This window comes from Triturus cristatus, chromosome 5_1 (assembly GCF_964204655.1).
Source record: "Triturus cristatus chromosome 5_1, aTriCri1.1, whole genome shotgun sequence".
NCBI classification, from domain to species: domain Eukaryota; kingdom Metazoa; phylum Chordata; class Amphibia; order Caudata; family Salamandridae; genus Triturus; species Triturus cristatus.
The window spans coordinates 39,298,385-39,370,473 of record NC_140587.1 but is presented as its reverse complement, the minus strand read 5'-3'; the positions used below and the strand labels follow the sequence as shown (position 1 = coordinate 39,370,473).

General features: G+C 47.0%; 1 pseudogene across 1 annotated transcript; it reads right to left on the bottom strand.

Annotated features, from left to right (window-relative positions):
- Positions 1–37,618: 37,618 nt before the first annotated feature.
- On the bottom strand, positions 37,619–71,606 carry LOC146830101 (uncharacterized; annotated as a pseudogene). Its single transcript, XR_014961359.1, has 2 exons — positions 71,282–71,606; positions 37,619–40,465 (listed from the first exon to the last, which is right to left on the bottom strand). The product of XR_014961359.1 is annotated as an uncharacterized LOC146830101 (transcript).
- Positions 71,607–72,089: the final 483 nt, after the last annotated feature.

Below are 72,089 nucleotides of genomic sequence, written 5' to 3'. Positions count from 1 at the left end.
ATACTTTTCTGGCCCTCCAGTATTCCCATAATCGTATTGTTGCCCACATTATAATGCCTTTTGGCGACCTTGGGTTTAGAGACCATTTTTCTCTGTACATTTTTCCTCTTTATTCCCCCTCTATCAGTATGTCCAATGTCCAAAACTAGTTCATCTCCTCCGTTTGGGTGGGAGCATTCTGAGCGTGTAGAAGTCTTGCTCCGCTTTGGGGGTGGGGGGTATGAGTCCTCGCCATTCCAGCTGTGGTCACTAAGGTTTATTAAGTCATCCGTGATCTTCACGCAGCCATTGTGCAGGTTTCCTCGAGAACCCTCCTTTCGTATAGTTTTGGAGCAAATAGTGCTCCCTTTCTCCGCAACACTTGCATCTCCCCCCCATTGGTTAACGTTTCTTCTACCCTGTGGATCTGTTCTTCAATTTGTCCCATAGCCCCTGTAAGGTATGTCAATAATGATTGTTGGCCCGCCCCCTTTTGGGTCGATATGACGCTGCTCCCTTTCTGTTTCGTCATACTGTGGGATTATAAACACTGTAGTTGGTACTCAAGCTGTCGGATCTGCATTGGCAGCTATTTCCCAACCGTCACGTCTCAGAGGGGGGGCCCGGCCCAGCCTCTTCTGGCCTCGGACGGCCGCAGACGGCCCCGCCCTTGTCCCGGGCTTCTCCCGGCGCGTCCCGCGCGCATCCTCGCGGGGCGAGGGACCGGCCTGTCCTTTATGCGCCTCCTGGCGTGTGGTCAGCTGCCGTCCTGGCCCAGGGGATCCTGGGAGTTGTAGGTTCCAGGACCGGCGGAGCCAAGCCCGGCCGGTCCCTGGTCTCGTAGCGGCGCTGGTGATACTGAAAGGAGGGGGCGGAGACACACACAACCACTGGAGCAACAAGGAAGCAGGAGCGTGGACACGACCAGGTTGTCAGCAGGGGGAGACAAGAGGCTCAGCACCGGCCTGTCCTTTATGCGCCTCCTGGCGCGTGGTCAGCTGCCGTCCTGGCCCAGGGGATCCTGGGAGTTGTAGGTTCCAGGACCGGCGGAGCCAAGCCCGGCCGGTCCCTGGTCTCGTAGCGGCGCTGGTGATACTGGAAGGAGGGGCGGAGACACACACAACCACGGGAGCAACGAGGAAGCAGGAGCGTGGACACGACCAGGTTGTCAGCAGGGGGAGACCTACCAGCATACATTTGGTGATGAATGTTGTAGGATGCTAAGGAATCTGCTAAAGGTTCCATGAATAAGTTGCAGAGAATGGGGGAGAGGGCAGAACCCTGTGGGACTCCCAGAGTGACCATAGAGGGCTTTGACAGAGAGTGGTTGACCTTGATTCTGTGGGTACTGTTCTGGAGGAATGAAGTAAACCATTGGAAGACGGTCCCATAGAGACCCATCCTTCTTTCAAGTAGGTATAGAAGGTTGTCGTGTTTCACAGTATCAAATGCAGAAGATAGATCAAGGAGGATAAGGAGACACGCTTCATTCTGATCAAGCACTGATAGGGCATCATCCATTATGAGAGTGAGTGCTGTTTCGGTGCTGTGGTCTTGGCAAAAGCCTTACTGGTATTGGTCAAGGAGTTGGTACTGATCTATGTGATTACAGAGTTGGATTTGAACACCTGTCTCGATAAGCTTCGCCAGGGTAGGAATGTTGGAGATTGGACGGAAATTCTTTAAATCTGCACAGTCTGCCATTGTTTTTTTTAGGATGGGGGCTACCTGTCCAACTTTTAGACAATCAGGGAAAGTGCCCTGGAGGAGAGAGGCGTTTATGATCTTAGTCCATAGAGGGAGGATAGACAGTTTGATCTCCTCAAAGATAGATGGCGATAGAGGGTCGATTAAGTGGGTCGATGGCTTCAGCAGTGTGAGCAAGTAGTGAATGTCACTTTCCTAGAGAGGGGTGAATGTATGCCAAGAGGCATTGTTTTTGGGGGAGAGCTCAGGGTGGTTTATCAGGATAGCAGATTGTAATGGAAAATTAGAGGAGGGGGAGTTAGATAGTACACCTCCCTCATAATTTGTAGCTCTTTCTCAATAATGACCATTTTTTCCATGAAGAATGAGGTGAATTATTCGCAATTTGGAGGCTTTTGTGAACCGTTAACAAGGTGGGGTTGGTTGTTGGATTGTTGCTTGACAATTTCAATACGTTTTTTAGGTCGATTTCTGGCTTGGTACAGTTGGGTTCTAAACAAATTGGCTTTCGAGTTCTTGATGCTTTTGTTGTAGGTGTTTCTCACTGATCGTAGCCTTTCCATGGTTTCCATGGAAGGTAAGAATCGCCAGGCTCGTTCAGCGAGTCTCAAATTGCGTCTTTTAAGGTTGAGGTTTTCGTTGAACCAGGGTTTAGACATTTTTTGTGGATGCATTTTTAGTTGTAATGGAGCGATCGAGTCCAGGACGTTCAAGATGGAGGTATTGTAATGCTCTGTTAGGTCGTGGACGTCCACCATATCCAATTGAGAGTTTAGATAGTTGAGGCTAAGGGCCAATAGGTCATTGAGGTTTATGTTCTGCAGGTTTCGTTTCCAATGTTTATGCTTTTTTACTTGAGCTTTTTTAGGAGTCACATTGGCATTGATGAGGAAGGTAATACGAAAGTGGCCAGTCCAATCGCAGGGCAGAATGGACTCCAATGTCGTGGAGCATCGATCAGCGATAATGAGGTCTAGGGTCTCGCCTTTATTGTGAGTGGGGTGATCACAGATTTGGGTCAAATCGAGGTCTGACAGGAAGTCTTTGAAGGTGTTGACTAGTTGGTCATTAAGGTCATTCCAGTAAAGGAAGACCTGATTGGTTTTTTGGCCAGCGTTGTTAGAGATTACTTCCATGAGTTGTTCGATGAAACTATGTTGTTTCCGGGCGGATGGTAATTTAGATGAAGTTTGCAAGTAGGTCTGTCATTGCTAATGATATAGATGCAAAGGTATTCTTCTGTAGGAAGGGCATCTGAGGTAGCCTGGATTACCTCTAGGGTATTACGGTAAATACATGTGACTCCCCCACCAGTTCTGTGAGTTCTGCCTAGTCTAATAATGCAGTGACTCGGTGGGACTAGCAGGTCTAAAATAGGGGCTGAGGAGTTATTTAGCCAAGTTCCTGTCAGGATAACGAGGTCGAGCTCCTGAGTGCAGGTGAGGTCATAGATGTCGGAAGCGTGGCTGACAGCCGATTTGCAATTAATGAGCATGCATTTCACAGGGGGTATAGGAATGAGCAGCGACAGGCCAATTGAGGTTGATGGGCTTGAGATTAGCTTTGTTAATTCCTCTGGGGTGGTGAGACGCTACTCTGTATGATGGTTTTATATGGTTTTATGAGTAAAACTGAATGTCCCTAGAAAGGTTTGTGGCCATTTCAATGGCAGATGTCCATCTGCAATAACAGTGCACTACCACATTATTCTTTAGTAATAAATGTATGAAAATTAAGAGTTTTTAAAGATGGACTGAGAAATATTCCTTTCTCCGCCCAGATGGCAATGCTATTACTGATTTATGAGGCAGTGTCTGCTACATATTTGTAATATATCCCAAAAAACTTTAGTCAATCTAATTAGACAAATTAGTTTTTTGTACAGCAGACATACTGAACTTGCATATTTAAAGGTGCTCCTGTATGTGAGAATAAAGAAAAAGGCAACTCAGTGAAAGAAAAGATTAGCCTAGAATCACACAGCTTGAGACAAGTTTGTCTCATTACAATTAGGTTGAGTGGGTTATTCAAGTCTCTAGACCACCTTGAGTGGTAAAATATTTCAGATATATTTTAGGCCTGACTATGGAAGTCTGTTAACCCATTCGTTGCTGAGGATGGAACGGTTCTGTCCTCAGCCATGGTGGTCATGTGCTGAGGGCGAAAAGGTTCCATCCTCAACACATGACCAGGAAATCCCTCTACTGTTTACAGCAGAGGGATTTCCTTTTTTATAATTCTGCCTCTGCAAACTGGGGCAGAGCTTCCCCAGCCAATTTGTTTTTTCAGTGTAATGACGATCGCGCACATTGCACACTGACGTCATTACATTGAAAATGAAACTGAAATGAGCCAATTGGCACATTTCAATTTCACTGCTTCGGTGCTTGTGGGGCTCTCTCAGCCCCCTGAGCACCAAACAACATGAGGGAGGTATTGTTGTAAAGGTAAGAATCTCCCATTTTAAATGGTACCCTTCCCTACTGGATCCCTGATTGGGGATCGCCGCAGGAGGGCAATCCCCAATCGGGGGAAGGTGGGCTATCCAGAATGGGTCTGCCGATAACCCACCCAACAAAATGGGCACAATCATTCTGATCCCCCTAAGAGTCAGATGGTGGTTAAAACACCTGATCTTCCCTTCCCCCCCAGGTGGGAGCAGAAAGCTCACTAGGCACCAGAGATATGTTTATGGGCACACCAGGGAGCGGCCCCATAGACATGGGTTGCTCCTCTTTTTTTAGGCACACAGTTTAGCCATTTTTGCCCCCCCGGGGGGCAGATCAGCAATATATTTAGGCTCACCTGCCCACAAGGGGGCAGAAAACCACTAGATACCAGGGAAAGCTTGTGTGTGTGTGAGTGAACTGGAGTTCGGTTGACAGTCTGCATGTACTGGCGCATGGCTGGCGGTGTGCATGGATGGAACTTGGCTGGCGGTGTGCGTTTGATGGTGCTTGGCTGGCGGTGTCTGTGGATGGCGCTTGGCTGGCGGGGTGCTTGTACTGGTACTTGGCTGGCAGTGTGTGTGGACTGTTACTTGGCTGGCAGTGGGGCTTGCGTGGAGTGGATCCCCCAGCATTTCCTTACACAGAATCCTCTGTAAACCTCAAATTTAGCCTTAAAGTCGTGTTTTCCTCACGTCTGTGTGGGACAGTTGAAGGATCACCGTACCAACAAACATTTCCCATCACCCAGCGTTCCCCTCGATCTCCTGATAAAAAGAATACCTCACTTGTGTGGGTGCCCAAAGCAGTCAGCCTAAAAAAATAACCTGCCCTTATGGACACGCTTTGGTGCCACTTCAATATCTACGTGTTTTTGACCCTTCCCTGTTGCAGGCACTTGACCCACCCACACAAGTGAGGAATCAGTTTTAACAGGAGATTGAGAGAAACGCTGGGTGATAGGAAATGTATGCCGGCATGCTGATCCCACACAGAAATATGAGGAAAATGTGATTTGTTTAGCTAAATTTGAGGTTTGCAGGAGATTCTGGGTAAGAAAACGCTGAGGAATCCACATAAGTCACACCTCTGGACTCCCCCGGGTGTCTAGTTTTCAGAAATGGCTGAGTTTGATAGGTTTCCTTAGATGGCTGCCAAGCACAGCAAAAAAAGTCTAGGTGCCCCCCTATCTATCAGAAAACAACCTGTTTTTTCAAAGGGGACTCCTGTGTTTTGGTCCTGGGTGTCGGGTCTTTGTTTTGATTAGTTTTTGCTGACTTTTTTGCTGACTTCCTTATCTGAGTCTTCAAGAGTACTAAGATTACTTCTATAGCCTTGAAGTTCAAGGCGATCCATCAGTTCTTTGTCTTTTTCAGAGTAGGTCTCTTCTTCACTGCAGATACGTTAGATAGAGTGTAGTTCCCCATTAGGAATATTCTTAATGGTACTCGGCGGATGGCAGCTATCCACTTTAAGAATGGAGTTTGCTGCTGTCCATTTTCTGAATAGTTTGGTTTACATTTTCACATCTCTGATATATATATGGTGAGGGCCAAGAAATCAATCTGTTTAGTGGGTGTGCATGTATATTTGTCTCAGGAGTAGAAGCCCAGCCCAGCACACTGCACTTGCCACAGATTTCTGCAGGATGTTTCATGTGTAACCATGACAATAACTTTCCAGCTAGTGCTAGTGGGAACCCCTCATGGGGATTGACTAAGTTGGGTGACATTTTAATCAAAACTATAATAAGAAAACGATTATAAAAGGTAGGTGGGGCTTGATTACCAGTCAACAGATACACAAGCCTACATTTATCACCACTGAACAAGCTATCCTGCGTTTTCTCCGCCTACACAATGACCTCCTGATGTTTAGGAAGTTCGTTAAAACCTGGCTTTAAACACTTTAATAAATTCTGTTTTTTGTTCTGTTCATCCTTTAGCTTCCCCATGGAGATAATCTGTACTTTCTTTTTCTTTCCTACATAAGTGGAAAAAATAAGTCAAAAGCATTATAATAGTAATACTAATTTATAGGAAGACAACCGAAGCACATAATTCCAAGTTCAAAGAAATATTTAAACTGCCACCAAGACTGCATCTTCACGTTAACTAAAAAGTGTAAATTTCTTGAACGTATTGTAAACCTTTTCAGACATTACTTCTGAGGTAGTTGGTTAGCCACAGGCACAACCAAAGTGCAGGATATTAAGTCATTTATAGCATTGTAAATGTGCAGCTTCCTAGGCATGGTAAAATACAGCAGTCATTGCATCACAAATTTTACAACATTCACTGAACATCTCAAAGGCCTGCTTAAACCTGCCGCCGCAAGGGCCTGGAGAGAACACCCAGAAGCCTTCAAGGCCACCAAAGATGCACTTTATTTGCAACTGCCCTCTAATATGTTGGTGGTGAAATACATACTGAGCTGTCTGTGGATGCCAGACTGATGGAGAAGGGCAAACCAATCATATAGAGAATGGGCCGCAATGGCTGAGCTGATGTTTCTTCACCTACAGAGCAATAATCATCCCACATCAAGAAAGAAGTCATCACTATTCACTGGAAGTGCCAGCACTTCTATCTTTACAGCTCTGGATAGATATTTCAGCTGACATCCGACTACAAACTACTGATACCAACATGTGACTCATTCTCTTCCTCACGGGAGAGGGTGGGTCACATAGGGCCTGGGACTATCCCGCTAGCTCAAGACATTCATACCTTTTAATTAACGTGAGACTGCGGTCTTCATGGCATTCAACACACGCCTCTCATCTGGAATGATGTTCTTCTGTTGTCTTCCTAAGAGCTAGGATATCATCATGTGACAGGAGGATGGATCAGCCTGAGCCACAGAAGTCTTATCAGCAGTTACATTTTTATTTCTATAGTGTTTGTTCACACTCCAAAATGGCCGAACTATGACATTTCGTGATTTTCACCTCTTCATTCCTGGCTTCCCTCTTCTTTCGTCCAGAACCTCGAGGGCGGGATATCCTCCGGGAGAAAAGGACATATGTCTTAGTGACCATTAGCTTCAGATCACCTTTAGCACCTGCCACTACATCCTTTCTGTGCTCTTTCCGTTTTCTCTTCTCGTTATGGTAAGAAGACTAAGAGTATACTAGTGATGATATCTGACAAATGGTAAGAGGTATTCATCTCTATGAGTAAATGACTGATATACTGGAATATATATCGCATTCAGTAGTGCAGTTTTATAATGTGACTAAGTGTAGAAGAACTAATTTATTACAAGCAAACAAGCGGGACAGGCTGTGGAGTGTTTTAAAGTCCAGTGACAAACTTGCGTGCAACCCTCCACCAAGACCCACCCTCGGTGCCCTTTTCAATCACTTGCCTGAGACCATGGCTCCTTCACAGAGCCGTGGCCGCCTTGTCCTGGACGCATCTCCTCGGGGAAGACATCTTCAAGTATCTGTGCAGATGCCAGACCTGAAAGTGCTTGTCTCCACCTCTTCTCGTTAGTCCGTCGCTGACCGTGAACTTCCTCCAGCCAGGTACTATTCCCACAGAGGTCCTTCAGAGCCCGCAGCTCCCTTGCGACGTTTTCTCCTCCGCACGCCAATCTCCTCCACACCTTGCTCCACACTGTCAGTCCACTTCTGGGTCTTTGTCGTCATCTCTACCGGCGTTCTTTTTCTTATCCTGATTGGAGAAATAAAAAACCAACTACTAGTATGCTGTCTCCACTCTTCCTGATACCCCCGGGGCACTGGGTAACCCAGCTTATAGGGGGTTCTGTACCCCCCTTCCAGGCAAGGCTTATCAGGCCATGGGGAGACTGGAGAGCAGGACAAGAAGTCTGCAGTACACTGCAACTTGCCAGGCAGATGATGGGGCTGGAAGGAAAAGGGTTGTAGGGCCAAGAACCAGTGCGAAATCCTTGCATTAGTGTTTTTGTTCCTGGCAAGCCAGACAAGAGGAGCATGGTCAGTTAATAACATGAATGTTCTGCTCAGCAAATAGTATTGAAGGGCTTCCATAGCCCATTTAACCTCCAAGCACTGTTTCTCAATTGTGGGATAATGCTTCCCATGGGGCAGCAGTTTTCTACTGATGTAAATGACAGGGCACAAACCACCATCCACATCAGGCTGAGACCATACAGCACCTAGTCCATTATCAGAGGCGTTTGTTTGAAGAACGAATGGATGACTAAAATTAAGACATCTTAAAACCAGATCATCACATAATGCCCACTTGAGTGCCTCAAAGCTCGTTTGTTGTACCTCAGTCCAGTCAGTGATCTTATTAGAATGTGCTTTGAGCAAGAAATCGGTCAATGGTGCTGCCAGCACCTCAGACCTTGGTACAAACCGTCGATAATACCCGAACTGACCCAAAAATGATCGACCGCCCTTTTTGTCTCGTGGTTTGGGTAGATTTCTGATGGATTGTACTTCATCAACCTGGGGCAGATTTTACCTTTCTGGACATGGTAACCCAGGTATCGAATGGAGGTTGTAGCATTCGTACATTTCTCAGGTTGGCCGTAAGACCAGCTTCCCTAAGAGACAGAAAGGCAGCGTCCAGATGGCGTAGGTGTTTTTCCCAGGTGTGACTATCACTATATTGTCCAGGTAAGCAGCTGCATACCCACTATGGGGGCGAATGATCTTATCCATGAGCCTTTGAAAGGTAATAGGGGCCCCATGTAGTCCAAACGGAAAACCTTAAAATGATGCAGGCCGCTAGGGGTTGAGAAGGCAGTTTTCTCCCTGGCTGCTGGATGGAGAGGGACTTGCCAGTAGCCTTTGGTCAAATCAAGGGTGGTAAGAAATGAGGCTGACCCTAGGTTCTCGATCAATTCATCCACCCATGGCATAGGGTACATATAAAACTTGGATCGACTGTTAAATTGACGGAAGTCCACACAGAACCTGATCGAGTTGTTGGGTTTCGCCGCTAGGACTACCAGAGAGCACCAAACACTATTGGAGGGTTTGAATATTCCATCTTGTAGCATTTCTTGCACCTCTCTTTCTACTGCATTTCTGCATGCTTTGGGTATCCGATAAGGATGTTGTCTTACCACTCCTTCACTCTCTGTTACAATTTTGTGTGTGACATGGGAGGCGAACCCTGGAGGGGTGGAAAATGCATCAGTATAGTGGCCTATTAGATTGTGTATTTGCTCTTTTTGGGTGGTGTCTTAAGGTTTTGCCTAGATAGACCAGTTTCTCTTTGAGAATTACGGCTCTGGAGGGAAGTTATATCTAGTGGATGAGAGTTGATAACTAGCATATTGGAGGCCATCTCCTGGCCTCCTTGGTTGTTTCCCATTTCTTGGGCAGGTTGATATGGTAAATCTGTTCTGCCCTTGCACAATGAGGTAATACAATCTTGTAGGTGACTGGTGTGACTTTGGCAAGCACCTTGTATGGACCTTGCCACCTGGCCAGGAGTTTATCTGATGAACCTGTTCGCCTACTGGCCATGAGTTTATCTGAAGAACCTGTTCGCCTACCTCTAGATCCCTGACTTACCTCTTTTTGTCATAGGCTTGTTTTTGTTTGTTCTGAGCACTTTCCATCTTAACTCTCACTTCGTCCCATAAGCTATGGATCTTATCCTTTAGGTCTGATGAGTATTCTAACAATCCCATTCGTTCGTCTTCTTCCTCTCATCCTTCTGCCACCATATCTAATAGAGTACGGGGTTGTCTTCCAAAGACTAATTTGAAAGGGGTAAAGCCTGTAGTGGTCTAGACATGGGTAAGGATCGCATACAAGACAAGAGGCAGTTTCCTATCCCAGTCCCTTACGGTGTCTGAGACCAACTTCTTCAAAATGGTTTTGATAATTCTGGTATGGAGTTCCACAAGACCATCAGTTTGTGGATGGTATACAGATGTTTGGATTTGAGTGATCCCCAACAATACACATACCTGTTTCATAAGCTTTGACATGAACAGGGTACCCTGGTCTGTCAGCTATTTCCTTGGAAACCCCACCCTTGAAAAGAACTCGATCATAGCGTAGGCAATGGTAGTTGTTGTCATGCTAGACAAGGATATGGCTTCGGGATACTGTGTTGCATAATCGACCAAGACGAGGATGTATTGGTATCCTTGGACAGACATTACCTATGGACCAACCAAGTCTATCCCTACACGTAAAGGGGACGTTGATGACCGGTAAATGTCATAAAGGGTCTCGGGTCTCATGAGGGGGATTGGTTCATTGACACCGCTCACAGGCAGAACAGAACCTCCGTATATTGGAATACCCTCCAGGCCAATAAAACCTCTGCAACAGATATTCTTCTGTTTTGTCCCGGCCATAATATCTGGCCGCCACTTGGCTATGGGCCAAATGTAACATGCTGTCGGAATGAAAGAGGTACCAACAACTGCCTCACTAGTGTATCCCTTTTTTTAGGTACCTGTACAGTAAACCTGTGTTAACACAAAAAAAGGGCCTACATGACCGGTGGGATTAGCAACAGCATGTCCCCAAGTGTGACTGAGGGTCGGGTCATTTTTTAGGGCAGCCCTGAAACTACGTGTTTTGTCATCATCCATAGCTGTAGAAGAAGAAGAAAAGGCAATATCAGAATCGCCACCCAAACAAAGAGTCTATTTTGTTGTCTTTTCTCTCTTTTTGTAAGTATTCTAAGTTACTTACCCGTCTCTATGCCTATATCGTGGAAGGGGCTTCCCTTAACCAAGAGACATTCTGGGTTAGGTCTTCTGTAGAGGAGGGTTCAAAGACAGAACTCTACATAATCAGTCCAAATGATCATGTATTCTACCATCTGGGGTATTACCCCCACCCTCCGGCTTTCTGGGTGTCCTCTCCATACAATGTAGACTTGGGCCACGGAATATGGTTTACTGTCGCCATGCACACATTTTCATCACCTTTTCCCCTGGGACCCATTGATCAGCACTTTTCTTGACTGATAACAGAGTGCCTACAACCTGAATCGATTAATACCAAGACTGTCTTTCCATTCACCTCTATGGTTCTGTAGTATTTTTCTGGGCTATCCCCTGCCCATAGAACTCTCCCCTGGGCATACTCTATCTCAATAGGTTCTACTGGGTTGGATTTCTGGGAAAAGTTCGGGTGATATGGCCCCATTCACCACAATGGAAACATTGTGGTCCCTGGTGTGGATGTTTTACTATGACTCTTATGGGATACCTTGGTTCAGGTGTAGGTCATGTATGTGTTTTGGGTGGGGGTTGCATCCAACTAGTGGTGAGTGGAAAAACAATCCTTGGGTGGGAGACCATGAAATCCGGGGATCTATGAGAGACACAGGCCAACTCAATTGCCGAAATCACTGTTATGTTTGGGTGTTGTTTGATCCACGCCCTTGTTGGTCCTGGAAGGTCATCTAAATATTGCTCCAAGTATACTTTGTCCAGTATATCCTCAACAGAGGCCCCATGAGGTTTTAGCCACCTAGCTTCCGAATCCTGGAAACAATTTAATAATGCCATCGGATTATCATGAGAATTACCTCTTTCTTTCCCGAATTTGGTGCAATAGTATTCCATATCAAAACTAAGACGCTCTAAGATGGCCCTCTTTACCTCTCGGTATGGAATGGTTCCAGAGGGCTTTGCTGCCTGATTGGTGGTTTTTAACTCCCCAGCTAGGAGTGGCTCCAGCGTTATGTGGGCCAATTAGCTGAATTGTCAGCACTCTCAGAAGTCTGGGTCTTCTCCTGGTTTATATTTTTGTAGCACAGAGCTGGGTACATTAGGGTGTACGTTTGTGCTTGCTATCGTTTTTGCCAGGCATTGGATGCCAGTATCTTGTACTTGCTGATCAGTAGCAATGATGGTTACCTGGGTTTTTAATGCTGAATGAAGATAGACTCCCTCTTGTTGAGCTGCAGTCCTTACATTTATTTTTATCAATACAATAAATATGGGACAACTAAAGAGAACACCCTCAGTATTAAAAAGATGTACCACCCAAACTACATTTCCTCTCCAAATAAGGACATTTGTAGGCCTTGGCGGTGAACTCCGCTCCGTTCATGGAATATGCAAAGTTTTCTGCACTCTGCTAAGTACACGGAGTTCCAGAGCAGAGTTTGTTTCTCGCTTGCCAACGTTAAGTTGGCAAGAGCAAGCGCGGAAAATCCAACGCTAGACCTCCTCCCAGCGAGATTTCTCAATGCGGGCGGTCGCGACTGCTCACGTTGAGAAACCATCAGCTCGCATTGAGAAAGGTGCCGTTCGAGTAGAAAATCTACTCAGCGGCTGAAAGAAGCAGCTCCCTCTTGTGATGTGCATGGTACAGTTCGCATTGATTTAACAGCGCGGTAGAAACACCCGGCGCTAAAAATCAGTGTGAACGGTGCGACCTAAAGCACTCTGCCTCTTGCAGAGCTCCGCGTAGCAGAGTTTTTGGTCACTTTGAGGAGTTCCGCAATACAGAACTCCACCCAGGCAATATTTAACTGAAGCAGAATAATATGTTTATTTAGACAATTCGCGATACAAAATAAAATTTATATCCGCAGAGTGCAATCACAATCATGATTATCCAAATTTGGCATGGATCGTAAAAAAACTTCCCAGTACTACTGTCAAATCCAAAAATCACATTTGTGCTTCAAAAAAAATTCAACTGAGCGGCAAAAAAAATCTGTTATTAAGAAATAAAGGTCATACAAATTTCTGATGCATATTTAAAAGTAAAGGCCATTCAATTCTTACACAAACAATGGTACATTTTATTTTTAAAGTGCATACACATTAGCGTTTGTTTTCTCAAATTTTTACAGCCAAGCTGGGGGCGGCCATTAACTAATTACATCGTGTTCTAGATTTTAGAATATCTTGAAGAAGAAAAAGAATTTGACTAAAGTATATGGAAAAAATAGCTACATTTCTCAGAGATGAATGTGTATTTTTGGTTGACGATTTTTGGAATTTATTCACGCAAGAGATCTGAAAACATCCTGGTGATTGGAACAACATATCCCTTTTATTTTACAAGGTCCATGCACCTTCTTGGAGTTTGTTTTCATAAGGGAATGGATACCAGTTATCAAAAGCCCCTACAGATAATATATATTTTTGTATTTTGTACATACTTCCTAAAAGCTTGATCCCATTTTAGCTCACTCAACTGTGCATAAGTCCAACAGATCTGCGATATTCTGTCTGGGCTGCTTCCAGAGTGGGGGACTGATTTAAAGCTTGCGGGTACTCCTGCCGTCCCTCTGTGGCAGCAGTTCCAAATGCTCTGTCGAGCTGACGGAGACCCACCTGCCAGATGGAGAGGTGTGGTGCAGCGGTCATGGCAGCTGACTTCGGAGCACAGGGTCCTTGGTTCAATCCCCGGCTCCAGCTCAGCTCAGCACCATGTGACTCTGGGCAATAGCTCACTTAATTTCCACGACGGCCCCCAGAGCCTTGAGACCCATTAGGGGGAGTAGTTTGCGCTTTACAAATATGGATTTACATTTACATTTATGTGTGCTGGCTGAACCGTGGTAAGCATCGACAGACTGTTTTCCATCGCATAAGTGGCACACCTCCTCTGACACAGCAGTCTCCTGTGCTGGCTAACTGTACTCTGCCACCAGCGGTATTGAGCCAAGTGTATTTAGATGTCCTCGTTGTGCTGGCATTGTCCTACCAGCGGTACGAACGAAGCCGAGCCTCGTGGCATGCCTGGGCATACCAAAGTGCCCCCACCCTAACCCAAGCCCACCGATGCAAAAAAAAAACCCTCCCCAGCCCCAAAACTCACCTTTACTCTCCGACACGCAGGAAGCAAATGGCTTCCTGCGCCTCGGAGAGCAAAGGGGAAACCTCCAATGACGTCAGCGCGACTCGCGCGCTGACGTCATTGATGACGCGGGGGGGGCACAGGGGGCGCGGGGGGAGGCAGGGGAAGGTCTTCCCTGCCTTCCCAGTAAAAAAGAAAAAAAAAATCGACCACTCACGGGGGGAGCGCCAGCGCTTCCCCCGTGGGTGGGTGCCATGACGAGCTGGACTCGTCATGGGCACAGCGCGTAAGTGCTCCATGACGAGTCCAGCTCGTCATGAGCACAGAAGGGGTTAATAAGGATCGTTTATAGATCACATGTTTTCAAATGCCTTTCCTGAAAACACGGTAGTTTCTTGCCTAAAGCTTTACTACCGGCTGTTGCGAGTATGTGTATTGGTCGTCTGGTTTTGGAGCAGCAGGGCCAGCTGGGTCAGACCTGGATGTCAAGACGAAACTCTGTCCGAGTGAACAGAGGAAAGGACTTTGAAACTTCTACCAAGCCTGCCGAAAAAACTACCTGAGGGCCTAAATCGAGAGCACCTCCTACAGACGTCTCAGGGACATTAGACTTCACCCAGTCAGCCGTCGGAATTCCTGTGCGAGGAATTCTACTTGAAGGTGAGGCCTCTGTCGAGTAATCCGGAGCCTCTAGTCCTACTGTGAGGACTGCGGACTGAACCTTTGAATCCTTTGCTAAACCTGTGTAGGACGCTGCAGCTAAGAGAGAGTTGCTGCCGCTGAGTGCCCGCCTAACGCTGAACCTTTGAATCCATTGCTAAACCTGTGTGGGCCGCTGCAGCTAAGAGAGAGTTGCCGCCGCTGAGAGCATGCCGGATTCTGCACCTTCGAGTCCTTCGCTGAACCTGGCTGGACTGCTGCAACTAAGAGAGAGCTGTAGCCGCTGAGCGTCCACCATTGTGCAAGCCAGGCCGAGACCATCCTCTGTCCCGTGGGTAGAGGCAGCCAAGAGAGAGCTGTAGCCGTTGGGTGCCCGCGCCCTTTGCTTTTTTGCATCCTCGTGATTTGTCCTGTGGGCCGCCGCAACCAAGAGAGAGCTGAAGCCGTTGAGTGCCCGCACCCTTAGCTACTTTGCATCCCCATGATTTGTCCAGTGGGCCACTGCAGCCAAGAGAGAACTGTAGCCGTTGAGTGCCCGCACCCTTTGCTACTTTGCATGTTCGTGATTTGTCCCATGGGCTGCTGCAGCCAAGAGAGAGCTGTAGCCGTTGAGTGCCCGCACCCTTTGCTACTTTGCATGTTCGTAATTCGTCCCATGGACCGCTGCAGCCAAGAGAGAGCTGTAGCCATTGAGTGCCTGCACCCTTTGCTACTTTGCATCATCGTGATTTGTCCCGGGGGCCACCGCAGCCAAGAGAGAGCTGTAGCCATTGAGTGCCCGAACCCTTTGCTACTTTCCACCATCGTGATTTGCCCCGTGGGCTGCCGCAGCAAAGAGAGAGCTGTGGCCGCTGAGCGCCCGCATCTGTGGCAACTTTGCATCCTTGGGTTTGTCCTGTGGGCCGCCGTAGCTAAAGGAGAACTGCTGCCGCTGTGCGCCTGCACCTTGTCACACTTGTTGAGGATTCTCACTGTCGTCCCATGGGCCGACGCAGCTAAGAGAGAGCTGCTGCTGCTGTGAGCCCACCACGGAGCTGCACGACGAGTCATCGCCACCACCAGTCCAGGCCGCCGCAGTCGCGTGCTGCTGCCGCTGAGCGCCAGCCTGCCGCTGAGTGCCCGAATCATTGTGAGTGCACGCTGCGGACCTCAGCCTCCAAGACTTGTGGTCACTGGGAGTTCGCCTGTCACTGTCTCCGCTTCTTCGAGAAGCTGCGTGCTGTGTCCTCTCTCCACGACAGGTGTCTGGTGTGCAACGGGTCACGTAGGCCCCGGCCCTGAACACAGTCAGTGTTATGCTTTAGTGAATACCGAATACGCTATTATCTTTTTGAGTCCCTACGGGTTGATGTGAATTGTAGTTGTTGAAACACTTTGAGAGTTTTGAGTTAAACTCTTAGATAAAGATATTATTTTTCTATACCTACCTGAGTTGTGTCCTTTTGTGGTGTCATTACTGCCTTTTTGTACGTGGTCATAAACGCTTCGCACACTGCCTCTGAGATAGGCCTAACTGCTCGTGCTACATTATCACAGGGTTGAGCAGGGGTTGTCAAATAGGGTGGCCCACTAGCCCTGACTGAGGAATAAGGGTCCCTATTTGGATAGTGGCGCCAGCTATTGCCAACTAGAGACCCACATTTGTAACATTGGCGGTCAGCGGTGAGGATCAGGACTTGCCTTTATGATCCACGTACGATAACTGGTAAACGGCACTGGTGAGTGTAGACCAAGCGCAGCCACACATTTTCTTTTTATTGATTGGTTGGTTGTCTTAATGGTGACTATTTGATAGCAGCCATGAGTACTGCTAGTAGAGGGAAGCCAACGTCCAATGCTTCGTAGGATCTCACGAGGAGGAATGATTAGATACCTCTTCTGCCAGACAGCTGAAGTCATTTTGTAAGCAATTTGCAGTCCCTATGATAGGCCTCTCTAGGAAGGAGGAGTACCAAAAGGCGCTGAAGGCCTGGTGGGAAGCAAGAGAGTCCGCTGGGGATGAGGAAGAGAATGCTGGAGGCCAGCCGGATGACGCAGTAGAAGGGGTGGAGATAGAACACCCTCCAATCCAGGTACTAGTATATCCCAAAGGAGCCTGACCCCAGAAGAGCTGGAGGACAGGGAGGGAGATAGGAGGCATAGTTTGGAGATGGCTAAATTTGAAGGTCAGAAGGACCTTGAAAGTAAGAATTTAGACATTGAGAAGAATCGATTGTCAATTGAACTTGAGAAAATAAAAATGGAGCATGAGAGAATGTTGAGGGAGATAGAGATCAGGGCGAGGAGTGTCCCGGTCTCCCCCTCTGGTGGCGGCATAACTTTAGTAACTCCTGAGAGTAGAGTTTATATTCCTAAAGATGTCATTAAGAGTGAGGATATTGGGCAATGGTTTTTGGCGCATATGAGATACCAATGGTGTCCCACCGGGTCCCTGAGAAGGATTTGGGAGCGGGGTTGTGGGGACACTTTGTGAGTGATGGTAGGGATATCCTGTTGGACCTGCCTGAGGAGAGCAGGATGGTGTATGCCCATTTGAAGGATGCTGTGATGACCCCAGAAATGTACAGGTAGAGGTTTAGAACCTGTAAGAAGTTAGAGGGTACCACATGGGTTGAATATGTGTCTTATTTCTGCAGAGCAATGGATCGCTGGGTGAAAGGTAGCAAGGTGGAAACTTTTGAGCAGTTGTACGATTTGTTTACATGGGAGCATTTTTCTAGTAACTGTTTTCCAGAGCTACGCCAGCACCTGATTGATAGCAAGCTGACTAACCCTAGGAAGCTTACTGAGGAGGCGGACCGCTGGGTGAGCACCCGGGTCGGCAAAGGTTTTGTGGGAGACTTCACCAGAGGTGGGCAGGGTCCCCAGCAGAGAAATGGGGGGGACAAGGGTAAGCTGAGGGAGTTCCAGAAAGGCCCCCGAAGTAATTCCCCAGGGAACCAAGCAGTGGTGTCCCAGCCTCCCCCTGAAAAGAAGCCAGTGTCCCCGACAGGTAGGCCTGTTCAGAGGGGGCCCCTTACTTGTTTCAAGTGTGGTCAAGTGGCCCACCGGTATTATGAACCCCAGTGTCCCCAGAGGGACCCCCAATGCACCCCCTCGTTCACCACCCCGTGCACCATTCTGCCAGATCGCCAGTGTAGCCCTGGGGATGAGGAGATGGAGGTCCAAGAGGGGTGGGATCCCGTAGAGTTGACCCTTGTCTCGCTAGGAGACTTTGAGAAGGTCCCTAACCCTACACTGGCTAATAACACCAAGAAGTACCGGCAGTGGGTGACCATCAATGGCAATAGGGTGGAGGTTCTCAGGGACACAGGAGCTAGTGTGACTGCTGTCAGCTCCCGGTTGGTGTCCAAAGAGCAGATTGCCCTCATGCGTTCTGTCCTGTAGTGTCAGCAGACAACTCAGAGAGTCAGTGTGAGGTGGCTCAGGCTCCCTTTGAGTGGGGGGGGGTCTCAGGAACTCTTCAGGTGGCTGTGAGGCCCGCCATGCCTGTAGACTGTTGGGCCATGATCTAGAGAACTTCCCGTGGGCTACTGTGGAGAGAAAGTCTCATTTGGAAATGTTGGGCCTGCCTGAGTGGGCGTGTGCAACCACTCAGTCCATGACAGCTCAGAAGGGTGTTCAGGAGGGCCTGGAGCCTGAAATTATGGCCCAGGCCCCGGCCTTGAAGAGAAAGGGTAGGGAGCGCGGGAAACCGGCCCCATGGTTCCCACAATCCCGGAGGGTGCACACCCTGAGGGGGATGCCCTGGAATCTACAGGGGAACAACTGGCTGAACTGGGGGGCCTACCAGAGCTGACCCATTGGCAGCAGGAAGGGAGGCACTCCAGGGAGGAATTTTGGGAGCAACAAAGAACCTGCCCTTCTCTTGAGGGAGTGTGGCAACAGGCCGCCGCCAAGGCAGCAGGTGATCAGACAGGGTCACATTGGATCTATTGGGAGAATGACCTCCTTTACAGCGAGCCTAAGGTTGCTGTGCCTGAGTCAGCCCATGTGCTGGTGGTACCCCAGCGCTTCAGGACCTTCCTACTGGGGTTGGCTCATGATGTGCCATTGGCCGGACATCTGAGGCAGACCAAGACCTTTGAGAGGCTGGTCACCCACTTCTATTGGCCCCAGATGTGCCGGAGCTCAGATGCTAACTGCAGAATATATGAGACTTGCCAGGCAAGTGGGAAGAGTGGGGGGAAGATTAAGGCCCCACTACAGCCCTTCCCTGTTGTGAGTACCCCATTCGAGAGAGTGGACATTGATATTGTGGGGCCTCTGGATCCCAAGAAAGCCATGGGCAACAGGTTCATCCTGGTCTTGGTGGACCATGCCACCCGGGACCCTGAGGCCACCCCGCTCTGGACAGTGACGTACCCCGTGTTGGGATGGGCACTGATGGGGATTTTCTCCCATGTGGGATTCCCCAGAGAGGTGGTGTTCGATAGGGGACTAATTTCATCTCTAAGTACATGAAGTCGCTGAGGGAGGAGTGTGGGATAACGTATAAGTTCAGCACTCCTTACCACCCCCAGGGTAATGGGCTGGTGGAGAGATTTAACCGGACCCTTAAGGGCATGATTATGGGCCTAGGTGAGTCCATGAGGCGTAAGTGGGATGTCCTCTTGCCATGCCTGTTGTTTGCCTACAGTGAGGTTCCACAGAAGTCCTTAGGGTTCAGTCCCTTTGAGCTGCTCTATAGGCACCTGGTAAGAGGGCCTCTGAGTCTGGTCAAGGAAGGCTGGGAGCAATCTCCCAGGAAACCTCCCCAGGATGTGTTTAGTTGCACGCTGGCCTTCAGAAGCCAGACTCAGTGTTTCAGGAAACTTGCCAAGGCAAACCTAGAAGCCAGCCAGGAAGAGATGAAACGCTGGCACGATCAGAATGCCACTCTGATCGAGTTTCAGCCTGGACAAAAGATTTGGGTCATGGCCCCAGTGGAGCCCTGTGCGCTCCAGAATAGGTGGACCGGCACCTTTGAGGTGGTGGAGCGCAAAAGTCCTGTTACCTACATGGTGGACTTGCAGTCTCCCAGGAACCCCTTGCGGGTCCAACATGTTAACCGCCTGAAGCCCCACTTTGAGAGGTCTGAAGTGGGCATGCTCCTGGCCACAGATGCTGGGATGGAGGAGGTGAGCGAGCCCCTTCCTGACCTCCTGTGTGCAGGGGAGCGAGATGGGTCAGTAGAGGGTGTGGTCCTCTCCCCCACACGGACTCCTGAGCAGCAGGGTGATTGTCGCCAACTGTTGGGACAATTCCGTGATCTGTTCTCCCTGGTCCCTAGTGTCATTGATTGGTGTGTCCATGATGTGGACACCGGTGACAATCCTCCCATGAAGCGTAAGGCTTACTGAGTGACTGACCGGGTAAGGGCCTACATTAAGGAGGAGGTCACCAAAATGTTCGCCCTTGGGTTAATTGAGTCCTCGAGCAGCCCGTGGTCCAGCCCAGTGATCCTGGTCCCAAAAGCTGCCTCGTCTGGTGCCACTCCAGAACTTTGGTTCTGTGTGGACTATCGGGGCCTCAATTCAGTCATGCATACCATCCCCAGAGCTGATGAGCTTGTAGATCGGTTGGGGGCTGCCAATTACCTCAGCACCTTTGATTTGACGTCTGGGTATTGGCAGATCGCCCTGACCGCAGGAGCAAAAGGAGAGGTCAGCCTTCTCCACACTCGATGGGCATTACCAGTTCCGGGTCATGCCCTTTGGAATGAAGAATGCCCCTGCCACCTTTCAGAGGTTGGTCAACAGGGTGTTGGTTGGGCTGGAAGACTTCAGTGCCGCCTACCTGGATGACATTGCGGTGTTTAGTTCCTCTTGGGAGGACCACCTATGCCACCTCTGGGAAGTACTGATGGGACTGCAGAAGGCAGGCCTCACAATCAAAGCCAGTAAGTGCCAGATTGGGCAGGGTTCTGTAGTATATTTGGGGCACCAGGTGGGGAGCGGCCAGGTGCCCAAAATTGAAAACTATCCTGGCGTGAGAACCCCCCCAAGACTCAGACGCAGGTGAGGGCCTTCTTAGGACTCAAGGGGTACTACAGGAGGTTTGTCAAGGGATATGGCAACATTGTTGCACCCTTGACTGAGCTGACTTCCAAGAAGCAGCCGAAGAAGGTTAACTGGACTGACACCTGTCAAAGCTTTCGACACCCTGAAGACTGCCATGTGCACCGCACCCGTGCATCAGGCGCCCAACTTTTCCAAGGAATTCGTTGTCCAAACAGATGCCTCAGAGCATGGTATAGGGGCTGTTCTGTCACAGATCAATGAGGAGGGGCTAGACCAACCGGTAGCCTTCCTAAGCAGGAGGCTACTTCCCCGGGAGACCATACCTGTTGGAACTCACTTCTGGGTTCAGACAGACCACAGGCCCCTTAGATGGTTGATGCAGATGAGAGGTGAGAATCCCAATTTGTTGGGGTGGTCCATTTCCCTACAGGGTATGGATTTCACGGTGGAGCACCGCCCTGGTACAGAACACGACAATGCTGACGGTCTGTCCAGATTTTTCCGCCTTAGTGATGAGAACCCCCAAGGGGATGGCTATTCTCCCTACATTTCAGCTGGAGGGGACGCGTGTTAGACCTGGCATCATTGGCGTAGGTCTCCCTTCCCCCTACTCTTTCTGTCTTGTATCTTGGCTGAATGTAGACATTTTGGGCGCCGTGCCACTGCTAATCAGTGCCACAGCGCAAATGCTCCCTGTATAAAAAATGACTGTGTGAATAAGGATAACCCTAATGCCTACATCTGTGTAGCCTGTTCGCTAAGAATTACTTTCTATCACCCTACCTGGCCCTAGGAACCTCGAGTTTGATATGCTGATGCTCAGGATATTGAGGGCCACCTTTTAACCCCTTCGCTGCCAGGCCTTTTCCCCCTCCTGTGCCAAGCCTTTTTTTGGCTATTTGGGGTAGTGCGCGCTTAGGCCCCTGTAACTTTTTGACCACATTAGGTATCCACGCCAAATTTGCGTCCTTTTCTTCCAACATCATGGGGATTCTGAAGGTACTCAGGGTTTGTGGATTCCCCTGGAGGGGTCACAGAAATTAGCCAAAATACAGCAAAATGTTGTTTTTTTTCAGAAGAATTGCAAAAACGGGCTGCAAATGAAAGCATCTGGGTTTTTTCCTGCAAATGTTATCAAAAAAGGGTTTGTGGGGTTGAAATCACCATTTTCCCAGCTTTTCGGGGATACCAGACTTTTGTCAGAAACCCAACATGTTTTACACAGTTTTGGCATTTTTCTGGGACATAGCCTAGTTTTGCTATTTTTTGTGCTTTTGACCTCCTTCCAGTTAATGGCAGAAATGGGTACAAAAGCAATAATGGATCCTGGAAAGCTATACATTTTCGAGAAGAAGACAAAATTCTGAATTCAGCAAGGGGTCATTTGTGTAGATCCATCAAGGTTGTTTTATAGAAACAAACAGTTAAATATAGGATAAATTGAAAATTAGTTGAAAAAAACAGCCTTTTGTGTCAACGTTTTCATCTGTAACTTCTTCCAATTATGACAGCTCTTTGACAGCAGTATACCGTTGCATCCGCTGGACATTACTGGTTGTGGGGATATATAGGACTTGTAGGTTCACCAAGAACCCGACGAGCCCAGAGCCAAAAACTGAGCAGCAACTTGCAATGGTTTTTTATTATGTACGTGGTATATAGTAATTATTCTGTAAAAATGTGTACATGGAAAAATCGGTATGAAAGACACCTATGTATTTGTGAAATGGGAACAAAATATAGAGTTTAGAAACAGTAGATATTTGCACATTTCTGAAATTGGGAATACTCATACTAGCATGAGAATTATCAGTCATTTTTTAGAATGACTTATTTTTTACACAATGTCTTTCATTTGGAAGGCAGAAATGTATCGAAAGTCAATAGATAATAACAGTTCCTTTACAAATCTGAATTACCCTAAGTCTCCCGATAAAAATGGTACCTCACTTGTGTGGGTAGGCATAGTGCCCGTGACAGGAAACGGCGCAAAACGCAACGTGGTCACAACTCAATATCGCAGTGAAAATTTACCCTTTTTTGGCAAAGTGCCTAGCTCTAGTTTTTTAACCCTAGCTCTGCGGGCACCTTGGGAAACCTAGCAAACCTATACATTTTTGAAAACTAGACACCCAGAGGAATCCAGGATGGGGTGACTTGACTGCCTCCCACCAGGGTCTTTTACCCAGAATCCCTTGCAAACCTAAAAAATTGTCAAAAAACCCACATTTTCCCCACATTTCTGTTGTGGAAAGTTCCGGAATCTGCGTGGATCCCCAAATATCCACCCACCCCGCGTCCCCCAAAGTCTTACGAGAAAAACGGTACCTCACTTGTGTGGGTCGGCCTAGTGCCTACGACAGGAAACGGCGCAAAACGCATCGTGGTCACACCTCAATTTCGCAGTGAAAAATGACCCTTTTTTGGCAAAATGACTAGCTGTAGTTTTTGAACCCTAGCTCTGCGGGCACCTTGGGAAACCTAGCAAACCTATACATTTTTGAAAACTAGACACCCAGGGGAATCCAGGATGGGGTGACTTGACTGCCTCCCACCAGGGTCTGTTACCCAGAATCCCTTGCAAACCTAAAAAATTGTCAAAAAAACACATTTTCCCCACATTTGAAGTCACCTCACTACGTTTTGGGCTCTTGCCTGTCGCGGGAACTTGGGCCTCCCACACAAGTGAGGCACCATTTTTACCGGGAGACCCAGGGGAATGCTGGGAGGTGGGAAATTTGAGTGAGCCCGGTGAGGCCACAACTTTCCCACACAAAAATGTGTGAAAAAAGTGATTTTTTCAGCTACAATTGAGGTTTGCAGGGGATTCTGGGTAAGGAAACTTTTGGGGATCCACACAAGCCATACCTCCCTGGAAGCCCCCGGGTGTCTAGTTTTCAGAAATGTATGGGTTTGGTAGGTTTCCCTAGATGGCCGCAGAGCACCGGGCCAAAAACCCAGGTGACTCCCTTGCAAAACCAGGTGGTTTTGAGATAGGCAAATTTGAAGTCACCTCACTACGTTTTGGGCCCTTGCCTGTCGCGGAAACTTGGGCCTCCCACAGAAGTGAGGCACCATTTTTACCAGGAGACCCAGGGGAACGCTGGGAGGTGGGAAATTTGAGTGAGCCCGGTGATAACACAACTTTCCCACACAAAAATGTGTGAAAAAAGTGATTTTTTCAGCTAAAATTGAGGTTTGCAGGGTATTCTAGGTAAGGAAACGTTGGGGGATCCACGCAAGCCATACCTCCCTGGAAGCCCCCGGGTGTCTAGTTTTCAGAAATGTATGGGTATGGTAGGTTTCCCTAGATGGCCGCAGAGCACCGGGCCAAAAACCCAGGTGACCCCCTTGCAAAACCAGGTGGTTTTGAGATAGGCAAATTTGAAGTCACCTCACTACGTTTTGGGCCCTTGCCTGTCGCGGGAACTTGGGCCTCCCACACAAGTGAGGGACCATTTTTACCGGGAGACCCAGGGGAACACTGGGAGGTGGGAAATTTGAGTGAGCCCGGTGATGCCACAACTTTCCCACACAAAAATGTGTGAAAAAAGTGATTTTTTCAGCTAAAATTGAGGTTTGCAGGGGATTCTAGGTAAGGAAACGTTGGGGGATCCACGCAAGCCAAGCCATACCTCCCTGGAAGCCCCCGGGTGTCTAGTTTTCAGAAATGTATGGGTTTGGTAGGTTTCCCTAGATGGCCGCAGAGCACCGGGCCAAAAACCCAGGTGACCCCCCTTTCAAACCAGGTGGTTTTGAGATAGGCAAATTTGAAGTCACCTCACTACGTTTTCGGCCCTTGCCTGTCGCGGGAACTTGGGCCTCCCACACAAGTGAGGGACCATTTTTACTGGGAGACCCAGGGGAACACTGGGAGGTGGAAAATTTGAGTGAGCCCGGTGATAACACAACTTTCCCACACAAAAATGTGTGAAAAAAGTGATTTTTTTCAGCTAAAATTGAGGTTTGCAGGGGATTCTGGGTAAGGAAACGTTGGGGGATCCACGCAAGCCATACCTCCCTGGAAGCCCCCAGGTGTCTAGTTTTCAGAAATGTATGGGTTTGGTAGGTTTCCCTAGATGGCCGCAGAGCACCGGGCCAAAAACCCAGGTGACCCCCTTGCAAAACCTGGTGGTTTTGAGATAGGCAAATATGAAGTCACCTCACTACGTTTTGGGCCCTTGCCTGTCGCGGGAACTTGGGCCTCCCACACAAGTGAGGCACCATTTTTACCGGGAGACCCAGGGGAACGCTGGGAGGTGGGAAATTTGAGTGAGCCCGGTGATGCCACAACTTTCCCACACAAAAATGTGTGAAAAAAGTGATTTTTTCAGCTAAAATTGAGGTTTGCAGGGGATTCTGGGTAAGGAAACTCGGGGATCCACACAAGCCATACCTCCCTGGAAGCCCCCTGGTGTCTAGTTTTCAGAAATGTATGGGTTTGGTAGGTTTCCCTAGATGACCGCCGAGCACAGGCCAAAAAGACAGTTGACCCCCTTGCAAAACCAGATCGTTTTGACATTGTTTGTTTCTACAGCGTGAGAATTTCGGCACAATATTGCAAGGAAAATGTGACAGACATTTTGATGTTTGCAGGACATTGTGGATAAAATAACTTTTGGGAATTCACAAGAGAGACATCACCATGAACTCCCGTGGGTTTACGACAATATCTACAATTGGTGGGTTATTCTTACATGGAACATACACCTTGGCAGAGAAACTAAAAAGACAAAGATTCCTGCACAGCCATCTATTCCTCAAAAGCGCACACATACTGGTTGGATTGGGTGATGTGAGTGATGGTTCAGTATATACAATTGTATTAGCAAGTGATTTCACAAAAATGAAATGCACTGTTAATAATTGAAAGGGCGAGAAACTGAACCATTGACTCACGGCTCGTGAGCTGTAAAGCCACAACAAGGCACCAACCTCTTTACAGGCCATTCATACACCTTTCATACGTGTGAGACATACAAAACCATTCACACCGCCAGCCGCAGGCCCATCACATAACAAAACTCACACCAGCACACAGCGCCATTCAAGGGCCCATCACTTTCACGCGCCCACATTCCTGACACAGCAACTACACAAGCTGATGGATTGCGTGGAGTGGCATTCAGCTAGCAGTGTGTGTAGTGACCAGCAGCAAGTCACTACTCACACACCGCCAGCCAAGCACCATTCCACGCACACCGCCAACCAAGTGCCAGTCCACACACAGCACCAACACATTTAGGATTTTTTTTAGACAAAAATAAAAACACAAACAAATCACAAATCGATACAAATCTACAAACACAAAATCAGAAACTAACATAAGTAATAAACAAAAAGCACCTTCATCAAAAACTCATATATACTTCAAAACAATACCACTCACTTGCCAGAGGCAGCTAAACTACTCACCACCACCTACTCTGTACAGACACAGTATGGATCAACAATATCCCATTAAAAAAGAAAGAGAAGAGCAATTACACACAAGACTATGCAAAACACATTGCAAAGAATTTCATGCTCAAACCACTAACTAAATATGCCGCCATTATGACATCACTTACAAAAAAAATTCATTCAGACATTACAATATTACGCATTTGGAGTAAATACAACAACAAAAAATTCTTACCAAAACAATGCAACTACACAAAACTGCAGAACAACCACTGTTGAAACTGGAATCAGGAATCAAAAGCTTTAGACTAGAATAAAAAGGAGAAAAAAACTTTATTGTCACATATGCATATAATGCTCTAGACCATCACGTACTGCGCAAAATTTATTACTTGAACCTCCTACTTTCAAGAAGGAAAGATCGATGGCCCAATCCTTTACAAGCAACGCGGCGAGAATCTGGAACTCAGCCTCAGCTCCTGACCACACCCTCCCTCTTCCCAGTCCTTTAAAACAGACCTCAAAGTTCTCCTCCTGCAAAGACACTTCCAAACTTAATTCACACCCTCTCTATTGTCTGAAGGAAGTCTTTACATTATAGGAAATTCTATTCTCCATGCCCGTAGAAGTGCCTTCCCAGTGTGTTCCTGTGTTTTGAGTGTCTGCCGTTTATTGCACTTTTATACCTCTACTTGTACTTTGTACTCTTTTGTAACTTGCACACATGTCACTTTTCCTCTTGTAACGTATTGTTGCTACCTCTTGTATTTTGTTTGCTTTTGATACATGCACAATTGCCACTATTGCCTCATGTAACATAACGTTTGCTCTTGTTTTCAGAGTGTCTGCCATTTATTGCAGTATTTTACCTCATGTGACATCCATCAGAGAGCTGCGTGAATAATTACCTGGTAATCCCCTCAGCACAATGCAAACACCCACCCGAAATAGGTACCCAGTGAGGTCACACCGTTCGCATAGCCCTAACCTGCTCAAGGTTCATGTGACCTCAGTGACAGTCACAGCGACTGGATCACTGTTGCTCTAGGGTGTGCTGCTTCGTAGGCCTGCCCGCAAGACTGGAGATGAACTTCAGTATGGATTGTGGTGGACAGGCCTTCAAGGTTAACCCACAATTGACACCACTAGGGTACACCTGCTTGTGCTAAGACATCAAGCCTTCTAAGGTCTAGTGGGGCCTTCTACGGTCTAGCATGGGAATGTGCTCCCTCAGTACAGTGGTGTGGTGGACTGGTCATGAATGTGGAACCCGGTTCCACAGTTCCAAATTCCACAGCTCTGGCCATAGTGCCACATCCCCACTGAACACCATACTTGCCCACTGAGAGAAACTCGCACTGCCTTCAGCTATAACCTAATTGTGCCCGCTATAAACACTTAGATGCGGCTCAATTCAAATTATGCACTTGATAAGAGTAATATGCTGCCAAACAAAATAAGCAACCACTCATAGGGAATGCAAAGCATGTGAAATGTAAGCAGAAACAACATGGTTACCTAAACGATCTCTCACTAACTATTCAGAAATCAGCGAGTGGTTTCACCTGAAAAGTTATGGACATGACTAGAGGGCCCTGAAGGGAACAGTTTCACTGTCCATTGCTTACATCCTTACAAAACGTAAGCAGTATGGTATAAAAAGTCCACATCCATAAACACAGAGCCATGGTACACATTGTGTTTTCCAATCCACCCATCAACCAGGTATTGCAGTACCTCCAGGAATGGTACACTCTCCCAACCTGGAAACAACAATGCTCCTCAAAGAAAGACGAGAAAATGAAAGTAGCACTTCACTGGCAAACTCTGTAAAGTGATGCTGGTGAATTTGGATGTTAAAAAAAACCAATCTGGCCACTTTGCAACCCCTCTGTCTTGCTATTAGTTAGGTATTTCATTCTCATATAAGAAACACTATTTCTCTACATGCTGCTGCACTTTGGATATGAAAAATTAAAAAGAAGGGCATTTCTCGGCATTTTTGGATCTATTTCACAGGGAAGCAACTAGAAAGACGAACGTTTTTCAAATTTGGATCCATTTCACAGGGAAGCAACAACAGGCACACACGAACGAAGCCGAGCCTCGTGGCATGCCTGGGCATACCAAAGTGCCCCCACCCTAACCCTATCCCACCGATGCAAAAATCATGCTGCTGCACTTTGGATTTGAAAAATTAAAAAGAAGGCCATTTCTCGGCATTTTTGGATCCATTTCACAGGGAAGCAACTAGAAAGACGAGCGTTTTTAAATTTGGATCCATTTCACAGGAAAGCAACAACAGGCACACACGAACGAGGCCGAGCCTCGTGGCATGCCTGGGCATACCAAAGTGCCCCCACCCTAACCCAAACCCACCGATGCAAAATAAAACCCCTCTCCAGCCCCAAAACTCACCTTTACTCTCCGACGCGCAGGAAGCAAATGGCTTCCTGCACCTCGGAGAGCAAAGGGGAAACCTCCAATGATGTCAGCGCGGCTCGCGCGCTGACGTCATTGATGACGTGGGGGGGGTGCGGGGGGGAGGCAGGGGAAGGTCTTCCCCTGCCTTCCCTGTAAACAAAAGAAAAAAAAAAACAATTGACCACTCACGGGGGGAGCGCCAGCGCTTCCCCCGTGGGTGGGTGCCATGACGAGCTGGACTCGTCATGGGCACAGCGCGACTGCGCTCCATGACGAGTCCAGCTTGTCATGGGCACAGAAGGGGTTAATAAGGATCGTTTATAGATCACATGTTTTGAAATGCCTTTCCTGAAAACACGGTAGTTTCTTGCCTAAAGCTTTACCACCGGCTGTTGCGAGTATGTGTATTGGTCGTCTGGTTTTGGAGCAGCAGGGCCAGCTGGGTCAGACCTGGCTGAAGAGCGAGATCGGTATTTAGAGCGTGGGCAGGGGTGACTCTTTGATCCGAGTAGGGCAGTGCCTGGCAAGGTGAATGATGGCTTCACCTCCCACTGGGTGTCAGATAGCAGGCCCCATCATTCCAAAAGGGCAGGATGTCGCCTCATAAACCAAGTGCTCCCTGACCCCACCGAACTGGTTCTGACTGGAGTCAGTGATTTGCGACCTTAGAGAACAAAGACTTTTTAGGTATAAAATGCTGCGCTGGAACTGTGGCCAAGTGTGTTCCTTCTGGATGTCAAGACGAAACTGTCCGAGTGAACAGAGGAAAGGACTTTGAAAATTTACCAAGCTTGCCGAAGAAACTACCCGAGGGCCTAAATCGAGAGCGCCTCCTGCAGAAGTCTCAGGGACATTAGACTTCACCCCGTCAGCTGTCGGAATTCCTGTCCGAGGAATTCTACTTGCAGGTGAGGCCTCCGTCAAGTAATCCAGAGCCTCTAGTCCTACTGTGAGGACTGCGGACTGAACCTTTGAATCCTTTGCTAAACCTGTGTGGGCCGCTGCAGCTAAGAGAGAGTTGCTGCCGCTGAAGGCCGCCTAACGCTGAACCTTTGAATCCTTTGCTAAACCTGTGTGGGCCTCTGCAGCTAAGAGAGAGTTGCCGCCGCTGAGAGCCCGCCTAACGCTGAACCTTTGAATCCTTTGCTAAACCTGGGTTGGCCGCTGCAGCTAAGAGAGAGCTGTAGCCGCTGAGCGTCCACCATTGTGCCAGCCGGGCCGAGATCATCCTCTGTCCCGTGGGCCGCCGCAGCAAATAGCCATTAGCCATTGAGTGCCCGCACCTTTTGCTACTTTGCATCCTCGTGATTTGTCCCGTGGGCCGCCGCAGCCAAGAGAGAGCTGTAGCAATTCAGTGCCCGCACCCTTTGCTACTTTGCATCCTCGTGATTTGTCCCGTGGGTTGCCGCAGCCAAGAGAGAGCTGTAGCCGTTGAGTGCCCGCACCCTTTGCTACTTTGCATCGTCGTGATTTGTCCCGTGGGTTGCCGCAGCCAAGAGAGAGCTGTAGCCGTTGAGTGCCCGCACCCTTTGCTACTTTGCATCATCGTGATCTGTCCCGTGGGCCGCCGCAGCCAAGAGAGAGCTGTGGCCGCTGAGCACCCGCACCTGTGGCAACTTTGCATCCTTGGGATTTGTCCTGTGGTCCGCTGCAGCTAAAGGGGAGCTGCTGCCGCTGTGCACTCGCACCTTCTCACCCTTGTTGAGGATTGTCACTATCGTCCCGTGGGGCGCCGCAGCTAAGAGAGCTGCTGCCACTGTGAGCCCACCACGGAGCTGCACAACGAGAGACATCGCCACCACCAGTCTGGACTGCTGCAGCCGCGTGCTGCTGCCGCTGAGCACCCGCCTGACTCCGAGTGCCCGAATCATTGTGGGTGCACACTACGGACCTCAGCCTCCAAGACTTGTGGCCGCTGGGAGTCCGCCTGTCACCGTCTCCGCTTCTTCGAGAAGCTGCGTGCTGTGTCCCCTCTCACGGACAGGTATCTGGAGTGCAACGGGTCGCATAGGCCCCAGCCCTGAACTCAGTCAGTGTTACGCGTTAGTGAATATGCTATTGTCTTTTTGAGTCCCTACGGGTTGATGTGAATTGTAGTTGTTGAAATGCTTTGAGAGTTTTGAGTTAAACTGTTAGATAAAGTTATTATTTTTCTGTACCTACTTGAGTTGTGTTCTTTTGTGGTGTCATTACTGCCTTATTGTATGTGGTCATAAACGCTTCACACACTGCCTCTGAGATAGGCCTAACTGCTCGTGCTATATTACCACAGGGTTGAGCAGGGGTTGTCAAAGAGGGTGGCCCACTTGTCCTGACTTAGGAAGAAGGGTCCCTATTTGGATAGTGGCGCCAGCCATTGCCAAATAGAGACCCCCATTTCTAACATTACCCTATACCTCTCTCAAGATATCTTCTACCTCAACTCTCTGACTCATCTAAAACCTCTTTCTACTTCTTTTTCCAATGCACTATCCTATTTCTCACCCAATACCTCAATAAATATATCCTCTACATGCAGTCTCTCATTCATCTCAAAGCCCATACCACTACTATGATCCCCAAATTAGCCCTTTCTAGACCCTCCCCTACTCTACCCCTCCTTGCACCATCTGACACCTCTTTTGCTATACTGATCCCCCAAAACAACCCTTTCTAAACTCTTCCCTCTGACTCTTCCCCTCCACATCCCTTTTTACTCATCCCAAGCCTCCCACTACTATGACCTCCCAAAAAAAGCCTAAATCCATCCCTCTATCTCTCCACTATCCTTTTCAATCAAAATAACAGACTCACATGTCCACTTCTCAAATTTCATATTTCACTATACTAATTCACCACAAATCCTTTATGGGTTCCAAAGTAGTGTGCTACTCGCCGAAAAAAGTGCTTCAACACCTCATTAGGGGTAGCAAGCTCTATATAAATGCAAACCTTCTTCCCTCTTCTATCCATCCACTATCCTTCGCAATCCAAATAACTGACTAATATCCATCCCTAAACTAATTCACAACTAATCCTTTATGGGTTCCGGAGTAGCGTGCTACTCGCCGAAAAAGAGCAGAAACACCCCATCAGGGGTAACAAGCACTATATATATATATATGCAAACCTCTGTCCCTCTTCTATCCCTCTGCTACCCTTCTCAATTAAAATAACTGACTACCTATCCACCACTCAAATTACTTTCATATTTTACTTTATTAATTCAACACTAATCATTTATGGGTCCCTGAGTAGCGTGCTACTCACCGAAAAAGCACTTTGATGCCTCGTCAGGGGTACTAAGTGCTATATAAATGCAATTACAATACAATACAATATCACTACCATGCTCAGCCCTCACTACCCAAGGAAACACCCTCCTCTCCCTCAGTCCCCATTCCATGAACTTTTGACAGAGCTTCCCCCATACCTCTAAGTTGATAGTAAGTTTGTCATCAGTTCTATCTCAACGCATATGCGTCTCCTCTGCCAATGCCCACTCCGAAACATCCTCCGTTGGAGCCGTAACCCCCATTCAAGTGTTGGCAACTTGCATAAAGCAAATTGCCATTCTTTGTTTCTTGAAGAGCACATGTAGACTCAACAGGCAAAGTTGTGGTAAAAGCTTACAAGTCAGTGAAGTAACCAGGTTTAAACGTGCCAACACCCTCCCACAGAAGTCTCTAACCATCCCGCAATCCCACACAAGATGCATAAAAACTGCCCTCTCCGCCGCACACCAGGGACAAGACAAGTCACCCTCAGCATTAATTTTATTCAGGCTCACCGGCGACACATATGTGCGATGCATGAAGTTAAAGTGAATCAATCAGAACTGAGCATTTCTGGACACAGTCCTCAACAATGCACACATTCCAGCCCAGATCCACCTCCCAAACACTCCACGCTCTCAGCGGTCCCCAAGTAGTGTCAACCTGCAGCGTCTTATAAAGCAAAGAAATTAGATGCAGTCCTATCGAGTGAGTCAAAAATGACACTCAGAGTGGCTAAGGCATTTGGAGCTTACCACTGGAAAAGTCCCCTCCAAGTGGAGAGAGGCCAGGATTAAAGCTCTACGAAAAAAGCCCAATCTGGACCCGGACGATTTGGGCAATTACCACCCCATATCTCTTCTTCCGGCCATAAGCAAGGTAACTGAGAAACACGTTAACCTAACTCTTTCTGGGTTTCTCGAAAGTCATAGCCTGCTCCATTACTCCCAAACTGATTTCTGACCACGCCAAAGCACAGAAACCGCGCTACTGGCAGTGGTAGAGGAAAGTAGGAAAATCTTGGACTCAGGAGGCTCGGCGGCCATTCTACTCCTTGACCTGAGCACCGCTTTTGATACGGTGAATCACTCGATTCTGATCCGGCGACTCAGGAACATAGGAGTAGATGGTACGGCGCTTAAAGGGCTATCCTCTTTCCTGGAGGGAAGAACCTTTCAGGTTTTTTGAATAATAAAAAATAATGTTTCCACACACCTACTGAGCGGGCTGCCGCAGGGCTCCTCGCTCAGCCAGACTCTTTTTAATGTTTATATGTCCCCTCTAGCAACCAGAATAGATCCTCATGGAATCCGGATGGTAACCTATGCCGATGGTCGGACTCAACCAAGCTGAACAGGAAATCCATACCCTCTACTCCTGTCTAAACGATATCTCAAAGTGCATGGACGGCTCCCAGCTTAGGCTTGATGGAGGAAAAACAGAGATTATGATTTTAGGTAACTCTCTCAGTTTTAATCCCAGCCTGATGTGCCCCTCTTGCATGGGCCCAACCCCAAGCCCGAAATCAGAAATCAAGAGCCTTGGGGTATGGCTGGATCAGGACCTCAGTCTTAGGACCCAAGCCAGGAAAACAGCAGCTCTTTGCTACGGCCTACTTAGAATGGCCCAAAAGGTCCGGCCACTTCTTCCCTATGCGGCCAAGAAAGTACTGGTCCAATCATTAGTACTCTCCAGATTGGATTATGGGAACGCCCTGAACTTGGGCACTCCCATCTCCGCAGTCAGAAAACTTTAATCCGTACAAAACAGTGCAGCAAGACTGTTGACGGGAACCTCCAATAGGCTGTCAGCCAAACCGTCCTTCCGCGCCCTCCACTGGCTCCCGGTTCAGGAACAGATTAGGTTCAAGGCCTTGTGCCTAGTACATAAAGCAAGGCAGGAACTTGGCCCACCTATGATCTCCACTATGATTCGTCCATATAAAGCTAGCCGAAATCTTCGATCAGATGATCTGCACTTGGCAGAGATCCCTAGGATCAAGAGGTCCAGGAGTGGCATCAGGCTAATTTCCTATAATGCCTCCAAACTCTGGAATTCCTTGCCTCTCCACCTACGCTCAATCACGTAAGCAATAAAAGACCTTGCTCTTTCCTTAGTCCCTCTGGTTCCCTGTGTCAGTTACCAGCACTGGGATGCTTCCGGGTAGCCATGCGCTCTATAAATGCACTTCCATTCCATTCCAGCTGCCTGATACGTCGGTTAAAGCACCCCCTCCCCCATCGTGTCCTATTTATCTGCATAATGAATAATATGCCCCGGACAGAGTGCGAACTGATCCCGGGCCTTGACAAAGGACATGAAACCCCAGATGGGTACAAATCCCTATGAAATTGAGCCTTCGAAATTACCACCTTCACCACCCAGTGCCAATGCACCCCTGTCTGTCACACCATATAAAGCACCTCCTGAGGCAGAAGATTTTTTTTCCAAATGATCACCCTCATCCAACCACTTGGCCGCATGCTGTATATGAAAAGCATATTAACCCCTTGCGTGCGGGTTTATTTCTCCCGCTGTGCGGGAGAAATAAACGGCGTTCGCGAACACGATGGCTCCCGGCCGTGGTGCGCACTCACCCACCGTAATGCACGACGGCCGGGAGATGTTGTGCGCACACAAGGGGTTAATAATGCTCCACGTTCAGAACCCTAAGGCCCCCTTCTTCATATCCCCTCAGAATCAGCAGTGCCACTCTAGAATGCTTTCCTGCCCAAAGAAGCAAGGTGAAAAGGGAATCCAACCGGCAGAAAACCCCTGCGGAGAGAGGGCACTGTGAATTCTGGATCACAAAGAGGCAAAAACACAAGCTTAGAAACCAACACGCCCATCAATAACAATGCAGAGTGTTCCAGAACTGGACAAAGGCCCACAGGAACTCAAGAACCTTCACAATGTCATGCCGTAAATGCTGTTTGCGCCTATGTGCCACCTTCACACCAAGATAGCGAAAGTTCTCCATCTCCCATCTCAGCCGCACATCATGCAACTTATCCTTGGGCACTAGAGTCAGTGCCGCTACGGGAAACACTAATGATTTCTGCTTGCTAACATGGCGGCCCGACACCTCACAAACTCATGGAGGAGTCCCTACAGACCCACAACCGACATATTAGGCTCACTGAAGTACAATAACGCATCATCAGAGTAAACCAAAATGACATGCAAAGAATGACCCATCTCGATTTTCCAACCACCCAACATTGTGTGAAACTTCACCGGCAAGGGCTCCACAGCAGACACACAATGCAAGGCCGACAACGGACACCCATGTTGCATGCCATATTTAACATCTCAGCGCTCTGAGCTTTGCTGGCCTACCCTCACCAGTGCCACTTGGCCAGTGTACAACAATCGTATCCATGCTCTAAACTGCGGCCCAAACCTCATGGATCTCTTTACCTGCAACAGTTACCCCCAATCCACCATGTCAAACGCCTACTCAATATCACTGGAAGCCAACACCAAACCCTTGCTCTCGACCTCATGCATGACGTGCTAGGTGCATTAAATTCTTCATTGTACTATGTCCAGGGATAAATCCACGCTGATCAGCAGACACCAAGCGTGACACCACTAGGCTCAGGTGACAGGCCAGCAGCTTACAAAGTATCTTAAAATCAGTGTTTATCATCGTGAGAGGCTGGTATGACACAGAATCAGATGAGTCACCCCTGGCTTCAAAAGGATGTAGTTAAGGCCCCCCTTGCTCTTAGCCTCCAGAAACACTTCCAACAACAGTTGGGTCAACTCCACTGTAAATCCTTTGTAAAACTCCGCAGGGAACCTCCCTCCAGGGAGGAGCTGCAAAGCATGTCTGACCTCTTTCAAAGTAACTTCCATGTCTAGTTCCTCAACGGCTACTTCATCCAACAGGGGCAGTGCCAGCAGATCCAAAAAGGCACAAACCGGTGCCAATGAGCTACGGGCACCTCCTCTGTACGCCCCATCAAGATGCCACTGAAAGGCCGCCACCACCCTCACTCCTGAGGACCCAATACCTCCACCCAGCTCCACCAAATGAAGTACCGGGGAGGGGTCCCCTCCCTCCTGAGCAACTAAGCAAGCATACTGCCTGATTTGTCCTCCAACCGATGCAGCAGCTGCCTGTGCTATGTAAGAGTATACGCATCCATCCTATCCCATTTATCTGCTATACTCCCGCGCGTCTGCAACTCCTTCCCATGGATCTCGAGATCATTCAAGTTGCTATTCTGCAAGTCCACCGGCTTCCCTTCCTCGACACGCTACTCACGGAGGATCTGAATATGATCCCTACATGTCATACTCAAGCAATGCCCACGAATCACTCCCTTCATGGCATCCCACGCAACCACTCTGGAACTGACATATTTCCTGTTAGACTGAAAATAATTAGCCATATACTGTGATAATGAGTCTCTACCAATGGCGTCAGTCAGCACATCCACTGGAAAGCGCCAAGTATAAGTTTTGGCAACACTACCCCCCAATCCAGTACCCCAAGCACCTGTGTTTGATTTGACAGAAAACAAGCCAAGTGTTGTACCACCCAGGCTTCCTTTAATGGAAATCCAGTCACCAGCATCCTATCCAGCTGACTGTATGGTGGGTAAGTGACTGACAGGTAAATACTCTGTGAGCTGGGTTACGAACCCTCCAAGCATCTAGCAATCCCAAATTTGACATGCTTTTACTTTTTCCGAAAAGCCCAGAAACGGTGGGAAGGCCCCTCCGCATCCTCCATCCGGGCCTCCAACTCCCTAGTGGTTTTCACCATTTAAGTCATCTGCAGCTTTAGTGTTGCAAACTCACCCTATAGAGCCTCAATATTAGTCTCAGAAGGTGTCTCTTTCTCTGCGATCTTCCACAAATCCGCCCTAAGCAATTTCACATCATCAGACATTGTTTCACTCTGTGTTCCAGTGCAGCACACAATCTCTGTACAGCAGCCAAGAATTTGGCCCTCAATGTCTCACCCCCAATCTCAGGGGAACCGCTCCAGGAGTCCTCACTCCAGCGATCAATCAGCCACTGCCAGAGGGTGGCATACTGAGATATAGTATTAGGAGCAGGAGTCTTTGGAAACCTAGCTTTACCCATGACAGTGCCCAACAGGACCCCCTCACGGCCACCATGCAACCACAAACACGGCCCAGACCCAATCCCCCAGTTCCAGCACACAATAACCCAAGGGGAGCACCACCCCACAGGCACAAAGGCAGTCCCAAATGCCTTCTCAGACTTCTCGACCCCCCCCTGGTAGCCTGTATTAAAATAGAGAGGACCCAAATTCCTTCTCATGCTCCACAGTGATGTCACGTTATTCGGGCCACTGACAAACGAAGGGATGAGAAACTAGCAGATCACAGCAAGCAGCAGAGTAAGCATCTAGGGACTCTGTCAAGAACCACCTCAAAAAAAATACGGACCAGGTTAATGATAATGGTTAATGCACTTGCACTCATATAAGGACACCCCTGGAGATCCCAAAAAACACACTACCTCTCCACTGGTCTGGTCCAAGGTTGGTCACTGTTTATTTCCTGCCACCTTGTGGCTGGACCAATGCCACTCCTGCAGCAGACACAGGGTGAGAACAGTACAGGTGGATGGGAGAGAATGGGGTTTCCAGCACCAGCGCCTCCTGCTCCTGTTATGTGACCGTAAGCCCTACGGCAGAGCAATTTATTCAGTGCAGCAAGAGATCATATAATTTTAAGAATAAATATTTGCATTTCATTTCATGATGTCTTAGCTTCCTGCCCATGACAACTTTCAGTCTTAGTTGTAATAACTGTTAATCTTCTAGGAGGCAACTCTCAAAATGTCCAAGCATTTAAAGTACCATCACTTTCTTACACCTAATCATTTTTGTACAACTCCTGTTTGTAAGATTAACAATCATAATGTGAGATTGGACTTGAAACAAATTTCCTAACTGCATTCATGCTTGGAGAGATTATGTTCCAAATTGTTCTTAACTCATTATGTTGCAATACTTCAGTCAGGGAATACCAGAGACTGTCATTGTAAAATCTCCTTGATTTTAAATTTGGTTTAGAAATATTTTTTTGCACTTCATACTGCAGCTTTTTCCACATTCTGCACAGGGGTAATTTCTCACCAGTATGGATCATCTGATGTGTGAACAGTTTCTTTGTCTGAGTGAAGCTTTATCCAAATTCTGTGCCAAACAAGATTTCTCAACTGTGGATTGTTCTCAGATTTCCCACAATAAATCCACCTTGACTAAATATGTATCCTCTAACGCTGCAATAGACATTGCTTTGAGTAAAGCTTTTGCCACATTCTGTAACTTTATACAGTTCCTCCACAGTATGGAATGTGGATATCTTTGCAGTGTGCTGTCCAGATTGAAGCATTTTCCACATTCTGTTGCCTCATAGGGGTTGTAGTGTGGAGTCTTTGATGACTTAACATATTTTTCTTAAGAGAGAAGCTTTTCTCACACTTTGTACATTGGTAAGGTTTCTCACCAGTATGAATTCTCTGATGTTGCACCAAGTTGTACTTCACACTGAATCTTCTCCCACATTCTGTACACTGAAAGGGCTTCTCACCAGTATGGACTCTCTGATGTGCAAGCAGTGTGCTTGTATAATTGAAGCTTTTTCCACATTCTGTACACTGAAAGGGCTCCTCACCAGTATGGACTCTCTGATGTGCGAGCAGTGTGCCTGTACGAGTGAATCTTTTCCCACAATCTGTACACTGAAATGGTTTCTCACCAGTATGGATTCTCTGATGTACCAACAAATGGGATCTATGAACAAAGCTTTTTCCGCATTCTGTACATTGATCAGTATTCTCGCCAGTATGGATTCTCTGGTGTGACAACAGTGTGCGCTTTACACTCAAGCCTTTTCCACATTCTGTACAATGAAATGGTTTCTCACCAGAATGGCCTCTCTGATGCTGCACCAGGTTGTATTTTGCACTGAATCTTTTCCCACATTCTGTACACTGAAAGGGCTTCTCACCAGTGTGGATTCTCTGATGCTTCAACAAATTGCTTTTCATAGTAAAGCTTTTCCCACATTCTGTACACTGAAAGGGCTTCTCACCAGTATGGACTCTCCGATGTACAATCAGTGCGCTTTTCTGGGTGAAGCTTTTCCTACATTCAGTACATTGAAAGGGTTTCTCACCAGTATGGATTCTGTGATGGATCAAAAAATGGGATCTTGTAACACAAATTTGCCCACATTCTGTACACTGAAATTGTTTCTCACCAGTATGCATTCTATGGTGTGACAATAGTGTGCTCTTTACACTGAAGCGTTCTCCACATTCTACACAATGAAATGGTTTCTCACCAGTATGCATTCTCTGGTGTGACATCAGTGTGCTCTTTACACTGAAGCGTTCTCCACATTCTGCACACTGAAATGGTTTCTCACCAGTATGGATTCTCTGATGTGACAACAGTACGCGCTTTACACTGAAGCCTTTTCCACATTCTGTACACTGAAATGGTTTCTCACCAGAATGGCCTCTCTGATGATGCACCAGGGTGCACTTTGCACTGAATCTTTTCCCACATTCTGTACACTGAAAGGGCTTCTCACCAGTGTGGATTCTCTGATGTGACATCAGTGTGCTCTTTACACTGAAGCGTTCTCCACATTCTGTACACTGAAATGGTTTCTCCCCAGTATGAATTCTCTGGTGTGACATCAGTGTGCTCTTTACACTGAAGCGTTCTCCACATTCTGTACACTGAAAGGGCTTCTCACCAGTGTGGATTCTCTGATGCTTCAACAAATTGCTTTTCATAGTAAAGCTTTTACCACAGTCTGTACACTGAAAGGGCTTCTCACCAGAATGGACTCTCTGATGTACAATCAGTGCGCTTTTCTGTGTGAAGCTTTTCCTACATTCAGTACATTGAAAGGGTTTCTCCCCAGTATTGCTTTTCTGATACATCATTTGCCTATGCTGTTCACTGAAGCTTTTTCCACATTCAGAGAAGTTGTAGGGGTTCTCACCAGTATGGATTCACTGATGTGCTTGACAGAGTGAAGTGTTTGCCACATTTTGTGCACCAACAGAGTTTCTCACAAGTTAAGAATCTTTGGTGACTTAACATATTTGTCTTGCGGGTGAAGCCTGTCCACATTCAGGACAGAGAGGGTTTATCACCAGTATGGATTCGGATGCTCCCTTTGACTCAGTTAAACTTTTCCCACATTCCATAAACTAGTATGACATATCCTCAGAACAAACATTTTGATGCCTGTGCAGAAAATAACCCGTTGTGCACCTTTTCTCACGCTATGTAAAATGCTTTCTCCCATATACGCATTTTAAGGTTTTTCACCCGCTATCTTTGGTGAGTCAAGCTCTTCTAATTCTCCTTACAATGGTATAGTTTCTCCAGATTATTGGTATTCTGATTTGTGCCCTAATTTGACATTAGCATGTAAATGATGAGACACTCCAAGCACCTCTATGCTTCAGTCTCATATGAATCATCTGATGCATGTACAGATATGAGCTCTGAGTGAGGCTTTTCCACGACTCGCTACATGAACATCGTTTATTGCCATAGATGCAAACTCTAAACAAAATACTTTTCACTCCGTAGACTGATAAATATTGTTCACGTTATGGAGCTTCAAACTGTCCATAAAGATGAGCTCTGTAAGAAGGTCTTGCTCAAGCTAGTTCACTGTTTTTTCCCCAGAACGTTTTGTAGAGTGTGTATACAGATTAAGCTTCCAAGTGGATGTTTTCCTATACTCTTCACACTGATACAGTTTTGTCTTCAGGTAAAGCTGCCAGGACTTTTTTGGTGCAGGGAAACTGTAGGTCTCTTTAGTAACACCTTTGATTCTGTGAATGAGAAACAAATATCAGTGAGTTTGTCACAGCCAGGTGGCTACAAGACAGAAAAGTGGGATGAGGAAGGAGCTACTGTGAATAGGGGAGAGGAACTGAAAGATGAAAACTGCACAACATATACTGTGGTCTGAAGTCACACTTACACCCTACCAGTAAAATACAGTGTCCTTGAGTAACTTGTGAATTAGCCGTTTAGGTGGGTGCTGCCACCAATCCTAAATCCTGATCACAACAGCCTAGTTTTGAGATACAGCCTTTTGAAGTCTGGTGCCCCTTGAGCAGGACAATTAATTGGTTTCCAGATCAACTCCAGTACTAGTAATCTCCCTTAACTTGACAACTGACTGTAAGGACCAGATGACCCTATGAAGGGTCCCTCCATTCTCTCAGACCTCAGACAGCAGATAACCGGAAACGCAGTTTGAAGGACGCCTGGCTCTGGTCGACTTTATGAATTAGTATTCCATAAAGCAATGAATATTTGATTAATTCTCTGAGCACATTAGCAGTGCTTCAAATCCATCATAGAAGCTATCTCATATAATACCCAAACTACAATATACTAAGACAAGTCAGTCCTCTCCTAGGCCACCAGAGCGGTCATGTGAGAATATTCATTAAATTCTGAAAACAACATTTTAAAATTCCAGATAGATATTTCTCCAATTGTAAACCTGGATCATTATGCAAGTCTCAACTAAGGACATGATATTAAAATCTGAGTCAGTGGCAGAGGTTTCAGTTATGGTCTTTCACCTTCAGTCTCCAATAAAGAGTTCATTTTAGTAAACGCTATGAAACACCTGAATCCTTTTTATTCCTCAAACAAGAGCCGCTTGCTTTCTGCATAGCTGCTAGAACAGGGAAGCACATGTTTGGGGAAAAAAACACTTCAAAGGGAAGACAACCAGAATAATTGGCACCCCCAATTCTCTACTACTTTAAATATTAGGGAAGCTAACCCAACTTCACTGATAGAAATACTCCATCGAGCCAAGAAGTATTTTTTTACTACTGTTTCTAAACTCTTGATGGGTGCTCGAGAGAGCAACAAGGCTTTAACCAAAAAATCAACTCATTGCCTTTGCCACATGCACAATTGCAGGTCTGTGATTAGGGAGGACATAGTGATGGTGTCAAGATTATAAGCACTACCAACAGATCTGACTGCATTGGTGTGAGAATTGTGCAAATTATATAGTTGATGGCTTAATCCAAATGGAGCTTAAACCTGTACGACGTTATGACTCGTCCAGCTGTATTAGACTTCACAGACCTGCTGACTGTAAACCAGTGTGGGTACTGTAGGCCCAAACATAGCCCTCTCCCCAGTTAGCTGCACTCAAAGAGCTCATTACCAGGGGGCATCAGACTTTGACTGGCTACAGTCGGCTCCCCCTCAAGGTGAGAGGACTGTACAGGTGCAGACTGGCGTTAAAAATAGGGCAAAACATCCCTCTCTCTCCACAACTTGGGAAATGATCCAAAAGAAACAGTGACACTCTGTCTTGGAATTTGGCTGGCATTCACTCTAAACTTCCAGACTTGAAATGGGGAGTTTATCAACAAATACCACAAAATCCTATTCCAGCAAACGTGGGCAATCCACCCAGAGCACAGACCTAGGTACTTAACTTACTACAGTAATGCTATCCCCTCAGGTCTAGACGAGCTTTAGGAGGTCTAACAATCTTGGTAAAACATTCACTCATTTGCAAAACTGACACACCCGATACCAGGTCCAGTGATATAATGCACATTAAACTGACGGCCCGGTCCTCTTCTTAACTGTTGTAATTATTAACACTTATGTCCGCTCAGTCATGGATAACTCCGATTCACAAACATTGTTTTCTCAACTCCCTTAAATATGATTGGCCTGTAATTTTAGCTGGGGACTTTTAACTCCCACTTTGAACCGGGTAAACAGCTTATTCCAGTCTAGTATTAAGAAGACATGGAAAAGGGAATTCCGGAAACCTCTGCCAATCTGATTAAAAAATGTACTAAGGTAGCTGAACAACTCTTGCACTTAATTCTTGAGCATGGGCTAAGAGCAGTCAATAGCAGGTTTAAATCAGACCAGCCAGCAAAACCTACTTTCAAGCGGGTACCTAATATAGTCATATTAACTATATACTTCTGGATGCTAGACTATGGCATTTCGCAAGAGACATGAAGGTTGCTTCCCGCCCCGATAGTCATCACAACGCCGTGGTGTTAGATTCAGTAGCAGAGTCCTGAGGGGGGGCGGGGGAGATATAGCAGTTGAGAGATCTATCTTATTCAGTGCCTTTGGCCATCACGACAATCTTAAAGATTGTAAAACAAGTGGAAATCATCAGCAATGCCACTATTTTGAGCCATTATGTATCAAACTTTTGTGGATTTCTTTAACTCCTTCAATGAAGCTCACCTCGAGCGGTGTGATTTTGCTTTGTGCCCTAATGATTTTTCTGCTTTACAGAGAGTTTTTTTTTACCACTCATGGTAACACACCATCTCCCTAAACTACCTTCCCCCTTGGTTTATAAGGAGGGTAGAATGGCCAAGCAGGGGCGGATCAATGCTGCAAGAACGGATTCCAAACCTGATTTAGCTCATGCCTGAAGGGTCTAAATGTCCACTCTAAGGGCGTGCAGGAGTGAGTAAGAAGAAGCATAATGGGTCGAACTCAATGATGCCCTTAAAAAGAAAGACACCTAAGCTTTCTGGAAAATTATGGCTTCTAGCAGTAAAAGCAGTGCCTCCCAACCTGACTCACTTGTGACTGTAGACCAGTGGATTGCCCATTTTTCCAATCTTTTTAAGAGTCGTGAAATGGTATGGATTGAGTCTAACGCCAAACGTATGAATCCTTAGGGCACTGAGTGTCAGCATCGTGTTGGTACCTTCTCAATTAAAGAGACTGAGATAGCATTATACTCTATGAAGAAGGGAATAGGGCCAGGCCCAGATGCCATCCCTGGAGATTTGTTTATCTCAGAGCCTGAAGTCTGGATCCCCTATCCAGCAAATGATATGCCCATAAACCTTCTAGATGCTCAGAAAATCTTTGCCAGACCAGTTCTGGCCAAGCTTTCAGACCTGGATGAAGGCCCACCAGACTCTACAGCCCTCTAGACTGGTTTTAAATATAAAATCAGTAACCGGGCCCAGAAGCCTAGATTTTCTGTTATTCTGTTATCTGAACAAAATGTATGATTCTACGAAGACCATCTTTATGTGGCAGCGTTTGACCTCGTTCCTAGGCACCATTTGGGGGAGGTCCTGAGAAGGCTTGCTATCCCTAAGGGTCTTTTATCTATATTAACTGATATTCATGCCGACACATATGCCCAAGTCAGATGGACTAGCGGTAGGGACCTTACTGACAGGATCCTGATTAGTTGGGGGGTAAGACAGTGGTGTGCTTTAGCCCACACACAATTCTGTTTGTACATTAATGTATTGGTGGGGTGGATGAAGAATTATACGCAAGACACTTCTAAATTCGCTAGCATCAGCGCTCCGGTGCTGATGATACTTTACTTTTCTCGTGCACTCCCATGGGTCTCCAAACTCAGCTGGAGGAGTTCCAAAAGTTTTGTAATTACAGAGGCTTTGAAATAAATGCAGGTAAAACAAACGTTATAGCCATTAATCCCCACCGTTCATTCAAAGGCAAGATAAAGGTATATAAAACAGTGATTGAGAGTTTCAACTACTTAAAAAAACAAAACATACAGACAGCAGTAGATGGAATACAAGACGCACAGCATAGCAGGCATATTGCAGGAAAAAAAGATAAACGTATCACAACTATGATTTTTGAGAGCCCAATCAGGAAGTAGCATCTCTTCACACATAGGCACACCGAGAGTCCACTTCACCATCCGCATGGGTCCATTATCCCCATCTTCAGAGATGCTATCGCTATCTGAGGAGGTCATAGTGGCCTCAGGATCTAAGAGTGTGCCGGAGAGGTCCCTCCAGACTGTGAGGTCCTCACCCACCTTATTGTCTCACCAACTGAGCTTTATGTGAGATTCCTCAGCTAATGCCCATTCCTGTACATCACTATGCCAATGGTCAAATTCAGGTGCTCTTTGTCCAATCCAGGTGTTGGCTATTCTGCCTCTAGTCAGAACTAGCGCCGGTAGCAGAAATTTGTACATCATCTTCCTGGCCATTGGACTTTTAATGTTGCCCAAGAGGCAGCTCTGTGGTGCAAGTTCAAGTTGCAGAAGAACAGCCCTCTTTAAATATGTAACTACCTGGTCCCAAAAGCATTGCACCCCCAGCACTGCCATGCTAAATGCAAAAAGCCTACCCCTCCATCACCACATTGAGGACAACTGTCTGGTCAGGAGGAGGTCATACGGTGTAGGTCTTTTGGGGTAAGTTAGGCCCTGTATAGGAAATTATAGTGAACCAGTTACAGCGGGCATTACAGGAAACTGCGTTTGTAAGGAAATTGACTTGCGTCTAGTCCCTATCATCCAGCGGTCCATCCAGGTCAGTGTCCCATGCTGCTCATGACTGAGGAAGGTCGGGGAGGGAGTGGCCCACAGCGTCCATTCGCATAGCTTTATATAACAGCATGATCAAGTAGTGGCCGGAAGTGCAGGACAAGAGTATGCTGAAAGTATGTATAAGTTTATGTATTACCATTTGTCCTTTTGCCAACAGATCTATATATTTGTTCTATGATATGTGATTTATGTATGTTTATCATGTCTGCAGCCCTGATGAAGCCTTTGTAAGGTGAATGTGCTGGTGTTTTTGGAAACACACAATAAAAAGAAAATACTACACTAATAAACAAGATCTACAATCTGTTCAAAATTTTGTGTGACTATTTAAAATTGTTTCTGTTGCCTCTCTATTTTGCATAAAAAATTTATCTAGTATGTGGTGAATGTGCAGCTGACCACTGAGGTGGGCAACGGTCCCCTCCTGAACTAATGACTACTACATGTGGTGCGCCACTAAGCTCCCTGGCTGCCTTTTTCTCTTGTACAGTCTCTCTAGCTATGTCTGCCTAACTGGCCTGGGGTAGAAAATGCCCAGGTCCATGTGTAAATGTAAGACAGGCTTCCTCAAATGGTATAAAGGACTCTCGGGGTACAAATCCCCAAGGTGAGCACACTTGCCTATACACCATGCATGGAAGAATAAATTATCCATCATCTACCTGATGGGTTTTAATATCCAGATCGGGAGTTCTCAGACGAATGGGCCCGCTTTAGCACTGTATGGGCAAATCATTGCAAGATTGTGTCTGTAAGTCTACCTATGTGTGGGATGTTGTGGGGAGTCCATCAGGAGCTCAGGTAGGCGCTCCACTGCAACTTTCCACCCAGCAGGCGTTTCTCTCTAATTGTCAGCTGGAACCAGCCTAACGGCTGCGTGTTGCAATTGAACGGCATAGTAGTATAGATCTTCCAGACCCCCTTCCTCATACGTCTTTGTAAGAGTCAATAGGGCCACTCTGCTACATCTAGCCACCCACAGAAAATATGAGAAGTGAGTCCAGTTGCCTAAAGATCCTCGATGAAAGGGGTCAAAGTGTGTTATGCAACACATATAGGCATCTCAGAAGCAGTACTTTCACACAGAAGCACCTCCGGCTAAATGTCAAAGGACAAGACGAAAAAGACGAGAAAAGAAAAAGAAGTGCAACGTGAGTACTTATAAAGAGAAGGGAGGGGAAACATCCCTCAGGACAAGAGCCCTCACTTACCGTTAGGTGACATGCTTCATCATTTGGGTTCCATCCTCACACCAAGGTGTGGGCTACAACTCCCCCAAAGGGGAAGGAGCGGCGGTGTTTTGTTAACAAGATGTGCGAAAATATATTGGTGAAGTGAGGGGTAGTGTAACGCCCTGAACGTCTCAGGATCGTTTAACAGACACGACAATGAGGACGCAACCACTTGTGAAGGGTTAGTTCTTTTAATGAAGGCAAATAAAATACAAGGAACAAACAAAAGTTATAGTCACTGGAATCCTCCAGGCTAAGTACGTTACCAGCCCACAGCACGGATGGTCCTAACCGTCCTCTGCATATACGCCGATCCCGGCGTATGCCAACAGAGGGCAGAAATGAAATGGCCGACAATGCCAATCGGTAGGCTGTGAGGGGCACGAAGAGTGTTGGGGAGAATCGAGGAGTCAGGGAAACACCCAGCCGGGGTCTCTACCTGAAGGGAGCAGCCGCTCAACCTCTTCCTCAGACTGCACCGGGACGCGGAGTCACCTCCTGGTGATGCGTCACCGATACCCCAATCACAAGCAAGAAGACTGAACCGAGAGCAGCCGCTCGATCGATCCTGTGGACTTCCGAGTCTGTAACGCGGCAAACACCTCCTGGTGTGCGTTACAGCTGGCAGTCCCTGTGTCTCTGGTCGGGCTGGGAGTTACGACTCCAACCAGCAAAAGCGCCACTGCGCTTGGACTCAGCCGAGTCAAAAAGCGAAGCTCAATGGTTGACCGGTAGAGCTTCCGGGTCCTTCACCGGTGACGATGGGGCAAGACACGGCCCAGGGAGTAACGACTCGACCTACCTCCGTTCTTGCCTTACTGGAGCACCACTCCGGAACACTGCTCTTCACGAAGCAGGTACGTCGGTGTATACACAATATCCGACAGCCTTGTACCTCCCGGTTCCTCCCTTTATAGGGCGTGTTTTCCTTGAGTTATGTAACAGCTCTCCTGTTTACATAAGGGCGTGTTTCCCTTGAGTTATGTAACAGCTCTCCTGTTTACATAAGGGCGTGTTTCCCTTGAGTTATGTAACAGCTCTCCTGTTTACATAAGGGCGTGTTTCCCTTGAGTTATGTAACAGCTCTCCTGTTTACATAAGGGCGTGTTTCCCTTGAGTTATGTAACAGCTCTCTTGTTTACATAACCTCTCAACCGCTAAGCATCCTGGGAGATGTAGTCCGTTTTTGCTGGTTACCGTTTTCCTCCCCTCGTATGACAGGAATTCTTGACAGGTAGAGTGCAGTTGCTGTTATAGAATGTGATCTAAAATTGTCTAACTGTGATCACTGAAAGTGTATTAGGTGGTCACAGTGACAAGGTTAAAAGACACGAGAATATTGAGGGTTTTCAGCAGATATACCCTCATTCATGTGTTCAACATATTTCTGCCAAAAGGCATTCGTCAGGACCTATACTCTCAGTCACTCTGCAAAGAGTTCAAGTGAAAAAAAGGAGGAAAGGATACAGGTCACCACCGGAGCTGAGTGGTCCGTCGTTCAATGTCACTCTACTTAGTAAAGGGTACGTAAACTGAAAAAAGAAGGTCATGTTAATTTCAAAGGACCTCTTCATTCTTTAGGACACAGTACACCCAGTGCTCTATTGTACAAGAAATGTCATGTTTACCTAAAGTGCGTTAGAGTCACACATAATCTCTCCATTCTCTAAAACATCTTGTGGTGCCCAGCTGTAAGTGCATACAACAATATGTATTGTAAACAACTCATAGAGTACATCACACCACAAAAAGAGCATACATGGTAAGAGTTATGAAGTCAGAAAACTATCACCTCTCATAAGGGGTGAAATGTTTACTCTAAATTCTTTCATTAAATTAACCCCTCTCCTAACATCAGGCCAGAGCACTAACATATAAATGCAAACCTATGGAGTGCGCCGGTATAACCCAAACCTAGCTCGAAATCAAGCTCATAATCAACTGCGGGATACTGCCGGCAGGAATGATGACATCATTTATATCACCCCAGAGGTGGGGGGAGAAACAATTGTGAGTGTTGTGGGGGTCCTCAAGCCCATAGCAACCCCTCACAGACACTCTAACAGGGACTGCAAGTTTGACCTAAACCTACAGCCACCTCTAGTTGGGGCGTGTGTGATATTCACGCCCATACAACAAATGCATCATAGTGCTGTTCTAAAGGAATTGACAAAGTTCTGCATCATAAAGTAGTCGGTATGCTTGTGAGTCAGGAAAATTACATAATAACACGGGTGGCAGTGTGCTTTCCTTGGGGTTCATCAAAGAAGTTCCCAAGCAGTCATCACCATCTGCAAAGTGCATGACTTATAGTTAGTCATGCGACATGGCAGGGTTGGGCTAAGGTATTGCCGAAGTTTATTAAAATGACCCGCTGCACAACAATTGCTGTTGGTGGGAAGGTGCATAACTGTGAAGAGTCATGCAACATGGCAGGATACGGTTAAGACATTAACGGAGGGCCACCAGTCAATATAAATCACCCGCTGTGGGCCCTGCATTCAACGGAAGGGTCACTGGAGCGGGGGATTCACTGCCCGGTACAGGAACCAAATGCAAAATCAAGCGACACAGAAAATAAAGCTACAGGCGTGCCAACCGCCATTGTAATGAACCGCGGTAGCCCCTCACTCACCTGTAAAACACCGTGGTACAACCTCTGGAGATGTCCGGCAAGAGTGGGGCACCATTTCTCCACGTCAAAGAAATACGGTGACGTCACCGGCGTGTGCACCCGGTCTCGGGCCCGCCTGGAGAGATGGGAAATGTAGTACAATCACAGTGCGACCAAGAACGCAGTGTTCTCTGCAGTCGGAAAACACGGTAATGGATCCAGGCAGTGTGGAGCCAAAGGAAAAAGTGTGGCAAAAGTGTTTCAAAAGGTGGCGCGTGGCTGCATGACCATCCTTGTGCTGCAGCTCAAATCCAAAAAGTTATAGTAAGATGAGAGGCCGCCATTTGGGAATATGAGGGTAGTAAATCCAGGCATACTAGAGCCAGGGGGAGAGAGTAGCAACGGTGGCGCACAACTGCGCGATCCACTCAGTAATGATGCCCCGTAACTCAAGGTTGTGCACTTGAAAGGAGCCGTCTGTTAAAATGGCAAAGCTTATAAAGACCAGGAGCGAGTGTGACTCGCTTTAGGGCCTGGGTTCAAAGAGTGTGGTAGTGTCACCCTCCAGGGGGTATGGGAAGAACATCCCACTGCGATCCTGGAACATAAAACAGGATCTGGGTATGCTCAAGGGATAGCAATCAACAACTGGAGTCACCAGAGGAACTCCAATATGCTCCAACCCCAAGAAAATATAAAGAGCCAGGAACCGTTTAGACAATATGAAACCTCACCACGAATCAGGGGGAAGTACGGGCAGACCTCTCGATATGTCTCATAATCAGAAGGAGCTCAAGGAGCAAAATGCCAAAAGGGGCACCATAATGGTATATGTTTGTGTCAGTCCACGCAGGAAGCAGGCACCGAGTGTCACTGGCCCAACAGAGAGAATCTTCACTACTTGGAAAGGGACGTCCAAGGGATATCATCATTAAGTCCCTTGCTATCACTTTTCAGACGAAAGATCCATGTCTGCTCTCTATGGAAGAGTACCCTCTCTAGTGAGCCCACGCCTGTGGGTTAGTTGGGTTTGTCAAGGACCAGCCAGAAAATGTTGTTGGCTGAGTGTCCTTTGTCTAAAAAGTGTCTTGTGAGTTTGGTGTTCATTTTTTTACATCGAATGGAGCTGCGATGTTCTGTGATCCTATTTTTAACCTTGCGGGTGGTCATGCCCACATAGATGAGGTCACAGGGACATCTCAGGGGGTAGATCACTCCCTCTGTGTTACAGTTAGTGTGTTTCTTAATCTTCCATTGTGTACGTAGCCCTATATCTATGTCTTATGTAGGGCGTGTGTATGGGTAAACTGCACAGGAACAACAATGAAAGTGGCCTATGATGGAGGAGAGAGACCAGAGAAGTTGTGGTGTCGGTTTCTTAGTGTTCAACAGTGGTCTGGTGTGTACAACCATTTTCGTATATTCCAGCTTCTCTTGATGGCAAAAAGTGGTTTTGGTAGTGTCCTGTTGCCTACATTCAAAATGTACCAATTCTTTCCAATCACCTTCTTGATTGTGTCTGACAAGTGTATGTATGTCGACACACATACCAAGCGATCTGAAGGTGGTTTGGAATATGTTTCTTGCATGGATTCCCTGTTATTATTGCGACCTCTTTTCTCAGTTTGCCTGACAAGGTGTGATGGATATGACCTTTGCAGCAAGTTGGTTCTGAATGCAGTCGCATGTACTTTATACCTGGTAAGTTCACTGCAATTTCTTCTCAGTCTTAAGAACTGCCCTATTGGTAACTTATTCCTGAGGGCACGTGGATGGTAACTGTTATAACCGAGCAGGGAGTTTTTCTTCATAGGTTTGCAATACAGTTCTGGGCACAGAACCCCGTCTTTAGGATATAACAGTAAATCCAGGAAGGGTAGTTTGGTTTTGCTGTACTCATACAGGATCGAATCAGTACTATATTCTCGGTCCAGCCGAACCGGTTTTTAATATGCAAATAATTGTATAACATACAATAAAGAGAAAATCCACGTGGGACACAACCAGCGTCCTACTTACACGAACAAACAACATGAAGGAAAGGGTTCAGGCAAGGGGGAACGTGTCTATATACAATAAGAAGAATAGGTCAGACTTATTGACGTTGAAACACCATTACATATTAGGCATCACAGTTACTATATGCATATGGTGTACATTATGTCGATGTCGTTTCGATCCCTAAAAGAAATCATGGGATCATCTTCAGGACATTTGATTTGCATGCCTGTGTACATGACGCAATTATTGCTATGTATGCGTAAACCATAGGCAAATTTGAGAAAAAATGGGGAGAAAGCAAAAGAGAACATAAGATTAAAATGGCATTTTGTAAGACCATACAATCCTCAAAGGAATACATGATATAAGGCGAGAAGTGTACCTAGTTGAAGGAGTGAAGAAGGGGGGGAATGGGTATGAAAGGAGCTAAGTGAGGCCTACAGATCATGCTGATTGAAGTAATTAGCAAGAATTTGGTGCAGTGGTACGGCGATATGTGATAAAGAACGAGTGAAGAATAATGGCTCCGCTTGTTCACAGGCACCCCAAAATACCCTGGTAAGCGTGCGTTCACTTTCCCTTCCTTTTTACGCCCCATCACCATTATTCACTATTTTAACATGTGCAATTTTCCCGACAGAACCCAATCCGGCAGCGGTTCCGACATCTACACCTATCTCCCTTTCACTCACGGTAAGTGCCCTTGAGCACACCGCACGGCCATTAATCTCACCCGCCCCGGGGTGAGATTAATTATCCCATTCCTTGTTTCTCAGGCTTCTGCTCTGGCTAACTCCCAGGCTACTTCCTAGCCCGGACACGCATTGTCATTCAGTTTGCGGCTTCTGTACTCCTTAATTTTAAGGATTCCGTCCTTCTCTGATGCCATCTGGTAAGCCAACAATTTAGCAGATTAGCACCACTAGCGCCGCGTCACTTCGTCCTCCTTGCACTTCACACCGGTTAATCAGCGTGATGAGTCAATCAGGCCTCACTGCATCTACTGCAGGTGATTCTGTCGGCCCATTCTGCCGCACGCCGCCTGCCCAATCTTATTATTGCCATTGGTTCATGGTTGGCTTTTTACTCACTTTTCAATTGGCTGCCGCACGCCGCCTGTCCAATACTACTACCGCCCTCGGTTAAACAGCACGGCCAGCTATCTTCATCTACATGGCCATTTCTCACCTCGCAAATTTTCGTCAGGAGTGTAGCTCCTTTTAATCACTCTTCTTCTTCACTCCTCCCTTATTTAATATCGCCGCACCACTGCGCCGAATTCTGGTTCTTACTCATCATTATTCTTCACTCCTTCTTTATCACATATCGCCGTACCACTGCCCCAAATTCGTGCTAATTACTTCTATCAATGATGGATAAGCAGCACGATCTGTAGGCCTCACTTACCTCCTTTCATACCCATTCCCCCCCTTCTTCACTCCTTCAACTAGGTACACTTCTCGCCCTATATCATGAATTCCTTTGACGATTGTATGGTCTTACAAAATGCCATTTTAATCTTGTTCCCTTTTGCTTTCTCCCCATTTTTTCTCCAATTTCTCTATGGTTTACGCATACATAGCAATAATTGCTTCATGTACACAGGCATGCTAATCAAATGTCCTTAAGGTGATCCCATTATTTCTTTTAGGGATCGAAACGCCGTCGACATAATGTACACCATATGCATATAGTAACTGTGATGCCTAATATGTAATGGTGTTTCAACGTCAATAAGTCTGACCTATTCTTCTTATTGTATATAGACACGTTCCCCCTTGCCTGAACCCTTTCCTTCATGTTGTTTGTTCATGTAAGTAGGACGCTGGTTGTGTCCCACTTGGATTTTCTCTTTATTGTATGTCATACAATTATTTGCATATTAAAAACCTGTCCGGCTGGACAGAGAATATGGTACTGATTGGGTCTATATTTGATTCACAAAGTATCGATCATCTAGGGACCATTGGCTTTAGAAATAGTAACGCACCAAAGGTCCCTGACCAATTGCAAATTGGGTTCCCTTGTTCTTTTGTAACAGTATGTAGCGCAATCTACCGATTGCAAGGGTCTCGCACTTCTATCCCCTTCTCCGCAAGTGGGTACTCTCCTCGCTCCCCGTACTCACTTCACCTCCTTTTCTCACTTTACACAGGGCATGTCTGACCATACACCACTCTACTCTGATGACTACATCAAAAAGATTCTAGAGGGCCCTTCCCTGCTCTCCAAATCTATTGATTCCCTTGAAGATCAAAGCACACCATTAGTGGAACAGTTAGAAAGAAGCAAAAATAAATGTGTCCGCCTTCAATTGATGACACATATGCTGACTGAATATTTAAAGGCTAACACAATCCCGGCAGGGCTACAAGTCCGTAATATCCCTGGGGTATTCACAGACAATCCCAAATACATTACTGGGTTTAGCTATAGATCGGTACCACCTGCTCCAGGCACTAGATGGTGCTAGGTATCGATATAGCTACTGAGGAACTCAAACTCACCGAAGAAATCACTGACTTGGAAAAGAAAATCAAAGACAACTACCAGACTAGTGAGGTTAAAAAGATTTTAGAGGAAGCAGAGAAAACCATAGACAAGATCCATAGACTGGAGCAAGACTTTTATACCAATAGGTCCTACGGCAACACCCAAAACCAGAGACCCTGGGGCCGCTACAATAAACGACAAAATCTAGTTGGATACTCCGATACATCAGCTGAGTCCTCAGATAGCTCTGACCCATGTGAAGGCCCTAGCACGTCCAACAGGCAACCTTTTTTAGGGCGGGCCAAGCGGAATCCCAAAGAGAGGAAGAGTAAAGCAGCAGCAACGATGGCCCAACCCCCGGGCGAGCGATGCACACGACGCCAGCACTACCAGTGGTAGTAGAAAATGTTGTACCAATATCCAGTCCCACATTACCAATTTATAACCTTACCACCCACCAACTATCTTGGTGCGAACAATCTCTATTGAGTAAAGGCTTGTCCTTCGTGCCTACTATTCAGCCAAACTATCTAGATTTACAAACAGAACTGCTCAGGTTCTTCAGGAAAATAAGGCTACACAGCTATTTTCTACTTAATCCCAAACCTGTTTATAAACACTAATACCCCTTTTAGACCTCCCTCCACATTCTCACCATCTTCTAACATAATTCCGGGAGAAATCCTGACTTTCGAAAAATTGGTCCTTAATGATGTCACACGGCTGGAAAGCCAACCATCATTTGTACCGTACAATATTTCGCTTGATGAGAAACTGGCACTTTTTAAATTAAAAATGAACCTCTCCCTTGTAATTAAACCTGCCGACAAGGGTGGTGGAATTGTGCTTCAAGAAAAGGAGGAATACAAAAACGAAATCCTAAGGCAACTTAGCAATACTGACCATTACTGCAGACTTCCCACTAACCCTACCAAAGAGATACAGAAACTCATTGTTCAAGTTACAAATGAAGGCTTAGAAGCAGGGTTCCACAGCAAGAAAGAACATCTATTCTTGAATACCAAATCACCAAGAACACCAGTGATATATAAGCTCCCTAAAATCCACAAAAATCAGGATAAACCACCCAGTCACCCTATAGTTTCAGGGTGTGGCTCCATCCTGGAACCATTGGGCCAGTATGTAGATCATTTCATTAAGGATTTCGTACCAGATACAGAATGCTACATACGCGACAGTATGGCCATGATAAACCTCATAGAGGAATACCCTTTTGACCCTACATCCAACACATTATGCATGTTGGATGTAGAGTCACTCTACACCAGAGGTCTTCAAACTTTTGGATGCCGAGATCCCCCTGTCAACATTTTGAGGCGTAAGGACCCCCTCTTGACAAAAATGTCTAAACCTGTTGACTAAATTGCGTGGGATGAAAATGTAAATAAGGTTATGTGATGCCGCGTATTTTGGGATAGCATTGCTTCATTATTTTGATATTTGTTACACACAGTAACGCTGAGGAAAGATTTCACCCAATCAGTACCCATTTATAACCAAAATACAGCAATTATCATCAGAAAGATTTCAAGTCAACCTTTGTGAAGGGCCTTCCACTCTGCAGCAATACGTGCTGCCACATTAGAAGCTCACCTGGCCCTGACCGGAAGAAGCAGGGGTCCCTTAAAACCCTGGCGGTTTTGTGTAGAGTTAAGCCTTTTACCCATGCAGCTTTCCTCTCACCCCCTCCCTTCCATCCCTCTCTCCTCTCCTAACCCCGGATCCCTCTCTCACTTTGCAGGTCATTTTCTTTCACCCCTTTTTACAGCTTCTGAACTCTCCCCATTCAACCTCTCACTTCACCTTTAATCACCTCTTGCCATTCTGTCCTTTCACTGCCCTCATCTCTAACAGTCTCTCACATTTATCTCATGGCCTCTCTGGCCCTGTCACCTCCCGTGCCCCTCAGCACTTCTCATTCACCTCGTCTCTTCATTCAAATTTTTGTCTATTTGTATCTTACACCTCTCCAGTCCCCCCATTCCTCTTTCACATCTCCCCTTTGTTCTAATAGAAGCCCTCACCTTTGGATCACACTCACTTCTTGCGTGTCCACACTTCTCTTCGGCAATTCACATTTCTCCTCATCCCTGACCTCTTCAATCAAATTCTCTCACTCCCTTGCTGTCCTCTCTCATTTTGGGTGCGGATGCAAGTTCAGAATGGGATGAATGAATGTATGATTACTGATGGGCTTGTTTGAGTGAGTTGCATATTGAGTAGTGAGGGGGACAGGTGAGTGAAGTGTCACATGAGTGCAGGATGAGTAGTATACTCGTGTGACTGCAGGTTGAGGTATAGTGTGAGCAGGACAAGTGCATTTTGAGTGCAGAGTGATCACTGTGAGTGCAAGGTGAGCGGGTGAATGGTGCAAGTGCATGGTGATCAGTGTGAGTGCATTGTGATCGCTGTGAGTGCAAGGTGAGCGGGTGAATGGTGCAAGTGCATGGTGATCAGTGTGAGTGCATTGTGATCGCTGTGAGTGCAAGGTGAGTGTGACAATGAAGGGCGAGAATGAGGAATGAGTTGTCTGAATGCAGGGTGCATTCCCAGACCCATGAAGTAACTCAGCATGTTATTGACGGGGCGTAGACTTTAAGATCTAAGTTAAACTATTGCGGCATTAATCGAGGGTGAAGGAAATAAATAATGTGCTGATCCTGCAACAAACTTCCAGTCCTATGGTTAGGGTTGCCAGCAGATTATTTTGGTGGCCCAGTCGGTACAAAAAAAAAACAGTCACCTAAAGCGGTATTTTCAGCGCTTATCTGTGCATACTTCCCAGGGCCGGCTTTAATGCTGGTGGTGCCCTGTGCGACCATGTTTGTTGGTGCCCCCCACAATGACCACCCACACCACGGATTCTCTCACTAGCACCCTTTAACAGTGACCAAGTCTCCATAACCCCACACTCTCAGATTAATTGAATTAGTTATATAGTGCCACTCATACCAGTGTAGGGTGTCCAAGCACTTTGCATCACACACACATTACACAGAGACAATCAATCATAAGTGTGTAAATCAGTGTATAGGAAATGTTACATAAACCAAAGGACTAAAAGTGTAGGAGTCACATGTCATCCATACTGGTAGGCAGTATAGTTCAAGAGTGCTTGGTGTGGAGAAGCACAAACTCAGAGTCGAAAAAGAAACAACATAGTTGGGAGTTTCATTTAATAATAAGAATTGATTTCTAGCCAAATTAACCCTTTTTGCAACATTAATCAATGGTCTAATAATGTATTCTTTGTAGTGTGCATGCTGTTCTAGGATGAAAGTTAATAGCTCACTATTCTCTATTAGGACTTTAAGTTATAAATTGCAAGTAACAAAAGGATGTCTCTTTTGAAAGCAGTAACCTTCTGATCTCTTCATATCCTACGCACTCTGTAATCTACTTGGTACACGTTCTTTGCAGCAGGCATATTAACCCTCTGCACTAACATCACCCAAGTCAAAACCTCAACTATACAACATTCTGATCTCTCTCCAGGAAGATAATTAATCACACGAGTTATCTTGACATTTATGTGAGGCCTGGTAATTGCGGGGGGGGGGGGAAAGGAACGCTGCAGCAGGTGCTTCAAAAGCACAACAAACTTTCACACACGGCGCCCCCAGGAAGCCAACTTTGTATTCCTTTCCATGAAATGCATTCTCACACTACGGCAGTGAATGTAAAATACAAATGTAAGGAATAGGCACAGTGGGGACCCAGGGGGTACTGGAACCAGCAAAAAAACCTAAGCCTCTGTAAGCAGTTTACAAAGGCATGTTAAATGGTCTTTAAAGACCTGTGAAAAAACACGGGGGTGCCGGAGATAGGAATCCAGACACTGCCCAGCTGAGCCCCCAGCAGCTCAAGTTTCACTGCAGCAGCCCGGGCTGAGACACAGGACGGGGGAAGGGGGGGGGGGGGGCTGAAGCCCTTGGGCCTGGGCAGAAGTGTGACTGGGAAGGCGCGACCCCCTTTGCATCACTCCACGGCCCCCCTGGGGGTCGCGCCCCACAGTTTGAAGACCCCTGCTCTACACCAATATACCCTTAATTGACTCTATGCTAGTAATTGAACAGGTTCTCAACAGACGCCCACGCCCACATGCAGTCCCTACCATTTTCATACTGCAACTCCTGGAAATCTGTCTTACCAAAAATGTATTTTTTTCGATGACCACTTCTATGGACGTATCCTTACCCCAACGAATCCCTTCCACAGTGGCATAGCCCTGTGGAAGCGGTATATAGACGATGTATTCAATTGGCCGCCGCACGCCGCCTGTCCAATACTACTACCGCCCTTGTTTAAACAGCACGGCCAGCTATCTTCATCTACATGGCCATTTCTCACCTCGCAAATTTTCGTCAGGAGTGTAGCTCCTTTTAATCACTCTTCCTCTTCTTCACTCCTCCCTTGTTTAATATCGCCGTACCACTGCGCCAAATTCGTGGTAATTACTTCTATCAATGATGGATAAGCAGCACGATCTGTAGGCCTCACTTACCTCCTTTCATACCCATTCCCCCCCTTCTTCACTCCTTCAACTAGGTACACTTCTCGCCTTATATCATGTATTCCTTTGAGGATTGTATGGTCTTACAAAATGCCATTTTAATCTTATGTTCCCTTTTGCTTTCTCCCCATTTTTTCTCCAATTTCTCTATGGTTTACGCATACATAGCAATATTTGCTTCATGTACACAGGCATGCTAATCAAATGTCCTGAAGATGATCCCACGATTTCTTTTAGGGATCGAAACGTCGTCGACATAATGTACACCATATGCATATAGTAACTGTGATGCCTAATATGCAATGGTGTTTCAAAGTCAATAAGTCTGACCTATTCTTCTTATTGTATATAGACACGTTCCCCCTTGCCTGAACCCTTTCCTTCATGTTGTTTGTTCGTGTAAGTAGGACACTGGTTGTGTCCCACTTGGATTTTCTCTATATTGTATGTTATACAATTATTTTCACATTAAAAACCTGTCCGGCTGAACAGAGAATATAGTACTGATTGTGTCTATATTTGATTCACAAAGTATCAATCGTCTAGGGACCATTGTTTTTAGAAATAGTAACGCACCCAAGGTCCCTGACCAATTGCAAATTGGGTTCCCTTGTTCTTTTGTAACAGTACTCATACATGAAACGTAGGTTGTTATTTCTTGTATTGAGCCATTCCGCAAAACTGTCAAGGCAGAGGATGTCACCCTTCTATATGACCAGAATATCGTCTATGTGTACCTCTTCCATACTGCAAAGTTATGTTTGTATGGGTTCTCCAGAGGGTAGATGTGCGAGGTTTCAAACTGGTGCATATAGAGATTTGCAATGCTTGGCACAAACGTACTGCCCATGGAAGTGCCAGACGTTTGCTACAAGAGGGACTCCTGGTATTTAAAGACATTTTCTTTCATGGCTAGTGTTGCCAGTTCCATAATGAATGCATGTCGGTGTCATCTCATCTTACGGTCTCTCATCAAGGAGTGTCCTAATCGTGGTTAAGGCATCATCCTGAGGTATATTCGTATAGAAAGAGACTACATCAAATGAAGCAAGATAATGAACATCAGGATCAAGGCCATCTCTTTGATGATGTTTAGCACATGCTTAGTGTCTTGCAGGTAAGATGGCATCTTCGCTACATACGGTCGAAGAAAACTATCCACAAATTGGGAGACGGGCTCAAGGACAGACTCAATCCCTGAGACTCTGGGTCTTCCCGGTGGTGGTCTTGTGGGCTTGTTAGGGTGACCAGGTGTCCCAGATTTGCCAGGACAGTCCCCGTTTTTCACCAGCTGTCCGGGCAGATTTTGATAAATTCTGCTCATGTCCCGGTTAAAACGGGGGGAGGTGTTTTTTTATGTTTTACAAAGCAGAGATAGTTAGCAGTTGTTCCAAAAAAGCAATTAATTCACAGGCAAGCTACTGGGATTAAAAATTGCATCTTATGTATGTTCTTACTGCTGGTTTTGAAATTCTCTGCTGAGGAGCGCCGTCATTCTGTGCACTCGCTTAACGTAAAATTATAGTCCGTCTTCTATTTTTGTGAAATGTTCCGTTTTTTTGCTTTAAAATTCTGGTCACCCTGAGGCTTGTGGAATTTGGAAGCACATAAAATTATGGTGTTTTTGGATTTCTCATTTGTAGGAAGTCACATTCATTTTTGGTGATCCATCCCTCTTCTTCGCCCTGTTTTGCTAGGCATTTAATTATTTTCTGTAGCTTGAGGGTCAGGTCTGCCCCGAGTTTGGTGTAATGTCTATTTTCTGAGAGTTGGCATGGTATTGTGTGCAGTCCAAGACAACAATGGCACCATCTTTGTCCGCTGGCTTCACAATAACTTGGTCATCTCTCCGTAGTCCATGTAGGCTTCGAAGTTCTTCTTTCGTGATGTTCATGAAGGGAAATCAGGCATTGGTTTTCTGATTCTCAAAATCCTTCAAGACTGCCTTCCCGAAGGTGGCTACTTCTGTTGGAAGCAAGTGTAGCGATGGATTGAAGGTAGACCTGTTGCGTAGTCCTGTGTTTTACTCTATGCCTAGTCTTTCATTTTCTTCCTGTTTTCTAAAGAAGAAGTTCAATCTGATCTTGCGGAAAAGTTGGGTTGTGGGTGGTAAAGTCATCACCCAAATGCGTGGGTACAAAGCCAAGTCTTGTTCACCACCTGTGATTCCAAAGGAGTTAGAGGTCTGCTGCTGTGGTTCACGATGATGTCGGGACAGTGCTGGCCGTTGGCACTGGATCCTTGGCCATGCTGTGTGTCACTCGCTGCTCGATTGTCAGATCCCATTGTACATGGGGTCTCTGTGGATCCCGCTGTGTGTCCGGGAAGGGCCGGCTGTTTCTTCTTCTTGTTCTGCCTCCTCGCGCCTGCCCAAAAAAAGAAGGCTGATTTGGGTGTTCTCCAAAGAACGATGGCTGAAATGGTTTTGGTTGGAATCCCCAAGGTTATGGAGGACACCAAGGCTGGGGTTGAGGTGTAAAATGTGAGGGGCAATGTGATCCAAAAGACCACGGACGACTTCAGTCCCTTCACAACCCTGTCGGCATTAAGACTAAGTGGCAGTGTCCTGGTATGTGCCACTTTGATCACCAGGTATCCGAACTGAGACATCTCCCAATGCAGGCCCATAGTAGGCAATCGCTCAGGTGGAATCACAGCCAACTAGGCGAGTGGGAACAGCAGGGACTCGGTACGATTGAGTCAAAGCCTGAAAAAATCCTGAAGCCATCTAAGAGCTGAAGTAGTTATCAGCACAGCAATGCAGAAGAAGGATAGATAAAACAGAGCATCATCTTCTTAGAGTGAAATAATGTGTAGGGTGTCTCCCGATCATATGCCCTATACAGCAGTGTCCATTTCGCCAAAGACTTTATTGCAAGCTCAAACAGGAGTGGCGAGAAGTGGGCAATCCTGTTTCATCCACATCCCAATGCCCATGCCTCCGTGCGACCTCGCCACACATGCACTCTAGCTCTCAGCTCAGTGTAGAGTAGGCAAACCCATCCTCGAAACTGTGGACCGCATCCCAAGACTCGCAATATCTCAAGTAGGTAGCCCAGTAAACTGTGTCGAAGGCCTTCTCCAAGTCGATAGCAACAAGCGCCATCTCCTCGTCATGGCCCTGTACCTCATGGAGCACATGGGTGAATTGTGTCAGATTCACCTCAGTGTTACATCCAAGTAGGAATCCACGCTTGGATTTATGCACCAGATGGGTCATGTGAGCTGTCAGTTGAGCACCAAAAAGTACATTCACATCAAAAATGGTTTATTGTGAGGGGCTTGTATGCAGCCCAGGCAGCCTCATCTTCACCGGTTTGAGGAGCATGCAGATCACCCCCCACTGTCACGTGCCTCCAGGTATTCCTCTGAGTTAATGGCACTGACAATGTCTGATGATATTGCGATTGGAAGACGTCTTCCCCAGTGTCTTCGACCGTGGGAGAGTGTGTAATGCGATCCTGAGCGCCTCCAAGTTTAGGCAGGCATCTAGGGCTACTGCCCTCAATGGTCTGAGTTTTAGGATTTCCAGACCCTCCAAAAATGGAGTGTATTGTGTGTAGATGCCCGGGTCTTGCAGTGTATTCATACTGTAGATGCTGAATGAAGGACTGAATTATATCTGCCCTCGATGGCACCCTAGCAACCTCAGGTTTTGTCAAGTGTTTCACAAGTGCAGGGACATTTTCCCTGTGCAGGATCCAGGACAAGATCCTACCCGACGTGTCAACCCCGACCCCCAGTGCAGTCTCTGTCGGTACTGTTTTAGTATATAATTATCTAACCTGTCCAATACGTCTTCTATTCGTAGGCAGACCACGTTTTTCCCTATGTGATTCACGACAGCTCGGTGCATCTGCCTGCGCCCGTGCCAGTTCAGCTTCTTCCCTAAGAAGCTCCACCTGTACTTGCCGGCGCACCCCATATGTGAGACCCCAGCAGGTACCCCTCAATACTGCTTTAAGGGCCTCCCATTACATGGATCCAAGTGTTGTGGAGCCCCAGTTCGACTCCATGTAACCGGTGAGTAAAGGAGACAAGGCCTCTCGTCCCTCTGGGTCCACACAGATGTCTACCTGCTTCCTCCACGACCTAGCACCTTGCATTGGACCCCCCAGGCTACCCTACAAGTGACAGGAGAGTGATCAGACAGAAAATGAGCTAGGTGTGTGACCTCAAGATCCTCCAGACTACTCTGTGTTGCCACGACCATGAAGAGCATTCACTAAGGAGCCCAAACAACCCCTACTGGCCGCAGCCGTAGCACCAAGCTTCAACGCACCATCAACAATACCTTTGAATCTGGCACAGTCCCCAATGACTGGAAACGTGCAGAAGTCATGCCCCTCCTCAAGAAGCCCACCGCAGAACCGGAAGACCTAAAAAACTACAGACCCATATCTCTCCTCCCCTTCGCAGCTAAAGTCACCAAGAAGATCGTCAACATCCAGCTCATGAACTTCATCAAAGCCAACTTCATCCTCCATCCTCGTCGCTTCTCAATCCGGCTTCCGCAGCAACCACAGCACCAAGACCGCCCTGCACGCTGACACAGACGACATCCGCACCCTCACTGAAGCCTTCAACACTGTCTCCCACTCACTCTCACTGCCAGGCTCCATGATGCCGATATATGGGGAACCGCCATCGACTGGATCTGCTCCTTCCTCACCGGTCGAACCCAAAGAATCAGACTCCCGCCTTTCCTCTCTGAACCCACAGAGATCAGCTGCGGAGTATTCTATGCCGACGACACTCAGCTCATCCTCTCCCTCATGAAGGAACCTGTCATCAACAGGCTCAGCTTCCAGGAAGAAATGAAAGACTTTGCATCCTGGATGAGCAGCAGCTGTCTGAAGCTCATCTCGGAGAAGACAGAAGTCCTCGTCCTCGGACCAACCCTCTCTGCATGGGATAACACCGGATGGTCCACTGCTCTTGGCAACCCCACCAACCCACGGACCATGCATGCATGCACACTCAGCATCATTCTCGACTCACAAAGCCCGGTGTGACATCAACTTTATGCTGTCAGCGCTGAGGGCTACAGTGGCTATATCTTCTGGACGGGTCACTTTGTTGCAGCAGGAGTCTGGCCCCTGATGTCAGAGGGAAACCCCGGAGAGGCCAGAGAACCCACCTGGGAAACGTCTGCAGGCGCACAGACGTGGAGTGCTCGGTGCACCCAAGGGATGATGGGCCGCTGCTCACTTCCACCAAGGCACCGCCTGGCTCTAACTCTCACTCCAGACCGCTGTACAGTTCTTGTTGGGAAGCAACCTGAAGTCCGCCACTGCCATGAAAGGGCTCAGCCATGCACCTGAATCTGCAGGAGGACAGGGGGCTGAACATTCAGGGACCCCCACTTGGCAGGCAGCCACTGAAGTAAATGCTTTGTCTTAGTGGGCCACCGCACCGCGCAGGCCCAGTCCTCGGTAGGCTGCACTCACAAAGTCATGTCCTCTGCTTCATTTTTGCATAAGGAGAGCGGGCCGCAGGCGACTGTTGGGCTGCATCTAGTCACAGCAAAGGCTGCCATGTTTGGGAGACCAGAATGCAGCAAGATCGTGTAGGATTTAGAGAATTATTAGATTGGGCTGGCCGGTATCTCAGGGGATCGCGTCCTGTCTGCCATGTTCCCAGGCCATGCCCCACCTTTTAAACTACTTAATAGTTGCTAGCAGGAAACCCTACTATGGGAATGCCCATGTTAAACAAATAAAAATGTAACTTTCAATTAGTGCAGGTGATGTCTCACGACAGCCATAAATTCTGGAGAACCTTGTCCTAGTCCAGTTACAGAAGTTCATTGAAAGAAATATTGCGTACTTTCCAAGTGGGATTTCTTGCTGACCTTGGTTTACAGGGGACCTTATGAGTCGTTTAAATGTAAGAACGGAACAACAACTTAGAGCACCTCAAAGGAAGAGAGCTTTGTCCTGCTATGCTGGTCGATGAGTGAGGTAAGAACTACAACAGGAACAAATGGTGGTATGCTGCTTTAACCCTTCATAAATCTCTTTAGTTGAGCCACTGATGCCCCCTTTCTGTTGAGTGAGCGGCCTGGTTCTTCTGTGGAGGGAAGAATTTGCCTTGAGAGGCACCAGATTTATACTTTCTTTGACTTCACAGTGTAGGAAGTCTGCTCTGTATATACAATGCCAAAGTAAGGTACAGTGTGCACAGAGTCCATTGGATCCCCAGAGGTATAGCAGAGGCTAAAGTAGATAATACCTTACTCTCTTTTGTGGTATTGTGGTTGAGCAGTCAGGATTATCAGAGGGTAGAGTTAAGCGTTTGGTGTACACACTACGGCAAGAAATGAAGCCACACACTCAGCAGATTGAGTCAAAATCAATTGTTTGTATAAAAAGGTGTTACTTTGTTATTTTTATTACTAGAACCAAGCTTTACTCAGTAGTAGGTAAGTGCTACTTTCAATACAAGAACTCTCTTCAAGATACAGCGAGTACTGGTTTTGTAGAAGCAAACAAGTTACTTTGCAGTAGAAGAAATGGGTTGTAAGCTCTTTAAAATACTTGTGAGTACTTTGAATTACTTTCCAGTTACTATTCTAGTTTAGGGTAATCCAAACTAATACCCAGCGGCGTCTCCTCCACTAAGGCGGAGGAGCATCAGCCCACCACTTTGAAGCAGTGAAGGAAAGGAAAGATAAAATTATAATAACTCAAGGTTATTATCATTTTATGTTTTCCTGATGTGGCAAGTGTGCGGGCGGGGCGGGCGGGCTGCTCTGATGACAGAGGAGCAGGGGGAGGAGTGGTTTTGGGACGGCCAAACATTCATGCACACTTTACATGTTCTCCTCGCAGGCTGCAATACAGCCCGCTTGGAGAACATGCCCAGGCTCCCATTTCCTGTCTTAAGCGCTGAACCACGGTGCTCAAACCAATCACAACGCTGTATTGCAGTATTGTGATCGACTATAGGGACCCTGGCTGCTTCCTGTTCTGGCCCCCGGGGAGAGACGGTGATGGAGAGACGGAGGAGAGACGCGGCATCAGGTAAGTGTTTATTAATATTTGTTAAACCCCCACACCTCCACCCCCGGTCTGTGACGACCGCCACTTCTAATGACACCGTATAGGCATTACAGTTCACCAGGAAGCAGGTTAACTCACTTGAAGACACTAAGTTACTTTGTTACAGTACAAGACAGGGTCAAGACAGAATATTTTTCAGAGAGAAACCCACCATACAATCCTAAGGAAAAAAATTAAGTGTTAGGTTTGCAGGTAAGTAAACGGTCTTGGGAACTGAGTTTTGGATGGTAGAACCAAGGTTTGCCAAGGTTCAGGTTAGCACTCCAGGTGCACCACTAGCAGCACAAGGGCAGACAGGTGCAGAGTGCAGGGTGCCAAGGTTAGCCAATGGGGCTAGGGAGCACCTCGGTTGGTGGCTAATCACGGGGCGGGCCACTCAATTTTGGGAGACAAGCTCCTAGGGATAAGGTGATGGCAAAGGGGGTCCCAAGTTAGCACCAACACTACACCACCAGTGGCACAGGGGCGGCCGGGTGCAGGGTGCTCAGATGCTGTCTGGAGCCCAATGCAATCCTATGGCCGATGTGGTCTTTGGATTTCAGCTGTAGGCTTCGTCCAGGAAGTCTTCCGGGAGGAACCAACAGCTGAGCAAGTAAGTAGGGATGTCCCTCGACGTCAAGACACTTCGGAATTGGGTCACCAGGACAGAGGGTCGGAGACTGCAGGGGTGCCTTTTGACGTCTGGAATCCGCTTACCGGTCCTGTCATGTTGAAAGGGGGGGGGGGCATTGTGAAGAGGCTGCGGGCGTAAACCCCTTGATGGGCTGGAAATCAGAACCACTGGGGAACCACTACAGGACTGGTAGACCCTCGGGACAAGGGTCATTTTTGTAGGTATGCATTAGGGGGTTGTCTGCTTTTGTTTTCCATAAAATGTCTGAGACATAGTGGCCTACCACTGCCCGATCCATGTGCAGTGAGTGTTTATCCGATTGTCTCAGGCACCATTCGGATATCACTCTTAGCTGTGCCACCCTATAGAATGAGGGAAAGTGCAATATTTTATAAGGGAGTTAGGCTCTGCGATCCCGCCAGATAAAGCTGGTCACCAGAAAGCAGAGCGTGGAAAAACACTCCCGGTCTATTCCAATTGGAAGTACCTGAAAAAGATATAGAAACTTTGGTAAGACAGCAGGAAAGACCCGGGGCTTGACAAACTCCCCGGCAATCTTTTTAGGCAGCAACCTGGGATATGGGGTCCTTATTTCCTTGTTTTGTTCAACGCCATACTGGGCGGTATGGAGATTCCCTGTACTTGGCTGGGAGCGGAGATAGTCCCGATTTTTAAGAAGGGTTCTCCTCTGCTTCCAGCCAACTACAGGCCTATCAGCCTTATTGACGTCCCACAAAAAATCTTTGCCCGACTTGTTCTGAACCACCTGGAGTGGACGGAGGACCATGCTGTCCTGAGTCCCTTCCAGGCGGGGTTCCGAAAGAATACTTCAACCATGGACCAGATTTTCCGGCTGCTCCTTTTATACTGGAAAACTGTCAAGATGGAGGGAGGCAGCTTATATATGGTCTTTGTGGACCTTCGATCCGCATTTGACCTTGTACCACAGAGGAAACTGTGGGCTGTGCTCCGGGACTTGGGTGTGCCACCGCAAACTTTGAACATCCTAACGAGGCTCCATGACGAGAACTTTGCCCAGGTCAGGTGTGGGAGGAATGGCGCACTGTCCCCTAGGTTACCGGTCAGAAGAGGGGTGAGACAGGGCTGTGTATTGGCCCCAACCCTCTTCTGCCTATATGTTAATGACCTAATCCCGCTTCTGAACGAGGTGCCAAACAATGATGCTCCGCTATTGGCGGGCAGGAGGATACCTGCAATCATGTTTGCCGACGATACCCTCTTGCTCTCCAAGTCCCCTATGGGGATTCAACGGATATTGGACGGCTTTCGGGATTTCTGTAGTCTGCGAGGACTAGAGATTAATGCCGACAAAACCAAATACATGATATTTAATCCCGCGTCATCCACACGTTCGACCCCGACCTTGGGCAAAGGGAACCTGGAAAGGGTAACTACCTTCACCTACCTTGGGGTTTTAGTACAAGAAAATATGTCATGGGGACCCCAAATTGCTAAATCCCAACTAAAACTTGCACAGCTGACGGATGGTATACTCAAGGCGTCAAATACTTAATCATTGAAGCCAGTGAGCCCCGCCCTTGAGATATACAAAGTACAAGCAAGAGCAGCAGTCCTCTAGGGCGGGGAGTTGTGGGGTCACACGAAAGTAACAGCAATTGCCAAAATGGAAACCAAATTTATGCGACAATTGCTGTCCCTCCCGCAAAGTACACCTACCCTACCCCTAAGGTTGGATTTGGGATTAAATCCAATCGAAGATGAATTAGGGATCAAACCCTTAATGTTTTGGCACAGACTCTGGTCAATGCCTGAACTATCCAATTATAGGGAGGAACTAAAACAGTTACTTGCCTATAATAAGGCAAGAAAGATCCGTTGGCTAGTATTCATTAAGCAGGAACTGACGAAAATTGGCCTAGAAATCATGTGGGAAGACCCAAAAAAAGCGTTTAGTGAGATCTTGCGAAAAAACCTTACTAGGATTTATAAGGAGCACAGATTTAGTTCCACGTTTTGTGCCGTAACACTGGGCTCACTAACCACTTCTTTCCTTGACTTTAAAACTTGCTATGGCTTCGAAAACTTTATGGATACTGTATATCCAATTTTTGCCAGGAAACTTTACATCCAGTGGAGACTTGGCACCCTTCTGCTTAAAGTCTTCACTAGTAAGTGGTCAGTATCCCCGGATATGTCATGCCCGGGCTGTACCTGTGGTGTGGAGGATGAACTCCATGTCTTTTTTTCTGTCCTGCATATATGAATTCCAGGAGATATTGTCTGGTACCACTGTGTAGAAACTTGGCCTTTAAGCAATACCAACACGCCTATAGAATTCTAAAGTCAGACACAGCGGGCCCTACAGTATTTGCAATTTGCAAATATCTCTCAGCCATGTGGTTTAAGCGGTGCAAATTAGTTGACATCCAATGTTCAGCTGTAGCAAATTGAATTTCATGGAAATAATGAATTTTGATTCAGATGGTTTTAAGTAACATGCAATGAGATGTAATTTTTTCTTTTTTGGTGTTAATTATGAATTCTGAAAAGTGTTGTTTTATATTGTCTATGTACCCTTTTATGACATTGTCGAAATAAAGGCTATTTGATTGATTGATTGATTGCATAGATATAGCCAAGCCATGATAGGTACATGGGAGCACACCTTTAAAGATCAGCTTTAAGTTGTTGAAGAAGTAGGGGTAATTGGTCCAATATAAATTGGAAATCTTGGGAGTGATTCTAATTCCCAAATAGGTAAGATCTTTTTTAACCCATTGGAAAGGGGTAGAGCCTGCTAGTGTCTACATGTCAGAAGGGGGTAGAGTCAGGTCCAGAAGGAAGGATATATGATGTTAATACGATAACCTGCTACTATCTCATAAAGTGCCAGTTCCTGCTGTAAAGCCGCCAGGGAAGTCAAGGGATTAGTTAGGGAAAGTAGCACATCATCTGCAAATAGCAAAGTTTTGAGGATAATAGAACTAAATGAGAGACCCTGAATTGCTTTTATCATCTCTCACCTTAGCTGCAAGGGGCTCGATACTAAAGGCGAATAAAGGTGGTGAGGGCAAACACCCCTGACAAGTACCCCGCTCTAATGTAAAGAAGTCTAAGCCCACTCAATTTATTGAAAAGAGTGATGGTGGAATTGCGTAGTTAGCCTGGACCATGTTCATAAATTGTTCACACATACCGAACTGACAGTGTGAAAGAGAAAAGAGCGATGAGCTAACCAGACCCCCTGTTCAATCAGAATGGCGCTCTGTGACACGCCGCTTAATACTATGCGAAATAGCCAGCACCAAACAAGAACACGCCACAGAGGTCACGCAGAGTCAATTAGCGGGACCCGCAAATTGGGCAGGCCTCAGGGGGGTATTGGGGCAGATCAGTCCAGAGCAGAATCCTCAGTGCACTCCTCCATGTGATCAGGTTACCCAGTTGCACCATCCGCCAAGTTGCCATCCGCTTGCACTAGTCAAGTGAAGCTCTGTCCTTTAATTGTGCCCCCCACCCCCGGGCTGCATCTTCCCTCCTCTTCGGCCCGCACATCCAGTCATAAAGCACAGATGTAGCATGGGGCTTCATTAGAAATTGTGGCTATCAGACACTCGCTCACCTTGGTCCAGGGGGGCTCCTTTGCAGGATATGCGACTGTATCTGAGCCGGCAACTGAATAATCATGTGGCCGAGTGCCGCACTGCCACTGCACCACTAGGGGCAAGAGACGTCGCATAAGATCAGTCAGGCCTGAGGAACACCCATCAGTTCCCTTCCATCGCTCAGACAATCGAAGGCCCATACTCACCATGAAGCTCAGGCGAGCGTGTAACCGCCACATCCAGAGACCACAGTGCATGGTCAGTCACAGTAGTAGTCAGGGTCGGCGGGACCACAGCTGGTGTCCAGAAGGTCCACAGGGCCATGGGCGCAGCAGGGACTAGCAGTATACAGCAGCTGTCCACCACACTCTGATGCACAGCCTCTGTTTTGCCAGGCTGAGTCCAGTCACTAGGCCGCGGCTTTGTCCCTCGTGCTGCCAGGCCCCCGGCATCCCCGCCTCACTGCACATCGGTCATCGGCTGCAGTCCTCCAGCCCACAAGTGTCCCCCCGGCAGCACGGCCTCTCTGGACCACGCCAAAAGATTCCTCCAGTCAAGCCCCGGGCACAGAAAAGCCCATGGGAAACAGGCAGCAGCACAGTCTCTGGCACACTGCCTACAGATGTGGAGACCCAGCCTCGATGCAGGCCACAGGTCGCTCCTTAGCCGCTCCCAGGCACCTGAAACTTCATTCTTGGCCCGGAATCGGAAAGTGCAGAGTTTGATAGGTTGATTCAGGTGGGAATTGCTGGGATTAGGCACAAGGATTATTAAGGACAGGTGAACGGTGGAAGGAGCACACCTAAAAGGCAACCATCTTCGAGCCAGGCAAGCTCCACCGCCAAATGAATTCCTTTTTCGTAATTGGTGTTGATATAACTTTTATTCCTTTTATATGTTTCTGATTTTCTTGTGCTTTTATAAGACCTGTGTCATGCATTTTATAATTGTATGGCTTACATTTGTAAAATGAAACAAAATTGATGATGATAAAGTAAAGAAACAATTTTGTCTGGCTTTTTCATAATAATGGCCTTATCCAAAACCTCATACATTGCAGGTTGTATGGGGAAAGGTGGCAAAACAAGGGCAGGTTAGAAAAATATCCAGGATCTCTCATCCCCCTCTGTTGTTGAACTGATCTAGCAATAAAAACCTGCCCTCAATGACAAAATCCCCAATAATGTGTTATTTCAAGTTTCCGAAGTAGAGGGAGGTATCTTTGTTCAAACATGACGGACACTTCAAGACGGTCGACACACAACTCAACTCAACTAATCATTGGGAAATTATTTATCTCCTCGCCAACAAAACTTTACCTATTGTACTCCCAGTGACTCCTACAGAGAAGCCAGTGCTTTTTCTATCAGGGCACATGAACGAATCTCTGCTTTCTCAAACCAGCAGGATGCATAATGTACCTGTCGCACTCGAAAATTTATCTGAAAAGTCGGGCACTGTTAGTCTACCCATGGAATAAGGCTTCAGAATGGTGTCCCAAACTGGCCTTAACTCTTCTCCAAGCCTCATCAATCTATTTCATGTACATGAAAATATTCGCACTGACACAAGAAAGGGATATTCTGAAAGAAATACACACATTTGGGTACCACTGCCCTTTTCAGCAGTGCTATTGTACAATTTGCAATCTTATTCACACCTCAGGGCATCCGTTCTCTTCAGAACTGCCCGATACTTATTTTAATGAGGTCACCACTTCCGACTAACCTTAATTCTCCTTTATCCTGGCTAATGGGAGAGGCGGACAAGAAACGAGACCGTCCTGCTCTGGCTTGTATTCCTCCAATCAGATACTCGAACATATACCCCTCGGAACCTTCTACAAACCCTTTGCTAAAACCACCGTGACCTCCGTGAGACACTTATGCCACCGTGAGACGCTCTTTCTCATTGGCTCAGTAGTGTGGCCAATGAGGAGACCTTCCGCGGGGTATCCGCCCAAAAGACGGAGACGAAGACATTCTGATCATCAACAGCGTTTTCCGTCCGCCGTTCACATTCCCGGCCTATCACGAGCGCCGGACCAGAATTGAAACCACCACAGTCTGTTCTGGCTTGAAATCATTCCAATCAAATTTTTCGATGCATGCTATAGGACTGTGCCAAAAACCAGTTTGAAAAAAAAAACCATTACCTTCGCGAGACACTCTTCATAGTCTTAGTCTGAGCGGATATCCAACAGGAGATAGCCTCAATACATGCCGGAGCAGAACTGAACGGTCTCCATTCTGGTCCGGCTCTCCCGTGATTGGTTAAAGGGGGAGGCGGCAGCACAGACTAGTCATAGCAGCACCGAGGATACACGAGCGCTTAGAAGCCGTGTACATGAAGCAGGTGAGCGCTGCCTGCAGGAGGACTGAGCCACGGTTGAAGCAGAGCACTGACCGCAGGAGCTGCAGGGTCCAGAGACACCCCCAGAAGAACCAAACCCAGAACTGTCTGTTGGAAGATACAGTCACGTGGAGCAGATAACAGAGTAGAGATGAAGAGCGGACTGAAAGAGATAGTGACACTCCACGCAGTATCCCGTTTAAAGATGGCCGTCCCCCCAGGACTCCAGGGGTCAGATGCAGCGCTTGAAAGCTTCTTCCGGCGCCATCTTGAGACGGGACAGGTCACCCTTACAGCTAAAGATACTGAGCCCTGCAGATAAACACAGCGCGGCGTCTCTCTGCTGCCTGCTCAGTGCTCACCTTCCATACCCAGCAGCACCCCCTCCCTCGGGCCCCTGCCTCGTTCTCCCACGAGCCCTAGTGTCCCTTCACCTCAGGGGCTGCTGCTGGGGTGCTTGTTGCACCCCTCACTGCACAGAGACAATTAACAGAGACAGTTTTATGGGGACAGGAACAGATGCATCCGGGAGCTCTGGAGACCCGAGCAGGCAGAGATAAATTATTTCAATATACCCATTTGGGCTTCAAATACACTGTGTTTTTAATTTC